Source organism: Cornus florida, unplaced genomic scaffold (assembly GCF_030987335.1).
Source record: "Cornus florida cultivar Cherokee Brave unplaced genomic scaffold, ASM3098733v1 CherokeeBrave_3.0.0_Hap2_Chr07, whole genome shotgun sequence".
Lineage (NCBI taxonomy): Eukaryota > Viridiplantae > Streptophyta > Magnoliopsida > Cornales > Cornaceae > Cornus > Cornus florida.
The window spans coordinates 40,608,249-40,680,337 of NW_026775577.1; the positions used below are offsets into that span (position 1 = coordinate 40,608,249).

At 37.2% G+C, this 72,089-nt stretch overlaps 1 non-coding gene and 2 pseudogenes across 1 annotated transcript; all 3 read left to right on the forward strand.

Annotated features, from left to right (window-relative positions):
- Positions 1 to 16,512: 16,512 nt before the first annotated feature.
- On the forward strand, positions 16,513 to 36,241 carry LOC132316615 (BAG family molecular chaperone regulator 6-like; annotated as a pseudogene).
- On the forward strand, positions 20,950 to 21,048 carry LOC132267822 (small nucleolar RNA R71; annotated as a pseudogene).
- Positions 36,242 to 61,538: 25,297 nt separating the features above from the next.
- LOC132267940 (small nucleolar RNA R71) lies at positions 61,539 to 61,645 on the forward strand. The gene has a single exon (XR_009469137.1). It is a non-coding gene; the product is annotated as a small nucleolar RNA R71 (small nucleolar RNA).
- The last annotated feature ends 10,444 nt before the right edge of the window (positions 61,646 to 72,089 follow it).

The window sequence follows — 72,089 nt, forward strand, 5'->3', positions numbered from 1 at the left end:
CTTGACCTCATAAACCGTGCTCCAAGTTCAATTTGCTGCTAAAGACACTGTTTCTGCATTTTTGGAGGTTCCAGCCCACGCCACTGCCGCATTTGGCGGGCCCCCGCAGCTTTTGGACAGGCGCCCGTGGGTTTCTGCCGCAATTGGCGGGCCCCCACAGCCTTTGGGTGGGCGCCTGCGAGTACTGTTCCTACTCCAAACACCTTTCCTCAATGGGTCATATCTCACTCGTTTTAACTCCGAATTGGTCCGTTCTTGACTCTAAACTGACCGTGTCAAAATAAGCTTTCCAATGGTACCAATTAGAGCTTCAAATTCCATTTGTAACTCAAGTTATTCATGTTTCAGTAAGGTAGTGTTAGAATTTGGTTCTAACCGGGATAGGGTTTTCCTTCCTTCGACTTCGGGACTTGATATATTTTCCGTCCAGGCTCCGAATCAAGTGATTTTTGAGTCTAACTTCATTCATTTTTTGTAGTCTTTCCAATGGTATAAATTTTAGTTTCAGATTCTTCTCATATCTTGAGATATCCTTGTTGTAGTGAGAGGGTGCCAGTTTTGGTTCGAATCGAGATAGGGTTCATTTAGGATTTCACTTCCTTTGGCCATAGTACTTCATGTGAAGTTACCAAAGGATGTTTTTGCATGTTTTTTTTTTTTATCTCATTTGACTTATTGGAAGTTAAATTCCTTCCTCTTAGGGTAACATGACCATTTTACCCTTGGTCCTTTTGGTAAGGTTTTGATACCCTTGTTTTCGTTTTGCATCCGCTGAGTCTCAAATTTCCTCGAAGGGCCATTCTTATGTCCTAGGGACAACGTACATCTCTATGGAGTTGTTTTTGTTTTGCTTCCGCATTCTGGATCCGCTTTGGGTCATCACAGGACACACTAGGTTGAAAAATCCAAGGTCATCACAGGTGGTATCAGAGCTCCTAGGTTCAAAAACCGTAGGACGACGGGTTTTGGGTGCATATCATGCTTGTGTTGCCATATTTTATATGTTTATATGCTTCCTAATAACATATTTATGTGCTTATGTGTTATATATTGTATGCCGTTGTTTAACATGATTTAATCCTAATGTAAAGAGCATGACGTATGATGTATACTATATTTGATTAGTCTATGCATGTTTAATTTGCATATTTGACAGAACTTGGGATTAGTCATGGGATGTTTGAGTCAAGGTTTAGTTGTTTGGTGAGTTGCACTTAGTGCAATGGTTGGTGTATCTGGTTTTGTTTCGACACTCTTCTTTGAGGTTGTTGGTGATTGTCCACATGGCTTTATGGTAGTGTAGGTTGTTGTTGACCTAGCATTGGTTTTGAGGTAAGTGGTGGGTCACCTTTTGTTTGGGCTCTTGTGAGTTGATTTGTTAAGCGTAGCCTTAGAGCTTTTGGATCGATTATAGATTTGTTGGTTTTGGGCCATGTTGGGGTTATGGACCTCTTAGGATCCTTGGTTGATCGGGATGATTCCTCTGGGATTGCAATTTTCGTGGGCGGGTACGTTTGTGGGCGGGTGCATGGCACTATCATGCTACCGTACTGGCGAGCTACAAGTGCAGTTCGGATGGAATCAATATTGGTTTTGTTTTGATAGGCATTGTCCTTTTGATTGATGATGATGATAGTTGTTTTGGGGATCAGTCGTAGTAATTGATTTGGTTGTTGTTGGTATGGCTATAGTTGCCATTTTCTTTGAGTTTTCCTTGCGTGATAACGCTTTTGGGATCAAGTCGATTGATTGATGTTTTGGGTAGAGAGAGCATCGCACTATTAGTGTCACTTGTAGTGTCTCCTCTAGATTCGAAGATGGATTGTTAAAGTCTTACCATTGTGGTGAGGGCTTACATTCGTTTTGAGACAAGTTGTTGTCACATTGGTTTTGGAGTCAGTTTATGGCTAGGACTGGTCATTCCTTTTACCTAGACACTCTAGGACATGATGTCCATAGGGTTCACTGTTGCATCATTTTTATCTTTTGTAGTTTCGTTTACTACCATGTTAATAGTATGATTTATGATGTTGTAATGCATGAATAGGTGGAAGTGTGTCCATATTTGCTTTCTTATTGTGTAGCATTAGCATGACTTCTTTATATGCTTTGAGATGCCATGTTGTTACTGCATTTTTGTGACATGATTTTGTGCTTACGTAGAGACGTGCTGCATGTACCCTTGATTTTTATCTATGTGAGTATTTATTTGGTAGTTGCATTCCTTGTCATATGCATGACTTCCATATTTGGTTCTCCCTTGTGTTCCCTTTTCGTGTTTGTCGTGTTGACATTTATGGGAGAATAGGGTTTCTTCTCTTTCTTGGTTCAAGAAAGGGACTTCACAAGGAGTGAGTCTCTTCTCTTCGTCGCCTTGTGCACGGTTTTGGGGTTGGTTAGTCCGTGAGAATCACCATTGTTGTCTTGAGTCCTTGGTGAGGATTTGGTTGATTTTGGTCGACTTACTTCCATGTAAGGGGTGAAGTCTTTGACCTTGTTGTCTTTCGTTTCAGAGACTGAGTCATGGTGTTGTCCTTCTCAGGACTGGTGGTTCCCTTTCTTTCGTGTCTTCCCGTGGGGAGTTTTGCCATGGTTGTTGATGAAGTTGTGGTGCTCAGAGTGAGTGGATTGGTGTGAGATCTTTTTTAGGGACTTGTGTCCATATCATTGAGGATTTGTTTAATTCATGAGGTGAGCTCGATGCTCTTTTAAGAATGTCTTTTGGAGACTTGTTTCAGTTTTGGAGACCTAGATGTGGTTAACTCTTAGGAAGAGTTTTGGGAGATCATTGTTGGATATGGCTCGTTTGTGGAGTTTTCTCATCCTAGTTATGACTAAGTATTGTTTTGAGGAATCGTAGTTCCAGTGATTGTTTATGGATGGAAATTGAGGAATTTTGACTTAACTTGGTGTTGCCAAGTACGGTTTTGAGAGACTCATTTTTGCAATTTTGATTGTTGTCAGAATTTTGATATGTGTGCCACTTGGTGGACTTGTGTTTCAAGGATCTAGTTATCCGTGATAGGGATGTGAATTCGATGTTTGACAACGGTGTGGTCTTATAGTTGATCTGTTTCAAAAAGATATGTTGGACTTTCGGTGAAATGTCTTGTAGTGAGGTTCATTTTGATTTTTGGAAGTTTTGATTCACTTGTCAGGCTTTGGATTCTTGATTGATGTTGTTAGTAGGAGTATTTTGAAATTTTGGAGTTGTTGGTTTTGTTGTATTGAGGATTTAAGGCCTTAAGCGTAGCGGTACCTATGCCTTTGTTGTCAGAGTTTGGGATTGGCCAGGATGGTCCAGCCAGACGTCTTTGGACTATATCTCAACTCTCACAAAATGTCTGGCCTCCGTGGTGCTTTTGGTAATGATCATTTTTTACGTTGATGTCACTTGTATCGAGAGGTTTCATGGGTAGACCTAGTGGGGGGCAGGTTATGAACTAGTGCCTTATACTGTAATGCAACCGTACAAAGTTGTGTGTTGTGGGCGAGTGCTAGTTGCCGTCGATGCTACCTTACTGACGAGTAAGTGTGGGCAGGCACTAGGTACTGTCATTGTTACCAAACATTTGAGTACGTCGTGAGCGGGTTTTGGTTGCTATCGTACTGCCATGTCATCATTGTTCAGTACCTTGATTTGTGGTGGTTCGATTTGTCGTCGTCCTACCACAAGCTTAGAGAGTGTGCATTAAGGCGAGGGCCAAGTTTTACATTTATAGAAGCCACTACTACCTTCACTAAAAATATAGTTAGGGTGAGTAGGGATCGTCCCAAGGGATTGGAGTCGAATTTGGTTATGGAATCACAATTAAGGTTAATAGGTCGAGTGATCAAACAAATAGTTGGTTGGTTGATTAAACTAGAGAGCAAATTAAACTAAATAATTGAATGCAATAAAGAGTAAGTAAGAGAGAGAGAGATCTTGGGGTTTAGAGGTCACCACCAAATAATGTTTTTCTACACCTTTAACAAGTGACTAATGAGGGAAATGTGTGTTGCAATATTGATGTGTGTGTGTGTTGGTTGATTCAATTAGCAAGGGTGACCAATTAAGTATATATTGTCTAATCAACATGTGAAAAGCACAATATATCTAACAATTAAGTATATATTGTTTAAATAGCATGTGAAAAGTACAATATATCTAGCAAGTCATTAATTCTTTCACTAAGCTCACAAGCCAAATATACCACAAGGTTAGAGACATATGCTACTTGCATTCAAAAGTATGGAACATCAAACAACAAGCATGGATTGTCCTCCCATCTAACAACTATGCTACCACTACACTACAATTAAGCTAATGACATGAAATTAAACTAATTAAGCTAAGGGAGAGGCACAATCCATTAAGAAATGAGCATTAATCATCTAGAAAATTACAAGAGCATTCCTTTAAGCACAATATTTTGACAATTTCTAGATCTATGGCATTAATACACATAGACATGCACCAATAACACAAGAAATAGAAACAAACACATGAACATCTATTCTAGCATACATAGACATATGGATGGAATGAAATGATCAATTGGAAGCATTAAACCTCATAAATCATTGAATAAACAAGATCTATATATAAAAAGTGCCAAAACATGTATTACAACACTAATCCCTCAATAATACACAAAATTAAGATGTAGAAAGCATGTTTGGGGCTTATTCTACCCCAAGAGGATGTCTAGCCACTCATGGTAGTGCTTCTCCAACCCTCAAGGGCTAACTCCATGGTAGAGATTTGCTCCTTGGTTGATGAAGAGTCTCCAATGGTGTCTCTAGCCTCCTCCTCCTCTAAGCTTCCTCTCCAAGAGTTCTACAAGGTATGAGATGATATGATGTGATATGATGTAAAAAGTAATCCTTATCCTTATATAGGTAGGTCAAATGACACCCAAAATAAACTGGGGTCGTACAACAAATATTCCCTAATGATTGGATAAAGGACAACTTTTTGTGAGCTGGAAATTTAACTTTTTCGCACTGGAGGAAGTTCGATCGATCGAACCTTGGACTTGGATCGATCGAATATGGCTGAGATCTATCGAACTGAAGTTGGATCGAACCTCAATGGCAGCGCTTTTTGGATAAAAACAAATCTGAGATATTTTGAAGATATTTTTGGGAAAAAGACAAAAGTGGTTGGTAGGGTGGTATAACTAGATAAGATCAATCATTTGGATAAGGACAAGGTAGTTCCATCGATCGAAGAATGATGTTGGATCGATCGAACTTTTGAGACCTCTGAAAATGTAATCATGGCTCTGATCCATCTTGAAGTGTTGAGATCGATCATGTTGGATCAATCGAACTTTGATCTAAGATCGATCGAAGATGTTGAATTCCATATTTTTCTTCCTTTTATATCCACTTGGCTCCTTTCTTTGATTCATCCCAAAATTGCTTCATTTCTGCTCTTATTTGGCTGAGTTAGCTTATTTTCAGGATAAGTGCCTAAAAATGGGAATAATACGAAATCAATCTAAAACGATAAAGTAAGATAGATAAAGGTACTAGAATGCCTAAGCTTAAGGGGTTTAAATACGTACTTTTCAGCGCTCATCATACCCCTAAACTTAAATATTGCTCATCCCTAGTAATGAACTAGAAAGTAAAGGAATGAAATGAACAACTATACAACTATGAACTAGAAAGCAATAAATGGATAACGCCACTTTTGTAGGGAACACGATTACACTTAGCATATGCAACAAGCCTTTTAAACCCCTAGGTTACCCCTAGTGGACGAGTGAAGTCTTGTGAGGGTTTCCAAAAATGATACCCACAAACATTAAGCTTATTCTTTCTAAAGAGACACCAATATTTCAAACAAGCATTGGGAGAAAATTACCTCAAGTATGCAGTTTTTCAAACATTTCTAAGCAATCTCCCAAAATTTCAACATCAAGCAAGCAAGTATGGTCCTCCACACATCAAGAAAATGATCATGCAAATCAAAACAACTCTATAATCTTTTTTGAGTGGACCGGCATCAAATGTGTTGCTATCTAAGCCAACTAAAGAATTAATCACATCCTTACCCTCAAACTAGCACGCAAATATAGTACCAATCATCAAGACAAAAGTGGACCTTTTATTAAAGCTTTATTGATCTAGGTGTGCTTATTCTTTTCACTCTATTTTTTTTTTTTTTCTTTAGGATCAAAGATGGAAGCATGGTGCAATGTGTTGATCACTTAAGCTTTCTAGCGATTTAAGAGGTCGAGCGTTAGGTCAATGACTTCCAAACCAGACGGCTTTAGGGCATTAGGCGTTCAAACACCCCTACGGACTTACAATTTTAAATCAACTAGGCTACAAATCAAAACAACCTCCATCTAATCATTTCCCACTTCTTACCTTTTGGGAGAAGTCCTCACTTTTTTTTTTTATTGTTTTTACAACTCTTTTTTTTTTTTTTTTTTTTTGAATTCAATTATTAACCTAGAGTTTGGGCCCTCCACCTTTCAGCGCGAGAAGTTCAGTGCTTGATGAGGCTAGAATCCCGGCTACTTAGTGAAAAGGGGTTGTTATCCACCTTTATCGAGAATGAAAGCTTTCAATGCACTACTAGCCCAATTAGGATATAACCAATTCAATAAGCAACAAAGCATGTACCCCACAAATGAATGCTAGTGTGCACCTGTGCTAGTGTAGAATCCTAGAGTGAATCTCAAAACAATCACAAAATCAAGATGATGTGGACCACAAGTGCAAGCAAGATACCAATCTTTCGAAAAATTTACTCCTAAATGGCATCCATAAGGCATACAAGGAGTATTGGACTCTCAAGTCAAGTAATTTTTAAATTTTAAGCAATATAGTCCTCAAAAGATCAAAATTATAACTAGATATGGACCAATCATAGAAAATCTCTCAAATACACAAATCATGCTCAAAATTTTGAATTTAAAAGCAAACACTATAATATACACCATTACCCACAAACTTAAACGGCACAATGTCCTCAATGTGTAAAGAGAACAAAAGGAAAGAGTATACCGGTGCAATTAAGGCAAAGAATGGTTGGGACTGAAGTATCCAAAGTGGGTGGCATGGCCCCCCCAAACTTGGGATTAACTGTGGTCCTGAAATTTGGCACTCGGATAAATTCATCAGATAACAAAAAGGGATAATCAATGCACAGTAGACATGTAAGTGTAAATGAAATAAAGCAGTGAAAGAGGTATAAGGGTGGTCCTGAAAATCGAGTAGCACTCTCTCACTGAAGTCACTGTGATATACCTGATGGAGTCAAACATACAGATATAAGAATATAACACATGACATCCATAACAAAAGCATATATAAAGAAAATATAGTACTGGATACATCAAAAGATCAAAGCCGACAGACCGACTGCAAATATAATAAAGTAGCAGACTAGTAACATAGATATAGAGCATAAAAAGATAGAGAGACTGGGAGTCTCAGGCAGAGGATGCAGGACTAGCAGGGCGATCTTCGCAGACTTCCCTGGATAAGTCAGCAAGTGTAGCCATGATCTCTGCATGGAAGGAAGCAATGTTAGCTCTAATGGCAAGCAGGGTATCCTCCAAAACCTGAATTTGTGCTTCAAGTCTAGCTATTTGATCAAGAGCCTCAAATGCAGGTGGAGTAAAAAAATGGGCAGTCTGAGCTTGGGAGGACTCTACAGGCTCCTGTGTCCGAACATACTTTTATTTAGTCATGTCCTACAAAAAGGAAAGTGAAACTTGCAATGGGAGTTAGTGCTAGAATAAAGAATTAAAGGCACAAAACAGAGACATGTGGTCGTCGTCTTACCATAAGCTTAAGAGTGTGAATTTTAAGAGAGGGCCAAGAGTTTTACATTTATAGAAGCCACTACTACCTTTCATTATAAATATAGCTAGGGCAAGTAGGGATCGTCCCAAGGGATTGTGAGGATCGAGCAATGTCATGGAATTGCTATTAGGGCTAATAGGTCGAGTGATCAAACAAATGGTTGGTTGGTTAATTAAACTAGAGAACAACTAAATTAAACTAAGTAATTGAATATAACAAAGAGTAAGTAAGAGAGAGAGAAATCTTGGGGTTTAGAGGTCACCACCAAGCAATGCTTTTTTACACTTCTAACTAGTGACTAATAAGGGTAATATGTGTTGCAATATTGGTGTGTGTGTGTGTGTTTGGTTTATTCAATTAGCAAGGGTGACCAATTAAACATACACTGTCTAATTAACATGTGAAAAGCACAATATATCTAGCAATTAAGTATATATTGTCTAAATAGTATGTGAAAAGTACAACATATCTAGCAAGTCATTAATCCTCTCATTAAGCTCACAAGCCAAATACATCACAAGGTTAGAGACATATGCTACTTGCATTCAAAAGTATGGAACATCAAACAACTAGCAAGGATTGTCCTCTCATCTAACAACTATGCTATCACTACACTACAATTAAGCTAATGACATGAAATTAAACTAATTAAGCTAAGAGAGAGGCATAATCCATCAAGAAATGAGCATGGACCATCTAGAAAATCACAAGAGCATTCTTTTAAGCATAATGTTTTGACAATCTCTAAATCTATAGCATTAATACACATAGATATGCATCAATAACATAAGAAATAGAGGCAAACACTTGAACATCTATTCTAGCATACATAGACATATGGATAGAATGAAATGATCAATTGGAAGCATTAAACCACATAAATCATTGAATAAACAAGATCTATATATATCAAAGTGTTAAAACATTAATTACAACATTAATCCCTCAATAATACACAAGATTAAGATATAGAAAGCATGCTTGGGGCTAACTCTAGCCCCAAGAGAATGTCTAGCCACTCATAGTGATGTTGCTCCAACCCTCAAGGGCTAACTCCATGGAAGAGATTTGTTCCTTGGTTGATGAAGAGTCTCCAATGGTGTCTCTAGCCTCCTCCTCCTCTAAGCTTGCTCTCTAAGATATTAAACCCTAGAATAATCTCTTAGCTCCTTTTTGTAAAAAGCAATCCTTATCCTTATATAGGTAGGTCAAATGACACCCAAAATGAGCTGGGGTCATATACACAATATTCCCTAATGATTGGATAAAGGACAATTTTCAATGAGATGGAAATTTAACTTTTTTGCACTGGAGGAAGTTCGAATGATCGAACCTTAGACTTGGATCGATCAAACTTGCTGAGATCCATTGAACTTAGGCTAAATCGATCCAACTAGTTGAGCTTTTTGGGAAAAGACAAATCCGAGATATTTTGGGGAGATATTTTTGGGAAAATGACAAAAGTGGTTAGTGGGTGGTACAGCTGTGGATAGGATTAATCATTTGAATAAGGACAAAAGTGTTCAATCGATCGAAGGGTGGTGTTGGATCAATCAAACTTTTGGACTTTACGCTTTTGGGCCAAGACTTGGATCTATCTTGAAGTGCTGAAATCGATCATTGTTCGATCGATCGAACCTTGAAGTTGGATAGATCGAACTTTTCTGCTTCCCACCTTTGGCTTCATTTGCTTCCTTCTTTCTCCACTTTGGTCATTTCTTTGTTTAATCCCAGAATTGCTTCAATTAAGCTCTTATTTGGCTGAGTTAGCTTATTTTCGGGATAAGTGCCTGAAAATGGAAATAATTCGAAATCAATCTAAAACGGTAAAATAAGATAGATAAAGGTGCTAGAATGCCTAAGCTTAAGGGATTTAAATACGCACTTTTTAGCGCTCATCACACCCCCAAACTTAAATATTGCTAGTCCCTAGCAATGAACTAGAAAGTAAAGGAATGAAATGAACAACTATACAAGTATGAATCTAGAAAATAATAAATGGATAATGCCACTTTCGTAGGAAACACGATTGCACTTAGCACATGCAACAAGCCTTTTAAACCCCTAGGTTACCCCCAGTGGACGAGTGAAGTCTTGTGAGGGTTTCCAGAAATGGTACCCACAAACATTAAGCTCATTCTTTCAAAAGAGGTACCAATATTGCAAACAAGCATTTGGTTAAAACTACGTCAAGTATGCAATGTTTCAAACATTTCTGAGCAATCTCCCAAAATTTCAACATCAAGCAAGCAAGTTTGGTCCTCCACACATCAAGAAAATGATCATGCAAATCAAAATAACTCTAAAATCCTTTTTGAGTAGACCGGCATCAAATGTGTTGCTATTTAAGCTAACTAAAGAATTAATCACATCCGTACCCCTAAACTAGCACACAAATCTAGTACCGATCATCAAGACAAAAAGTGAACCTTTTATTAAAGCATGGTGCAATGTAGTGATCTATTAAGCTTTCTAGCGATTCATGAGATCGAGCGTTAGGTCAATGACTTCCAAACCAGATGGCTTTAGGGTATTAGGCATTCAAATACCCTTACAAACTTACAAGCTCAAATCAACTAGGCTACAAATCAAGACAACAACCATCTAATCATTTCCTACTTCTCACCATTTGGGAGAAGTCCTCACTTTTTATTGCTTTTGCAACTTTTTTCTTTTTTTTTTTTTTTTTTTTTCAAATTCAATTATTAACCTAGGGTTTGGGCCCTCCACCTTTCGACACGAGAAGTTTAGTGCTTTATAAGGCTAGAATCCCGACTACTTAGTGAAAAGGGGTTGTTATCCACCTTTATCAAAAATGAAAGTTTTCAATGCACTACTAACTCAATTGGGATATAACCAATTCAATAATCAACAAAGCATGTACCCCACAAATGAATGCTAGTGTGCACCTGTGCTAGTGTAGAATCGTAGAGTGAATCTCAAAACAATCACAAAATCAAGATGATGTGGACCACAAGTGCAAGCAAGATATCAATCTTTCGAAAAATTTACTCCTAAATGGCATTATCCACAAGGCATACAAGGTGTATTGGACTCTCAAGTCAAGCAATTTTAAAATTTTAAGCAATATAGTCCTCAAAAGATCAAAATCATAGCTAGATATGGACCAATCATAGAAATATCCCTCAATTACACAAGTCATGCTCAAAATTTTGAATTTAAAACTAATTTAAAACTAACATTGCAAAACACCATTCCCTCCAAACTCAAATGGCACAATGTCCTCAATATGCAAAGAGAACAAAGGAAAGAGTATACTAGTGCAGCTAAGGCATAGAATGATCGGGACTGAAGTATCCGAAGTGGGTGGCATGCCCCCCCCCCCCCCCAAACTTAGGATGAACTGTGGTCCTAAAAATTGGCACTTGGATAAACTCATCAGATAACAAAATGGGATCATTAGTGCACAGTGGACATGCAAGTGTAAATGGGATAAACAGATAAAGAAATGAGAGAGGTATAAGGTTGGTCTTGAAAATTGGGTAGCACTCTCTCACTGAAGTCACTATGATGCACCTAATGGACTTAAACATACAGATATGAGAATATAATATATGACATCCATAGCAAAAATAGATATATCAAATAGATAAAGTGTAGGTACAACAAAAATATCAAAGCCGTCAGACCGGCTGTAAAAATAATAATGTACAGTGACAAAAGTAAAGTATCAATATGAGAGAGGGATCATGAGATAGAAAGAACTGGGAACTCAGGAAGATGAGGTAGGACGGGCAGGTCAGGCTCCGCGGATATCTCTGGATAGATCTCGGAATATGGTCGCGACATCCGTGCAGAAGGAGGCAAAATCAGCTCTGTGGGTTGTGAGATCAGCTCGTATGGCAACAACAGCATCCTCAAGCATCTGCAAATGTACTCCAAAGCCGGGGGTCAGATCTGGAGCCTCAGGCATAGATGAATCAGAAAAAAAACTCCTAAGTCTGCTCCTGCTCGTGAATAGGTGACCCAGCTAGAGAGTACTGCTCTGCGTCGTCTGCAGGGTGATCTAAGTCGATATCTATATGCTCGGCAGCTGGATCGACTAGTGCGTCGTCCGCTGCAGCATCTACTGCTGCTGCCTCTGCTGCTGCTGCCTGTGCTTCTACCTGGGCCTCCTCCTCCTCTAACTCTTCTACAGCCACTACTGCGTGGTCCTGTAGTCTAGAAATAATAGCGTTGTAGCTCTTGGTCCAGTCCTTCTTCAAAAAGTGACATGAACCTCTCTCGAGGTGCTCCCGAGAATGGATGGGGTAGCGCTAGTCTATCAAAATCTGGGTGATGAGGTGGCTGAATGGAAAAGACTTAGCCCGTCCGGGCGTCTCCTTGCTGATGTACTCGTCATACAGCTTCCTCATCACGCTCCAGATAAGCACGGGAATGGACACCCAGTGCCCAGTGTAGAAGGCGTAGAGGGTTGTCAGATAATCGCCCCTCCTCAGAATCTTGTGCCCGGCCATGTATATATTCCAGAAGAGCACAGAATCGGTGAACCAAATGTCATCTGGAAGGAATGTCCAAGTGGCGAAGGTCTCGTCACTGGCATGGTGACCTGTAAGAAAGACTACCATGTCAGCATATGAAGGCCTGTATAGCCTCAGATATGTCTCCTGAGCTCTGGAGGACAGCGGTGTGGGCAGTGGTAAGAGCGGGCTAGCGAGTCCACTGTGATGGTGATCTGATGGCCATCTACAGAAGTGACTAGCTCTGCTATGGTACGCGGGGATGGTCGGAGGTTATGGTAGAACAACCGCACCAGCCGCGGGTAGACCAGCTCTGTGACTAGGGCAAGAATAGCAGCCAGGCCCCTCTGAATGATGTCATGGTAAGCAGATCGGGTCAGCACCGATATAGAGAAGAAGGCCATGTCAAGCACTGACTCATGGTCGACCGTCATATGCGTATATCTAGGCATGGGCCTATCATGCTCCAGATGAGCTAGCTGAGCTGGTATAAGTGAATGCTCAGCTCCAACATACGGTGGAGATGGTGAAGGAGTAAATGCAGGATGAGCCACAGAGGTGGATGGCATATGGTCATCCTCGGCCTCACGAGATGGTGACTGAGGTGGGGTAGCCTGTGCTGGCTCCTCTTGTGCATAAGAGGGCTCTGCTGGCTCCTCTGTCCGTGGTCTAATGTGTCAGGGGCGCCCGTGTTGCCTGTTGGCAACGGTCTTCCTCTTAACTATGGCCTGCAAAAGGAAAAAGAAAAACTTGCAATAGGAGTTAGTACCAGAGTAAGAAAGTTTAAGTACAATATAGAAACATATATGTCAAGTAAACATAGATAAAACAAATATGACATGAATCTATGCAAGTGGTAGGATATGAAACATGCTAAACAATGTAAGTATGAAATGCATCCAATGTGGAATATCACAGGCATTGGGCATATATGAGATAACATGAACATAAGATATGATGAATAAAGTGTGTGTGTGAGATCTGTGAAGTTCGATCGATCAGAGAAAGAAGTGAGATCGATCACAAAAGTTGGATCGATTGAAAATAAGTGAGATCGATCTCACAACTTCGATCGATTGGAGACATGAGTTCGATCGATCTCTCAAGATCGATCTGAGGTACAAGTTTGATCAATCGAACTGTGCGATGAATGTAAACAGTCACAGATCTGTGACTTTGGAAGCACAGGGCCCACACAAACGTGTTCGTGGACCTATCAATACTGTTACCCAATAATTGACTCTAGAGGGGGGTGAATAGAGTCAATGGCCAATTTTCGCAAATTATAGAAGTACAATTTCTAATCAACAATATAACCAATTATGTAATAAACAAGATATGAAAGTAATCAATTTAGCATAACTGTAAAAGAGATAAGGGAAAAGAAATTGCAAATAATAACACGGTAATTTTTGTGAGGTTCGGAAACTCCTACTCTTCGGCTCAAGATCCCTCTTGAGACTTCCCAAATTCCTTAGAGCTTCTCCTTAATGGTGGAGAGCAAACATTTAATTGAAGCAAGACCTTACTTTTCTTTCTTGCTAGGAGAACACCCTTCTCCTAGGCTTCCTTTTGGGTCACACCAACCCTTTACAGTATCCTTGCTAAGAGACCACCTCTCTTAGTTTTACATAGGCCATACCAGCCCTTATAATTTCTTTACTAAGAGAAACTCTTCCTCCTAGGCTTACAGCAGATTTGTAGATAGAATTTGTAGTACAAGAAATCCTCTCAAGAACTGATACAAATCAAACCTCACAATAGAGTATATATGAAATCAAGTGAAGCTCAAACTCTAAATGTGAAATGTATGAGAGATGATGAGGAATATACAGAACAAAAGCTCTAATGAAATACTAGAACAAAAGTTCAGCAAATGCTCACTAAATGCTCTCTGAAGTTCACTCTGATTCAACTATGGAAGCTTGTATATGAGATAAAGATCAATGTCTGAACAGAGGCTCTATGAGTGAGTATAACCAGAACAAAAGCTCTGTATAATGGTAGAGCCAAAAGCTCTCTTTGATGCACTTGAATGAATGTTCTTGAATGCTCTCTCAAGTAGTATAATAGAGCAAAAACTCTATGAAGATTAAAACAAGAGCAACAGCCCTTTTAATCTTTACTGGAATCTCTCAAGATAGAATAAGAGTGAAATGAGAGAAATGAAGAGAAGATTGAGAACAAAAGCTCTCTTTGCAATGTAATATAATGTCTCTTAAAATCATGTATTCTTTTCAGACAAGCCCTCTGTATATATAAAGAAATTCATAGCTTAATATAGCTGTTAGAAGTGGTTAGAGGAAATAAATACAGAAAAATTGCCGTTGTAATTCAAAACCCTCAAAGGAGCCGGCTCTTTGCAAAAGTGGAGGCGGCTCAATTTCAAATGGAGACGGCTCCATTAAAAAAGTGGAGCAGGCTCTTTTTCTAAAATGGAGACGGCTCAATAGAAAAATGGAGCCTTCTCTAGTTTTGTAGAGCCTTCTCTACTTTCCTGAGCCTTCTCTAAAAAAGTGGAGCAGGCTCTTTTTCTAAAATGGAGACAGCTCAATAAAAAAATGGAGCGTTCTCTAGTTTTATATAGCCTTCTCTACTTTTCTGAGCCTTCTCTAATTTTGTAGAGCCTTTTCTAGTTTTTCATTGAGCCTTCTCTAATTTTTCATTGAGCCTGCTCCATTGGCCTTGAGAGAGCTGGCTCTATTTCTTATAGAGGCTACTCTTGCTTCATGAAGGCTGCTGCTAAATTGGATTGGACAGAAAAAAGTGCATGACTTCAAATGGACATAACTCAGTCCATGAAACTCAGTCCATAAAATTTGAGTCTAAATTTATTGTCTTAAAGTTAGCTATCTAAAGCCACTGGCCTTGCTCAAAAATTCCAACCATAGAAAAAGTTATGGCTATTTAAGTGCAACCTGGTCAGAATTTTCGCAGAGCAGAATCAGGTATTTTGTGAAGCTCATATCTCAGTCATTTTTAATCCAATTTAGGTGAAATTTGAGTCTAAACTCAAGGGCTCGAAGTCAGCTTTCCAATGCCACTGGCCTTGTGTAAAAATTCCAACTACAAAAATAGTTATAGCGGTTTTAGTGCAAGCTGGTTTGAAATTTTCTAGGCTAAAAATAGCTTCTTTTGAGATATCCATCTTTCTAGGACCTAGGACTTTGATGAATGATTCAATTAAGTTCAAGGCCTGTTTCTAAGAGTCTAGGGACATATGAAGATGATAAATTTCAAATGCATTGTGTCCTAGAGTCATTTACCAAATTTTGGCAACAAAGGCTTTAAAGATGAAAAATTAATTCAATGCCTTTTCCTTTTCTTTTTAGAGACCAAAATAAATATAATGATTAATGTGCATGGTCCTAGAATTTCTAGCTTAAAAAATGAGTTCTTTCAAAGCTTAACAAGCTTGAACTAACTCTTTCTTAGCAAAGATTTCATATGACAATATATATAAATGAAGTTCCTAGTCTATTGCTAATGGTCATAGGAGCATATGAATGATATATGATATGCATGGTCCTATAATTTTGAGCTTTAAAAAATATTCAAATATACTTTGACATTGAATCTTAAGCTCTCACCATCCTATCTACCCTTTTCTTCATTCTTTGACCATGATCGTTTAGGCTTGATGAAGACTTGCTTTCTTTCTTTGAAATGCTTTATGTGATCTTTGAAGTCCGAGTTTTTCTTTGATTTCTTGCAACTTTGATGCTTCCTTGAATCCATTGCTTGAATGTTTGGAATGCTTTGGAATGCTTGGAATGGATCTTCTAGCTCATCATTGAGGATTGAATGTTGATCAACTATATATCACTCAATGAAAACATTAGTACATAAACATCATTAGTGGTTTGTAATCATCAAAACATAAGATTGACCTTTAGATAAAATCCTTAGGCCAACAAATACAACAAATCAATCAATCCTAGCCACTATTCAAAGCCCATACTCCCAAATCGAATCAAATCATCAAAAATATACACACATATATACACATATATATACATATATAGACACAAATGCTTCAAGCTTCAACAATGGAGGATTTTGTCATGTATATATCATGTATTCAACATATAAAGCATGTATGCACAAGATTGAAGCTTAAATCATGAGGAACATTCTCGGATCTTACCTTAAACGATGAGAGAAGTGGAGATGTGGAAGAGTGAAGATGAATCCTAGAAGGGAGAGAGAGATTGATGCTTAGATGCTCGCCGGAAAGTTCACCGGAGGTGGGAGAGGTGATGGCACAATGGCGACGGAGAAGGGGTTTAGGGTTTACAAAGAGGGTGAGATCGATCTAAGGTATCGATCTAGAAAACCCTCGGTTCTATTTTTAAAAACATTCCCGGCAGAGTTCGATCAATCGAACTTCAACTGAGATCGATCGAACTTTGATGAACTCTCTTCAAAGTATTTTTGGATTTTTGAAATTTTTGAAAATTGCAAAATTAAAATTAAAAATTGGAATTAAAATTAAAAATTGTAAAATAAAAATAAAATAGAATAAAATATATATTTTTTATTTTAAATAAATAATAAGAATTAAAAACTAAATAAATTAAAATATTTTTGAATTTTGGAAAACTTTTTGAAAAATAAAATAAAAATGAAAATATTTTTGGATTTTTGAAATTTGAAAAGTCAAAGCAAAGTCAAAATAATGAAATGAAGAGCTGAGATCGATCGAAACAAGAGTTCGATCGATCAGACAGAGAGCAAAAATATGCAGGTTTTTGGCTCAGAAAATTGGCTAAGTGTTGGAACTTGAAGATCAATCGAACTTGAAAGTTGGATCGATCAAAGAACTTTCAGATCGATCTTGGAATGTTTCGATCGATTAGACAGAGAGCAAAAATATGCAGGTTGATGCAGGCTCAAAATTTTTCTAAGTGTTGAGTCATGAGATCGATCAAACTTGGAAGTTGGATCGATCGAAGTTCTCTTGGTCGATCTAAGAGTTAGTTCGAACGATGGGACAGAGAGGTGATTTAGATACAGGTTTCTGCAGGTCGAAAAATTTTCTAAGTGTTGGATGCAGAATGGAGTTCGATCGATCAAACTCAGGTTTGAGATCGATCGAACTATGCAGAATGCTCAATAATGACATGAAAGCTCATGCAATCCTCACCAAAGTTCCTGTCAATGCATATGAACCAAAAACAAGTATCTAGACTTCACAAGAAATGAAATGAAAGATAGAAATAAGGGAGGAATAGGGTTTTGACACCCTACGAAATGTCGTTACTAGTCTTTAACGTCTCTAGCAAGACATTGGGCTCTTTTAGCCCGGATCAAAGATCTTATAATGTATCCCCTCCTTGTTGGGGTGATAGATGCTTTGAACTCCACCCAACAAATAGTTCTTTGAAGAACTTGTTGGATTAAGCTCAAAAGAATCTTTTGGTCCCTTGTCTATGCAATTACAACTTTTGGGCTTCCATACCCTTTCAAAGCAAGAATTTGAAACAAGACTTTTAGAATGCAAGGTTGAAGATGATTCCTTTGAAGTTTGGTCTTACACAAAAGCTCATTTCCTTGACATTGAAGATCATGACATTTATCTACAACATTAACCTTTCATTCATATTTGTCAAATGAATTGGGTGTGGGATTAAAGATGTTCAACTTCACCTTCATGTGGCCAAATGAAATCTTCATTATCCCCGTCCTACAATTAATGTTGGCATTAGCAGTTACCAAGAAAAGACGGCCAAGGATAACGGGAATTTGGCTCTTAGGATTAGGGACCGGTTCCATGTCTATGACAACGAAATCAATGGGGAAAAAGAATTTGTCAATCTTAATCAAAACATCCTCAATTATACCCCTAGGCTTCTTAATGGATCAGTCGGCAAGTTGCAAAACTACCGACGTCGGTTTTAATTCACCTAGGCCCAATTTGACATAAACCGAGTATGGAAGAAGGTTAACACTTGCTCCTAAGTCAAGAAGCGCCCGATTAATGATATGATCACCAATAATGCATGATGTAGTGGGTGAACTGGGGTCCTTAAACTTTGGAAGAGTATTATATTGCAAAATTGAGCTTACTTGCTCGGTCAAAACCACTTTTCTTGGTACTTGGCTCTTGTTCTTCCGCTTTTGGGTGCACAAGTCTTTCAAGAATTTGGCATAAGTCGGAATTTGCTTGATTGCATACAATACTGGAAGATTAACTTTCACTTGCCTATATATTTCCATGATTTCATTAGTTTTTGCCTTTTGCTTGTCTTTTGAAATGGATCATTTTAAGACATCCGGAAATGGAACTTTTGGTTTAAACACTTTTTTAGAATTTTCTTTTGAACTCTCTTCAACACAAGAAGTTTTTAAATCATTTTGTACCAAATCATTTTTCAACAAAACCTTTTCAACATCATTTTTCAAAACTTCTTTTTCAAACACATTTTTCAAAACTTTCTCATTCACAAAATCATGTATATGCAATAAAGGAGGAATGGGATATGAAACGGGACGGGTGACAACTTGAGGTTGCACCGGTTCACTCTCTTCATTGGACATTCCAACTTGATTGTCCACAATCCTACCACTCCGCAAGGTAGTTACCGCATTAACATGTTCAATGGTGTGGCCTTCCGATGAGGAATGGGTTTCCACAACACATTGTTGCTTAGGTGGGGCATTAATAGGCATCTTTCCCTTCTCTCTTGTATTGAGAGTGCTTGCTATTTGCCCTACTTGGGTTTCTAGCTTCGTAATAGATTGAGAATGAGAATGAAGCAATTATGTGTTAGCCTCTAAAGTGCCCAAAGCATTCAAAACGTTTTCTTCAAATGCGGGACTTCTAGTATTACCTTAGGAATAAGATTGGTTGGGAAAATGAGAATTAGCAAATTGATTCCCTTGTGATTGATAAGGTCTATAACCTTGGGATCCTTGGTTTTGAAGTAGAGGTGGAATGTACTTCCCTTGAAAACCGCCTTGGGAAGGGTTTGAGCCCTCTCCTTGGTTTTTCCAAGAGAAATTCGGATGATTCCTCCAACTTGGATTATAGTGAGTACCATAAGGATTGTTCCCTTGGTTCACAAAAGCTACATTGACTTGTTCATGAGGTTCATTTTGCACTTGTCCGTGAGGACAATGAGAAGTAGAATAAAGAACACTAGAATAAGTCATACATGTTTCATTTGATGCACGATGAGAATGGTTAGGGAAGGAAGATACTTGGTTCGCTGAGTTTTGTTCAATCAAAAATTGATCAAACCTTTGAGATAAAGACTTCATTTTGGCAGCTATTTTATTTGAATGGTTGACTTGATGTAAGCCAACACTCTTCCTACCTTGTGAATTTCTACCATTCTTGGATGATAGTGTTCTATGCAAAGAATTTCACTCATGCTCTCATAAAGACGCCACACGTCATCCTCATGCCTATCAATGTATGAGCCACCCATGGAAGCATCAACCATACCCTTCACAAGAAATGAAATTAAAGATCAAATCACTTTGTTTCAAATCATTTTTCAACAAAACCTTTTCAAATTCACTTTTCGGCAAATCTTTCTTCAAATCATTTTCAAAATCATTCTTTAAATCACATTTTGAAGCTTTCTCATTCACAAGATCATGTATATGCAATAAAGGAGGAATAAGATGTGAAACGGGAGGGGTGACAACTTGAGGTTGCACCGGTTCACCCTCTTCATTGGACATTTTAACTTGATTGTCCACAATCCTACCACTCCGCAAGGTAGTCACCGCATTAACATGCTCAATGGTGTGGCCTTCCGATGAGGAATAAGTTTCCACAACACATTGTTGCTTAGGTGGGGCATTCATAGGCATCTTTCCCTTTTCTCTAGCATTAAGAGTGCTTTTTATTTGCCCTACTTGGGTTTCTAGCTTCGCAATAGATTGAGAGTGTGAATGAAACAATTATGTGTTTGCCTCAAGAGTGCCCAAAGCATTCAAAACTTTTTCTTCAAAGGCGGGACTTCTAATATTTCCTTGGGAATAAGATTAGTTGGGAAAATGAGTGTTAGCAAATTGATTCCCTTGTGATTGATAAGGTCTATAACCTTGGGATCCTTGGTTTTGAAGTAGAGGTGGAATGTATTTCCCTTGAAAACCGCCTCGGGAAGGATTTAAGCCCTCTCCTTGGTTTTTCCAAGAGAAATTCGGATGATTTCTCCAACTTGGATTATAATGAGTACCATAAGGATTGTTCCCTTGGTTCACAAAAGCTGCATTGACTTGTTCATTAGGTTCATTTTGCACTTATCCGAGAGGACAATGAGAAGTAGAATGAAGAACACTAGAACAAGTCATACATGTTTCATTTGATGCACGATGAGAATGGTTAGGGAAGGAAGATACTTAGTTCGCCGAGTTTTGGTTAATCAAAAATTGATCAAACCTTTGAGATAAAGACTTCATTTCGGCGGTTATTTCATTTGAGTGGTCGACTTGATGTAAGCCAACACTCTTCCTACCTTCTGAATTTCTACCATTCTTGGATGATAATGTTCTATGCAAAGAATTTTCACTCATGCTCTCATAAAGACGACACACGTCATCCTCATGCCTATTAATGTATGAGCCACCCATGGAAGCATCAACCATGCCTTTGTAATTGTCCGATAAGCTCTCAAAGAAATATTGAACTAATTGCCATTTGGGCATGTCATGATGTGGACATTTCCTAAGCAATTCATTAAAGCGTTCCCATGCCTCATGAAACGTTTCTCCATCCCCATGTGAAAATTCCCGAATTGAGGTTCTCATGGCATTGGTCTTAGAAACCGGAAAGTACTTCTTCAAGAACTCTTGTTGCATTTCTGCCCAAGAAGTGATTGAGAAAGGCCTAAGATTGTTAAACCAATATTTTGCCTTGTCTTTTAGGTGAATGGAAAAACTTTGAGTCTTAAGACCTCTTCCAGCATGTCCGTATATTTTACGATGGAACATACTTCTAGAAACTCATCCAAATGCTTGTAAGGTTCTTCACTTGGAAGTTCATGATAGTTAGGAAGCATTTAAATGGTTTGTGGCTTAATTTTATAGTCATGTGCTCTAAATGGTGGCAATTGAATGCATGTGGGTGCATTGTATTCATTATACACATAGTGATCTCTTAAAGCAAGTGGAGGATTAGCAATTTGAGGTGCAACATAGGCACCTTAATTTCCTTGAATGATGGGAGGTTGTGGAGCATACATTGGCCTTGGCATTCCAAATGGAACTTGGCCTTGTTGTTGTTGTGGTTGGTGAATGAATGGCCTAGGCATGTCTAATGGTGCTTGAATGTTCTCATGATGTACATTTGGATGAAGGATACCTTGTTGGTCTATGTGACCAAGGTCCTCTACATGCTCTTCATTATGGCCTTCCATTAATGTAATGAATTGGGTAGAACTAGAACTTCCTCTTCCCCTAGGATTTCTAACTACGGATTCAAGATGCAAATCAAGAGGGACAAGAATTGGTCTTAGTGATCTACGATCATGCATGCACAATGTAAAAACACATAAACACAATGAATGAATAAACACTTCGACTTCACAACAATTCAATGAAACTTCCTCTACAAACACTTAACCCATACTCCTATGCTTTAATAACAATGCAAAGAATAATTAAAAATGCCTCCACGCAAGCTCACAATTTATCTAAGAAATTAAAAACAAGCCTTCACGCGGGCCGATGATTTAACTAAGGGATTGAGTAAAGAAAGTCTCACAAAGGTCCTTTAGCACTTCAACTCCAAATTTATAGCTTAGCTTAGCAATTTTTTAATTTTTAGCATTTTTCCTTTCTTACTTAGCTCATTTGCTTGAATGCTCCTTTACTTGCTTCCTAGTTCAATGCTCCTTGTCAAAGATGAACAAATACAATAAGTAATCAAAAGAAAAATAAAAACAAAGTAAAAACATAATCAAAAGAGTACTAATTCCTAATTAATTCCACAAATACGACGTTGCCTAATCCACGGCAAGGGCGCCAAAAACTTGGTGGTGTGCGGTTGTCGTCGTCCTACACCACAAGCTTAGAGAGTGTGCATTAAGGCGAGGGCCAAGTTTTACATTTATAGAAGCCACTACTACCTTCACTAAAAATACAGTTATGGTGAGTAGGGATCGTCCCAAGGGATTAGAGTCGAATTTGGTTGTGGAATCATAATTAGGGTTAGTAGGTCGAGTGATCAAACAAATAGTTGGTTGGTTGATTAAACTAGAGAGCAAATTAAACTAAATAATTAAATACAATAAAGAGTAAGTAAGAGAGAGAGATCTCTTGGGATTTAGAGGTCACCACCAAATAATGCTTTTCTACACCTTTAACAAGTGACTAATGAGGGAAATGTGTGTTGCAATATTGATGTGTGTGTGTGTTGGTTGATTCAATTAGCAAGGATGACCAATTAAGCATATATTGTCTAATCAACATGTGAAAAACACAATATATCTAATAATTAAGTATATATTGTCTAAATAGCATGTGAAAAGCACAATATATCTAGCAAGTCATTAATCCTTTCATTAAACTCACAAGCCAAATACACCACAAGGTTAGAGACATATGCTACTTGCATTCAAAAGTATGGAACATCAAACAACAAGTATGGATTGTCCTCCCATCTAACAACTATGCTACCACTACACTACAATTAAGCCAATAACATGAAATTAAACTAATTAAGTTAAGAGAGATGCACAATCCATCAAGAAATGAGCATGAACCATCTAGAAAATTACAAGAGCATTCATTTAAGCATAATGTTTTGACAATCTCTAGATCTATGGCATTAATACATATAAATATGCACCAATAACACAAGAAATAGAGACAAACACATGAACATCTATTCTAGCATACATAGACATGTGGATGGAATGAAATGATCAATTGGAAGCATTAAACTACATAAATTATTGAATAAACAAGATCTATATATATAAAAGTGCCAAAACATGTATTACAACACTAATCCCTCAATAGTACACAAAATTAACTCTAGCCCCAAGAGGATGTCTAGCCACTCATGGTAGTGCTTCTCCAACCCTCAAGGGCTAACTCCATGGTAGATATTTGCTCATTGGTTGATGAAGAGTCTCCAATGGTGTCTCTAGCCTCCTCTTCCTCTAAGCTTCCTCTCCAAGAGTTCTACAAGGTATGAGATGATATGATGTGATATGATGTAAAAAGTAATCCTTATCCTTATATAGGTAGGTCAAATGACACCCAAAATAAGTTGGGGTCGTACAGCAAATATTCCCCAATGATTGGATAAAGGACAATTTTTTGTGAGCTAGAAATTTAACTTTTTCGCACTGGAGGAAGTTCGATCGATCGAACCTTGGACTTGGATCTATTGAATATGGCTGAGATCTATCAAACTGAAGTTGGATCGATCCTCAATGACGGCGCTTTTTGGATAAAAACAAATCTGAGATATTTTGAAGATATTTTTGGAAAAGGACAAAAGTGGTTGGTAGGGTGGTACAACTAGATAAGATCAATCATTTGGATAAGGACAAGGTAGTTCGATTGATCGAAGAATGATATTAGATCGATCGAACTTTTGAGATCTCTGAAAATGTCTTCATGGCTCTTATCCATCTTAAAGTGCTGAGATCGATCATGTTGGATCGATTAAACTTTGATCTGAGATCGATCGAAGATGTTGAATTCCACATTTTTTTTTCTTTTGCTTCCACTTGGCTCCTTTTTTTTATTTATCCCAGAATTGTTTCATTTCTGCTCTTATTTGGCTAAGTTAGCTTATTTTCGGGATAAGTGCCTGAAAATGGAAATAATACGAAATCAATCTAAAACGATAAAGTAAGATAGATAAAGGTACTAGAATGCCTAAGCTTAAGGGGTTTAAATACGCACTTTTCAGCGCTTATCAATTTGATACGTAGATATCTTGGAGATTTTTTGGTGGTTATTTTTGGTTCCTTATGATGGTTCGTCAGGAAGGATGCTTTCGATTGTTGTTTTCCGTTTCTTTGTCTGACTTTGGGTTCTGTATATGAGTTTTGACTTGTTGTGTGGCCGGGTGGTCACTTTTCTTTTGAGAGGGTGTCCTGCCGTGAGCACGTGGGTGTGAATAACAGTGGCTTTTACTTTGTCATTTAGTTCTGGGATTGCTTTTGTAGCATGTTATGTGGGATACTCTGAAATGTACACCGTAGTTATCCTGGTTCCACCTTTGTTTTGTTAGGGCTGGATTTCGGAGATGAAATCCTTTTAAGGTAGGAAGGTTGTAATGACCCGGTCATTTTCATTCCTTTCATTTTCTCAGATTTTCACGAATATTTTTTTTCCGTTGATCTTTTCCTTTCTGAGTTCGATTTCTTGTCACTTAGTGTCATCTTGAGTGCTCAGAAATGGTTTTCGAGACTCTTTTCCTTAAATTAACGACTTCCTTTGAGGATTGAGTCATTTTCACATTTTCACTTTTGTGACACTATTCACTTTTCGTCTTTTTCTCAGTTGTCACTTTGTTAGCATAACCTCACTTTTCGTGTTCGGATTTGATTCCGGTTTTGCATACATTCATGATATTTAAATTTCATGCTATGTATATTTTTACTTTTGTAGAAAAGCATGCTAGTTGTGTACTTTCTTCCTTAGGGGTGTGAATGCACACTTCTTTGGAATTTTTCTTTCTTTTGGGGTCATTTGTGTAATTACTATTAAGTAATTATTTTTCGTCTTAGGGACCATTTTGTAATTTAATTTGGAAGATATTTTCAAAAATGACCTTTTTGCAATTTTCGAAAAGTGTGACAAGTGTCACACTCTCATTGGTCCACTTATTGACATTTGTGTGGAAACACTTTGAGGCCTTGGATGAGGACATGTGGACGGTGGAGATTTCACCACTTGTTAACCTAGGATAGGTACACTTGTTGGCTTAGATGGTTGACAAGTATAGGCTTGGTATTAAGCCTACAATGGATGCTTGGATGAGTGACAAGTGTATGCTCCAAATTAAGTCTTGTAATTAATTTTTGGGCCACTTTGGGATTATGGTTTTAAAGAAGGGTTTTTGTGCAATTGACCATAAATGTGTGTGTTGACCATGGTGTAGGATCACTTAGTGAGTGAAGGATTTCTGATTCCTCCACTCACACTTTTCACATTATGTCATTAGCTTCCTCACCACAAACCCTAACCTCCATGGATGGAGCTTAAAGCCTTAAGCTTTGACCTTGATTTTTGAGAGCCTTCCATTGATTTCCAAGCTTAACCTTGGGAATACTTTTTGTTCCCCTCATCCTTCTCTTTACAACCCTTGAAGGGTTTGCCATTTTGTGTTGATTTTCCTTGGATTCAAGAGGAACAATCTTCTTGTGAGGTAGGGGGTGTTATAATTTATTACCTAAGGGTATTTCTTGCTTTTGTAGTGATATATAAGTTGTATGCATTTTTTTTTTTTTTTTTTTTTTTTGTTAATTTGAGAAATTAATGATTTGTTGTAGCTTGCATATAACTCATTTTAGTCTTGGTATATGGCATGGCCATGACATGATCTTTGTTATATATTAAATTGGGATGATTTAAATGAGTTTTCAAATCTAGAGATTAAATAAATTTAATTTGATTTAAATTCTAGTTAATTGTGTTTTGCTTGTATTTCATTTTTGACTTGATATATGGTATGACCATGACTTAGTGCTTGATATATATTAGTTTGAGATCATTTGAACAACTTTTGAAATCTAGAGATTTAATTGATTTAAATTAATTAAATTCTTGCTCATTTTATACTTTTGATTTGATATATGTAATGAACATGCTATGTTGTTTAACATATATTAATTAGATGTTATTTGAATTTGATTTGAAATTTTGAGAATTTAATTATTTTGTTTAATTAAATTCTATCTAATGGCTCCATGGATCTATTTGTGTTTTAAAAGTTGTTTCTATATTCAAATCATGGACTTGGACTTGTTGTGTATTCACTTGGTTTTGTGTTGAGCATTTGATAACATTATTGTTATATTTATATTCATAAGAACATGTTTTATTTATGGAATATATTGTTGTCTTGTGTAATGAATTACACACTTTGAAATTGACATTATGTATGCCATTTTAGAATTGAAACTCTAAGGCATGAATTGTGTGGTTTCAACCTACTTGCGCATGGAAGGTGTTTTCATGCATTATATAAATTATGTATAAGTTGTGAACTTATTTGGTTTATGTTGGAGTCTTGGGACATTGTTGTTGCAAGTGACATGGCTAGAGTTTGGCTCTAGTGCGGGAGGTATGAGTTCTCCCCAATTGAGATAGTGTGCACTTAGGGTGGTCTTCCCTGCGGGTTAATGCCCGAAATAACTGTTGAGGTCTCGGCAGAATTCCGAGCTTAGATGTCCAAGTCTTGCACTATTTGATTTCGTATTCAATTCCAAGTTGACAATCATATTTAATTGTGACTTGTGGTTTTGGTTATTGGCGATTTTGATGTTGTTAAGTACATCCGAGCTTTATGATTCTAATGAATCGTGGTAAATTTTGATGTTGTTAAGTACATCTATGATAAATTGTCATATTTAGTTGTTTTTGCATTTTAGATTTTAAGTTGATAACTTTGAGAATCTATATCTTGATACATTGTATTAGAAGTTCTAATTATGCTAGATGGTTATATTTAGTTGTTCTCATACCTTAGATTTCCAGTTGATAACTTTGGGAACCTTTATCTTATTGCTTGTATAGCATGCTCTTTATGTCGTTTGAAATTGCATGAAGGATGTGATGTATGTTAGAAATGTTTTAAGGTAGCTTAGGATGCTCCCTGGGTCTAACCTTTGACGTAGATGTTAGGAGGCATAACCATTTTGAGTTGTTTCAAGTCAATGTAAAAATCTCTAAAGAAATCAAGTCATGCATGCTCATTCTCTACGAGTAAACTTGTTTACTCACCCCGAAGTTACTGGGGGGCTGTTTTAGGTATGAAGACTTAGTGCGTGATTTTCATCATTGCTTGGATGATAGTTGACTTGAAGGCTTTAATTCTTGTAAAGGTTGGCTTGAAATGCCATTTGTAGCCTTAATTGTCAAAATGTGTATTTTTTATTCGATATATGTAATGTGTACGTAAGTACACCCTTTACAATGTATTTGACATGTATGAGATGAGGCCGGAGGCATTACATGTATTTTGTATCCTATGAAATTTTAGACTTCATGAGATTTTGTGAAAATATTGAAAATGTCAAGTTATTGTTTCACTATGTTTGCATCGGGTGTGGGAATTCCATTTTGATTCTTCTGTAGGATCTCATTAGTCATGTATGAAGTGTGGCCATGGGCCAAACGGTCATTTGAAACCATTTTATAATTTTGAATTTCAAAATTTCTATTTCAAGTTCATTTTTGCCTTTTTAACCGTTGGGGGGTCGGATTTTGACTCGGCCATTTCTGGGAGCCACGGATCATTCCCGCGCGTTCAAAATTACTATTTACATTTGCATGCATGATCGTTTTCATGAAAACCCCTTTCGTTTGTATTTTGAGCCTCTTATGGACTCATTTCACCCATTTGTTAAAAAATCTTACCTTAAGGGCATTTTGGGCATTTCCTTTGGGAAATAAATTCCGTTCTCAACTCTGTCACATAGAAAATGTGATTTTAAGGCGAGTTTCTTCTTCATGTTTTTCCGAAAAATGTCATCTTGACCTCATAAATTGCGCTCCAAGTTCAATTTGCTGCTAAAGACACTGTTTCTGCATTTTTAGAGGTTCCAGCCCACACCACTGCCGCATTTGGCGGGCCCTTGCACCTTTTGGGCTGGCGGCCGCGGGTTTCTGCCATAATTGGTGGGCCTGTAGCTTTTGGGCGGGTGCCTGCGAGTACTGTTCCTACTCTAGACACATTTCTTCAACAGGCCATATCTTACTCGTTTTAACTCCGAATTGGTTCGTTCTTGAGTCTAAACTGACCACGTCGAAATAAGCTTTCTAATGGTACAAATTAAAGCTTCAAATTCTATTTGTAACTCAAGTTATTTATGTTTTAGTAATGTAGTGTCAGAATTTGGTTCTAACCGGGATAGGGTTTTCCTTCCTTCGATTTCGGAACTTGATATCTTTTCCGTCCGGGTTCCGAATCAGGTGATTCTTGAGTCTAACTTCATTCATTTTTTGTTTTCTTTCCAATTGTATAAATTTCAGTTTCAGATTCTTCTCATAGCTTAAGATATCCTTGTTGTAGTGAGGGGTGCCAGTTTTGGTTCGAATCGAGATATGGTTCATTTGGGATTTCACTTCCTTTGGCCTTGGTACTTCATGTGAAGTTACTAAAGGATGTTTTTTAATGTTTTTGATCTAATTTGACTTGTTGAAAGTTAAATTCCTTCCTCTTAAGGTAAAATAACCATTTTACCCTTGGTCCTTCTTTTGGTAGGGTTTTAATATCATTGTCTTCGTTTTGCATCCGCTAAGTCTCAAATTTCCTCGAAGGGCCATTCTTATGTCCTAGGGACAACGTACATCTCTATGGACTTGTTTTCGTTTTGCTTCCGCATTCTGGATTCGCTTTGGGTCAACACAGGACACACTGGGTTGAAAAATCCAGGGTCGTCACAGAATTCACCTACAACACTTATTTAAATATATATATATATATACACACACACATTAATAGTTAATATCATAAATTAAAGAAATAAAAGAGTGAGGAACAAAAATATTTTTATTTATTTTTTTAGTTCAGAAAAATATTTTAAAAAACTCATACAACCCAGTAATTTTATGAGTTTTTATTTTCTGGAAAGTGTTTTGTAAATTCTCTTAACCAAACAACTTTGAAATCTGAAAAAAATGAAAACTGTTCACTGTTCTGATTTTCTGAAAACAGTTCTTGAGAACTATTTTCATAAATGCAATCCAAGCAAAATGCAATCCAAGCAACGCATTGTTTTCTGAAAACAAATATTTTAACGTGAGATTTTATAAAACTGAAGCAAACAAAATTTTTTCTATAATTTTTAATTTTTTAAAAACAAAAAACTGTATCCATAATTATAAACCAAGCTAGTCTTATTTTTTAAGTTCTTAAAAATTGTTTTTTAATAATAAATCACGTACCGTTCTTACAGTTGAAGGTGAAATTTAAATTTGAAAACTATTAATCACTCTAGAATAAGCCGTGACGTCTACCAGAGAACCATTCTTCGTGACGTGGACAATAACAACTGCACACGTGGCAAAAAAATCCAGGCAGTTCGTCTCTTTGAGACCCGGGAATTCTCTGGAAAGCCATAGAAGAATTACCTCCGTCTCTAATAAGTATCCATCTATCGATATAGCATATATATATATATATATATATATATGTATGAAGTTGTTATACTGGTTACATTTGAAAGACGAACACCGATCAATATCACGAAAGAAGAGTCAAAGCTTTGAACATTTCAGTTTCTGGGTTTGTGGATCGATTTGCGCCGATAACTTTTTCAGTTGGATTTGGGGAACCGTTTGGCTGGATGTTATGTTTTTTCTGCGAAAAAAAAATGTAAGTGATTGGCTGGACCTTTTCGATTCATTGTTTTATATTGCATTTTTTGGTTTTCGTTTGGTGTCTAGGTAATTTTTATTGTTTTTATTTTATTTTATTTTATTTTTTATAGCTTTATTAGACTATTGTTCATGAAATGTGCTGCCTTTTATGTCTTTAAGTTTTAATTTTTTTTTTCTGGAGGTGTTATCATTGCATGCATTTTTCTTGTTGACACATTTTAATTGTTTGCATTGTTATGTTTAATCAATGGGGAATTTGTGTTATTTTTTATTTGATTGATTTTATCAAATTTCCAAATTGAGTGTGAGGGAAGCTAGACTTTCTAGCAAATTGGCTTGTAAATAGAGGATTATTCAATTAACGGCCTGTAAAGTTAGAATTATTATTATTTTTTCCCCCTGTTTTTTCTAATTCTAAATGACATGTAAGAGAACTAAAACTTTGGCATTTCTATTTTGCTTGTAAACCCTGGAAAAAACTGAACCCCATTTAAAACCTATTATTTAATACAATTAGGAATGAGTTTATGTTGGGTTTGGGAGTACTGAATCGGCAATTGGAGGAAATTGTGTTTAAACTTTGAACCAAATTTCTCTAATCCCAAATCTATGGTGTTGATTCAGTGCGCCCCAAACATAGCATTAGTGATTTGTAACTTTTACCATGCTATTTGTATTTACATAATTTCCGCCTCTTGCTTTGCAAAAGACATATCGAGTCATCTCCCTGTGATATTACATTAGACATGATGTTGTACTTCAAATTTGGGATGAACAATTAAGAAATACACTTAAGGAAAAACAGGAACTAAATTATCTAATACCTATAACATGAAAATGCACACTACGGTGGTCATTTTGTGTAATGGTATTGTCTTTAGTTGATAAGTGCAAGAATCATAGTAATATCAAGGTTAGGTTCGTGTTCAGTCTTTTCCGGTACCATTCATAGTTGGAGGGACACCGTGAGTAATGCACAAAAATACACATATTTTAGTATCCATTAATGAGGAAATAAGATATTGATTCTACCTTGTCTGCATCTGCTATTATAATGAGCATACTAATGAATTCATGCTATTACCATCAAGGCATTGTTGCTTCTAGAAATTTCTGAATACATGCTAAGAAGTTTTCCTATATCATAAATTACTCAAATCTTGTTCCATCCCGGCAACAAATATGTATTTAGTGGGATCTGTAATTGCCTTCTGAACGTCAATGTGGGGGTTGGATTTTAAAAAATATGGAAGAGAATTGCTGCAGGAACTTGTATTAGTGAGTGGGACAAGATAGAATCCATGTAGGAAGTGGATTGAGGTGTTGTGGTTTATTTCCCTGATTAAGTAGTCTAAGTTGTGTTTCGTTCAGTTTTCTTCTTAAGCTCAAAACCCCCAATAAAAAAAAATAGTTCTCAAGGAACTATGAAATTGCTATCTGGAAATATGTTTTTCTTAATATAGTTTTCAGAAAACAATTTTTAAAAAACTATCATCGATTATTTATTTATTGTTTTGATTAACTGAGAAAAAAATTGAACTAAAGAGGCTACTTTTTAGTTTGCTTATATCTCAGTATCTCATTTTACTCTCTTTCTAGTGTGTTTTTGCACGTAACTATTAAAGGGAAAAGGAGGACATAAATTCTGGAGTGTTTTGGATTGGTTAATTCAAATCCTTTTTAGTGGTTGTATGAATTTGTTCTTTCATTGTCCCTTGAATAATTAGTTTCTTTCTCTTGTGATTTAACATTTCCAATTATTAGTTGTTTCTCTGATATAATTTATTCTTTCTGCCGCAAACATTTACTATAGATTTCATTAATTCAACACCTGATTGCCTAGTGTGCGTTAGAAGTCTTGGAGAAGTAAATTATCTGGTGGTTCTGCTTCAATAGCGTGGCAGAATGTATCCTGTTTCCAGAAGCAAGGACTCATATTATCCTCACCAGAGAAATCAGATGCCTTGCGCGCACACCCTTATTATCCAAGCTTCGAAGCTGTTCCACCTCAAATGAAAGTGGATGTAGCCCGACCTCCAGTAACATATGAGTCCTGGCCTGAAGGTGGCTTCTATGGCTATTCCGTTCCAGTGGGATGTCACGGATGCTGTAATCATAACTATCTCCCTGGTTACTATGGTTTTAGGCCTCACTATCCTCCTCCACCGCCGTCCCCATTTCACTATCATGGAAGTTACCCTATGTTCCCCGAAACCTATCCTCTTCACTATGCTCCTCCTCCTCATTACTCAATGGAGCAGCCGAGATACGAGTATGATAAGAATGGGCCTAGAGATCACTGCTGTGGGTGTCCTAACCACTCATGCAACAGGAAAAATTCAAACGTAAAGATCGAAGAACAGTACCCTGATGTGGAAAAGCAGTAATTCTGTACTCGCTATAGAGTCTAACAAATATCCGTATCCAGTTGTGTATATTCCTCCTGGTTACATGAACAGGGAGCACAGAAAACCTGTTGAAGTGGAGATGGAGGACAGGGAGGAGGATCCTCATGATGCAAATTCTCCCAGAAGTATGAAATCTTCTGGACAGGATCCAAGTGTCTGGAGGAGATGGTTTCCACTTGATATTAACAACCTTGGATCTCTGTAGCATGTTGGAGATGAGAAGAGAACTCAATATCAGCAAAATGAATACAGTAGTCAATTGCCATTTCCAGTATTTTGGATGCCTCATAAGCCTGGTGAAGTGGAGAGAAAAGCCCACACAGAGGACGAAGAATCCATTGAAGAAAAACCTTCCAATTTCAAGATTACTCCCATGGCACCTCCTGACAATGACGATGGAACAGGCCAACCTGGAGCAAGTAACAATAATTTTGGCAGCGAGGTTGGTCAAAAGATGATGGAGAGAAATGCTAATCAGAAATTGATTCCTGTGAAGCAACTGGAACAGCATGAGGAAAAGGACATCTCAGAAGATGCCAAGGGAAAAGCCCAAGGCATTCCTGTGAAGCATATTGCAGATGGTGGTCTAAGGGAACCTTCTGAGAACAGTACAAAAAGGCAGTCCTCTTCACCAAAGAAGGCGTCTAAACTACCTCCGGTCTGTCTGAGAGTTGATCCTTTGCCGAGGAGGAAAAATGGTAATGTTAGTTCAAGGTCTCCTAGTCCTTCTGGTCACAAAGGAACACGGGAGCTATCTAGAGACGGTTACAAGTCTTCCACCTATGCTCAAAAGGCTCCTAGTCCTTCTGGTGACAAAGGAACACAGCAGTTATCTAGTGACAGTTACAAGTCTTCCACCTTCTCAAGTTTGAAAGAAAATGCTCAAAAGGACATGCAGTGTACAAACGCTTCATTAAAGAATGCCATGGAGGCAGAGCCAAACACAAAAGAAGAAGAAGTTGGGACAGCTGAGGTGACTGGACAAGATGGAAAGGAAAATTCTAAGGCTCACACTCTGATCCAGGTTGCTGATAATTTGCCCACTCTTTCTCATGAAGAGGTCTCGACAAAGCAGAGCACTACTAAGGCCAGTGTTGATTATGGTATATGTAACCTCAAAGAGGATAAAGGGTTGGACAAGGAGGATTAAATGTCTGCTAAAGAAATTGAATTGAAAGATGCTTCATCCAAACTTCAATCAGGTGATGGTGATTTCACAGTTGGAGAGGATTAAGGAGCCATCGAGGTGAAAGAAGAGAAATATGAGGAAGCCAACAATGCAAAAAGGAAGAACTTGTCAGAAGCTGAAGCAGCTGTGATTATTCAGTCTGCATATCGTGGTTTTGAGGTGAGAAGATGGGAACCATTGAAGAAATTGAAACAGATAGCTCATGTTCGGGAGCAGGTGACTGAAGTCAGAAGTCGTATTCAAGCTCTCGAGTCTTCTTCTGATAGCTACATTGATGACAGGCAGAAAGTGATCATTGGAGAAATTATAATGAACCCTCTGCTGAAACTGGACACAGTTCAGGTATGTTACTAATCTGAATCTATACGTACTAAACTTTTATATCGTCACATGTTGTCTTTTGCACTCTTATTAGATGGCAAGATTTTAGTGACTGCAATATGAGTAGTATGCTCAATTGCTCATCAATTCCATGACATGGATCTTCATGAAAGGGTCTCAACCAATAAGTTTCTAAGCTTGAATATGTTTGTAGAATCAAACAGTAAGGCACTCTGGCTTCATAGTGAGGTCATTGAAATGGTAGTTCGGGTTATATGGTATTTTTTTTTTTCATAGTTGGTACTCACACACACATGCCTCTACTAAGGCTTGAACCCTTGACCTCCCTTTGAGAAGTAAGGGTCTAATACCGCTAGGCCACTGCCCGTTGGTGGTTATATGGTGTCTAATTTGACCTATGGTGTATCCATATAGGGGGCATTTACAGATCATAACTGTTGTCTTCATAGATTTTCTTTTTCCTTTTTTCTTGAATTGTTATTGTGTTCAAAATATCTGATCCTTAATTTACATTTATATTTCTCAGGGCTTGCATGCAAGTTTAAGGGACATGAGGAAATCTGTAGCGAAGGAGCTTGTAAGCCTTCAGGATAAAGCTTGATTCTCTAGCTTCTCTAGCTATCAGTAAATGTGAAGTATACGCCACTAAACCCATAGAAGATTCTCACACCAGTACTGTAAATAAAGATTGCATTTGAGAGCAACAAGTGGAAGCAAAAGATGAAAGACTTAAAGACTCTGCGGGTAACAATGATAAAATGGAATCGGTAGAGCCTTGTCAAGGTCATCCTCGTGGTATTATAGACACAATATCCAGCGATAAAGCTGCAGAAACGTCAGAGGTTGTGATGCTCGACAAAGAAGTATGCCAGGAGTCCGAGGATAAGGGTCATGAAATCCCACTGATGAAAGAATTAGTAGCTCCAGCAATGAAACTGAATGATGAAGAGAACACTGAAGGTGTTGGTGTTTGTCAAGAGGTGATGTCAGAGATGCAAAACTGCAATGATTCAATGCTTAAGCAATCTGCTGAACTTCCAGCTGATTCACAATCGTGTGGAGGAGAAGGGAGCTTCTTCTCTAGTTGATGACACAGTATCTGCAGACAAGGACTTGGAAATGAATCGGTTGCCAGAACTGCCACAAGGAGTACTAGACAAAGAAATTGTTGTTGAGCCCCACAGATTGAAAGTGGCACTTGTGAGGGCTCACAAGGTGGAGACGTTGACTCTAATATGGCAATTGATGCTACTCAACCAGATGAGGGAGCTGCAATATGGATATGGTTGAACAGAAGGCACATGATGCATTGATGGAAGGTCTAGTCAGTGCTGAAGTGGTGGAGAAGGTTGGATTAGCTGAAGACGAAGAATTCCTCCACAATCACAAGATTGAGCCAAATGAACTGCTGGAGGAAGCAGAAAGTGAAAAAGTAAGTTCGAGTGAGCCCATGGAAGTTGCCAAGGGAGAGGAGGATAAGGTTAGATCAAAGAAAGCTGACGAACTACTTGGGGATACCAAGCTTGACGTTGAGAAATTCCTAGTGTCATCACTAGGAGATGTCAGTAATCTTGAAGGGCTTGGGGAAGTTTCAAATCCAGAGGAATGTTGGCCAGAGCTCTCATTATTGACTAACAATATTCATGATGGAGAACAGAGACAAGACAATGAGAAATCTTTGGGGTTGGAAGCGTCTAGACTAGATGAATCTCAACCTCAGTTAGCAATGCCGGACAACAAAATCAATGATGGCGAATGTGAAGACATCCATGGATTAACTTCTCTAGGGGATGAAAAGCTCATTGCGGAAACTGGAGAATCTGAGGATCCAAAAATAGCAATGGGAAAGGAGAATCAAAAGCTACTCGAATCAATTGGTTGAAAAAACGAAATGACTGACCAGCCTCATGGGACAGAAACAGCTGAAGAAGTCTTGGTGTCCACTTCATCTGGAGCAGAACAACTATCTGTTGGAACAGATGAGATGATTGACGAATCTTGTGGAACTGAATTTGACAAAGAAGAGATCTTAGTGGCAACATCTGGTGAAGAACAAGCTACAGGAGGAGAATTTTCTCCCATGTCACTAACACTGAAACAGGTTCCCGTTAGAAATGGCATGGGGTTGGAAAATGACAGAAAGTTGATCGAAGAGAATGAGAGGTTGAGTGAGATGATGGAGAAGTTGATCAAGGCAGGGAAACAACAGTTAACTACCATATCCGACCTTACCGGAAGAGTTAAGGACTTGGAGAAAAAATTGTCAAGGGAGAAGAAATCGAAGACTAGACGATCAAGAGTTGCAACATCTAGATCTTCCTGTCTTAAACCGTCTAACAATTCTCTAGGAGGTACTGCTGTTGGTTTTGCCATATAAGTGTGTTGTTCTTGTTGTGTCTTTCCTTGGAAATAATTTGGATGTGTTACTGTAATATAGGGTCGAGTATTGTTGTATCTGAATAATGTACTGCTTCATATATTTGGTGAAATGCGTATCTGATACTGTTTTAATGTGCAGTATAAATTCCATTTCTTTCTTGATCAGTTGAATATTGAGCTGCATTTGTTGTATTTGTTGCCTGATCCAGGTATATGCATATTAGATTGTCCTGAGATTTAAGCTTCTTTTTCTCAGCCTTAAGTGGTTTCGTGCCTTACACTTACCATTCTTTTTCTTTGGATCTGCTTAAACTCTTCTTTCTATTTTTCTGACAAGGGTTTTTTTATATCTGGATTTAGTGAAATAAAGAGAAATTGTGTTCTGTTGAAAGATGAGATATTGAAATATCTCAAATATGGTGAAGTAGGTCAATCTAATTTGAGATGATTGTGTGGAAAGGTTATTCACTTACTCATCTTATGTCAATAGTTAGGGTTGAGACTGAAACATCTCTCTAGGGTGTGTGTTTTTGCCAGTAAAACCACCAAGTATCCACTATTTTTTGGTCTGAGAACCTTAAAACAGCATTTTTCTGATTACTGCAATTGTCACAATGATTTTTCTTGAATGCCCTGTTTTGTGCATGAACATGTTAAATAGACTTGGCGCAAGATTTTGCTGTGGTTCACAGTGGGAGAGAGAACATGTATGTCCAATATAGATTAGTATTTTATACTACGAAATTTAACTCTCAAGTAACATTAGGATCAATCATGTCTGTTCTAACACTCTGATGTCTTTACATGTATTGTAAGTTTGTAACTTCACCACTATTACATATCAATATATATATAACCACTACCAAAAAATGAACTTGTATAAATCGGGAATCATAAATTTTTGCTTTTGTAGTTTTGACTTTGGGAAACTATATCAGCATTCCAAAAAGTCTTTTAACATTGCACTTCATTTGATATTTAGATTAATAAATGGAGTGCAAGTCTTGTTTTCATAAATGTGATATTGCATTCCTTGGATAAGAACTTGGATCCTCTCCTGTTTAGTGGATCGTGTGCACTACCAGTGTAACACAGTATCTATGCAACAATTTAAAAAAAATTAAATAACGTATTTATATTGGATATATAACAGTTATACAACATATTATATTGTATTATAATAGGAAAATGATATTTGGATTTTGGCAGATTTATTAGGCAGAAAGACGTGGCTGTCCAATTGTACGTCCCTCAATTTCTCTCTCCTCTCTCTTCTCTCTCTCTTTCTTTCTTTCTCTTTCTAACAAACCCATTTTTTCCTTATCGGTTGGGTCGGCGAGGATGAAACCGGCGAGGATGAAGACGGAATGAATCGGTGAGCAAAGATGGTGCAGAGAGCACGGAACGGCAGTGACGGACCATCGAGCAAGGCGGTGCATGGATGGACAGCGAAGGGCGGGATGACGGTGAGATAGACGGCAAGGATGAAGACGGGCTCGGATGTGGAGAACTCGGCCGGCGGAGTGCTTGGCTGTGGATGGCTCGGCCGTGAGCTTGGGGCTTAGGATGATGGCGGCCGGCGAGCAAGGATAAGCTCGACGGTGATATCATCCCTAATATCATAGCTGTGAACTGCGGCTTCGGATGATGGCGACCAAAGAAGATCCCGGCGGTTGTTAACTGTAGTTTGATGGTTTTGTTTTTTTTTTTTGTTTTTCTGTTGTTTTTTAGTTTTTTTTCAAAACTCCTGCATTAATACTATTCTTTTATATATATATATATATATATATATATATATGAAAATGAAAATTGAAAGCTAGAGAAAACGAAATTTTTTTTTTTTTTTCAAACAGTGATGGTAAAAATAAAAAATAAAAACTGAAAACAAAAATTGGTGGTGATGGATTTGCAGTTCTTCGGATAAGGTTTTGGGTTGATTGTGGTGATGGTTTTGGGTTTTGTTTGGTTGGTTGTGGTTTGAATGAGGAAAATTCGCTTGGTCCAGAAGGTGATTGTGGTGTGGTGATGGAAGGTTGTGGGTTGCCCTTGGTGATGATGAAGGTTTGGGTTTGCTGTATAAAGGGGTAAATGGTTTGCAATCTTGCAGAGACAGTGAAAGCGACGTGAGGTCCTCAACTGAGGAGGGAAGATGCAAGACGTGTTTTTTTTTTTTTACCTGGTAGAGTGCCATATAGATTCTGCCAAAATAATTCGCAGACGACCTATTATAATATTATAGCGTCATTTAATAAATTGAGAATTTAATATATTTACATAATTGTTGCATTGTGGAGAGTGTAGTGTGGAACATTGTTGGTGGGCCGGTCTAAGGACTGTTTGTCTAACGGGAATAACAAAAAGTTTTATTCGGCGAATCAATTAATCTTGATGAAATCTAAAGTGAGCTCGACCCAACATCAATGTTGTCTCAAATATGTGTTTGGAATAGGTTTGAAATTTTGGTCTTTTGAAGCCCAAGCTTACAATAGCTTCTCTCTCAACTACATAATGCAATCTGTATCCAGAGAGAGAGAGAGAGGGGGTGAGTGAAACAGTTGACACGGGAGACAGAGCAGAGAGATTGAGGAAGCGCAGAGGACGGAATACTGGCGGGTGTACCAATGCCTGCACAAATGACGACGTGATTGATTGATGTCAGCCAATCAGACGGTTGCAAAAGCAACGGTGATCTGCATGCAAATCACGAGGTAAATAATAATGTTTATGATCCTATCGATTATATTCGATACGATCTCTAATTTGGGCCGTGGCTGTCCCTGTTTATATCTCCGCGGGTTTTGCGCCGATTCTGCACACCCCGTGTACGTTAGCCTTAGGCCCTATTAGGTAAGTGTGCTATAGTGTTCTGTGTGTAGCCCATTTCAGAACACATATTATTTGGCCCGTCTTATTGTGTTCTCAACAGCAGTGGAACACTTTCAGTACAAACCCAATATTTGGCTCAAAAGCTGGAACAACAATTTGTTGTTCTATATTGTTCCAGGCTCATATATTTGGCCCAAAAGCTGGAACAACAATTTGTTGTTCTATATTGTTCCAGGCTCATCTTTTTTACTATAGCAGAGATAAGAGGAAAAATTTTATTAGGGCAAATCATTTCAGCCTCCCAATCGCCTCCGTCTCTATTCTCGTTCTCAACTCTGGAACTTGCTCCCTCTCTTTCTCTACAACTGCAAACACAAAATCTACAAGGATCAGAAGTTCAAAACCCGCCTCAATCTGTATTCTCTATTCTCATTCTCTCTCTCTGCAACTGCAAATGTATGAGTTTTGTTTTAATTTTTTTTAGGGCAAATCATTTCAGCCTCCCAAACGCCTCCATCTCTATTCTCGATCTCTCTCTCTCTGCAACTGCAAACTTGTATGGGTTTTGTTTTAATTTTTTTTAGGGCAAATCATTTCAGCCTCCCAAACGCCTCCATCTCTATTCTCAATCTCTCTCTCTGCAACTGCAAACTATTATGGGTTTTGTTTTAATTTTTTTTAGGGCAAATCATTTCAGCCTCCCAAACGCCTCCATCTCTATTCTCGCTCTCTCTCTCTCTACAACTGCAAACTTGTATGGGTTTTGTTTTAATTTGTTTTCATGTTCCCTATCTTCACAATATATTGTGGTAAGTGATTTCTAAATTTGCCATGTTTTTTTTTTTTTTTTCCCCTTCTATCTGTCTTCACTTGGCAGTGCATATCATTGTTTGATACCATGATATGAAATCAAATACTGGATTGGTTGAATTTGATTTAACTCAGGCCTAGTTTGGTGTGATGGAATAGGGGTGGAATGGAATGACCATTCCACTTTCTCATTCCTTTCTCTTGTTTGGTGTGCCACTTTAAAAGTGGAATGGCCATTCCTTTGGAATGCTCATTCCAGCTTTTAGGTGGAATGACCATTCCTCTTTTGGACTCGTGGAATGGTTATTCCATTCCCACTAAATTAAAGTAATAAAATGCAAAGACCAAAAAAACCCATATGCATTCTTCGCACTTTCTCTCTCTACTCTCTGTACACCCTCTCTCTCTCTTTCCTCTTTCTCTCTTCATACTTCACTGTATACCATGGAATATATATATATCGCTCTTTATTTGCCTTTTTTGCTCTGCAATTTGTTCTCACCGAAACCCTAATTTTCTCTTTATTAGGAAGTGGCGCAGGGCCGTCAAGGATGATTCTTTGGCAGACTTGATCATCAGGAATGATGAACGGGAAGATGTTAGGTTCACCAACATGATTGACCACCAGTGATTCTTGAATGCCTCGTAATTGCCCGAACTCCTTCTTAACCCTAAAAGCTCTAAACCTGCATTTGTTTGACCAAATTTTCCTAAATACACTCCGTAATAATGATGGGTCCGCATTTTTCTGCTTCTGTAAGACTGATATTTTGAATCAAAGGAATCAACCGTCTTGCCATGGGATGAAAAAAAAAAAAAAAAAAAAGAGGGTAGGTTTGAAGAATGGAATAGATGAAAAACCAAAAATAGAAAAGAATAAAAGAGGTTCGCCGGCATTTGGTAACTGGATTATGCCGTCTACACTGTTGTTAGTTGCTCTCTTTTTTTATGGATTTTTTTTGTTGCTGATTCACTTGCAGATATATATATATACACACAATATATAAACATATACTTCGTATATCAATTTAAATATACACACACACACATAGATATATATAAACACTCCTACAACATCACCCACCAACTGTCCCATACCATTTTTAGTCAATGGCCCAAGCATCTATTGGTATAATTTAGTTTTATTATATGATAAGAATATGTTTTAATATAGTAACTGATATATTATAAGAATAATTTTTAATTTAATTGGTATATTACAAGCAAGGAAATTTTGAATAAATTAATTTACAAATCATTCCATTCTAGCTTTTTATTTGATCTAACCAAACACAGCAATGAGAATGGTTATTCCATTCTCTATTTGCATCCAAATAGTGGAATGAGAATGATCATTCCATTCTTACATCATTCTCATTCCATTCCCACTTGCATTCCATTCCTGCCTCTTTCCATTCCTGCGCACCAAACTAGGCCTAAGTGGATTTTGAGTAAAGTAGTGATTGCTGAAGCTTGATTGAATTTTTATAGAGACTAATGTTTTGAGGTCTGTAAATGTTGTTCTGAATTTTAACTTTTTTTAACAACTTTATTCGAATACTGTATTGAAGTTTTTTCTCTCTGGAACTGCAAATGTATGGGTATTGTTTTAATTTTTTTAAGGGTAAATCATTTCAGCCTCCCAAACGCCTCTATCTCTATTCTTGTTCTCTCAACTCTCAAGCTTGCCCCTTCTCTTTCTCTACAACTGCTAACCTGTGTGTATAGGTTTTGTTTTAATTTTTTTTCTAAATCAACTAATCAAGCTCTGTAATTAATTTATTTTAATCATAAAAAAATAATAATAATAATTTTTATTCCAAAATTCTCACTCCAAATTTGTGTCCCAAACATGTTTTGTTCTCACTTCAGAACACTACGTCACAAAACACTTGTTCTGTTCTAAGCTAGAGCATTACACTACACTACACAACACTTCCCAAACATGGCCTTAGCTAGCCCTCACTGCTTGCTTTCAATTTGACTTGACGTTCGGTCCTTTGACACGTCCCATGTATCTCAATTTCAAAACCATGTGCTCCAGGCAAAATTATTGCATATTAACTGATAATTAATGTCCTACTCCTTTCAATCGGATACGGAAATAACTTTTCATCCTCACGGTGGATTTGTATGTCTTGTAATTAAATTTAGGGATATCGCTAAAAAATAAATAAATAAATAAGACAAAAGAGCAAAATATTTTCTTATATTATACTTATGTTACATAATGTCTTTCTAAATTATTTTTTAAAGTAAGTTGTCCCCTTCAACTATCAAAAGCAATCAAAATACCTCTTTAAAGGTCACCGAAAGCTAATTCCCGACCAACAGAAGAGCACAATTACTAATTTATCCTTACTTATTAATTTATTATAATAAATCAAAATATCTGTTGTACACACAAATTTTGTAAGTCTGCAATAGAAACAAAATATGGAGCAAATAATATAATATTTTATTAATTTGGATAGATGGGGTACAATCCTCTATAATATTCTTTACAAAGAAAAGAGTAAGGTCCTCTGATTCGGTCTCCTGTTTGGTTGGTTGGATCCAAGAGCTGCACGAGCTTGATCTTGAATTATCATGGAATTTGGATGAAGAACGGCACGTCTTTGGATGTGTTTGTTGTTGATCACCGTGAAATTTGATGAAGAACGGCATAATTTGATGTGCTTGGTGTTCTTCGCTTTTGGATTTGGATGTTGGGGATGAGAGTTTCTGTATTTCTTTCTGGAATTCTAGATTTCTGAATTCTAAATTTTGCACCCCTTCCTTCTTCCTCCAGACCTCTATTTATAGGCTTCTTGGATTAATAGGATGATGACACGTGTCATCTCCTGATAAGGATAAAATTATAACTAGGCCGGGCCGGTTATATTATGATAATTATCCTTAAAATAATTATTCCAAATATATTTTATTAGGAATAATTATTATTTTTTCATTTAACCATCTGGCTAATTAAATAATTTAAGTGGACCAAACTTGGGCCAATTAAATAACTTAATTAAATATTGACCCATATTTAATAGGCCAATTTGTGAAAGCAAAAGTCCAAGAAATTTTAATGTCTACAAATTGCCCCCACTTCGATTCCCAGTTTGATCGGACTTGTCTCCAATTTCAAATGGGACTTGAAGTATCCAACTTGGTATTTGAATTTGTAAAGTTTCCCCTTTTTTTTTTTTTTTTTTTTTTTTTTTTCTATCTAACTTTGGATTAAAATTTTACTTTCCCAATTTGAACAACAAGTCAAAAGATCATATTTTAGAAAGGATTATTTTTTTCTCTATAAATATGGTTCCATGCCAGAGGTTAAAAAATATCACTTCAAAGCTTCGAAAGTCGGCATTAGACCCAAATATATCTTGCGGTACTAAGTCACGTGGATCAACTTCGCGCACACAACCAGACATTCTGATAGTCAACCTTGCTATCAATCTTCTCTGTTTCGTGAAGGTACACTTTATCATAAGAATTTAAAAAAAAAAAAAAAAAAAAAAAAAAAAAAACCATCTTTCTTTCTTTCTTTATACTGAAGGTATGCCTGTAATATATATGCATATATATATATACACACACAAAAAATATTTTCCACTATTTTGTCTTTCTTCCATCACTTTATTCACACAACTTTTCGTTACTAAGTGCACAACCTGATGGATCTCTATCTCTTCTATTTTTAATCACATGACAACTTTCGTCTTTTTCCTCACATGATTTATAACATCACATATTCACAAAACCTATTTCCACTTTACAATCATCACTTATACTCATATGCACACACCACATATATCACTGTAAAACAACTCCAAATCCATGGAATTAATTGCGTAGATACAGTAAATTTATTTATTTTTATTTTTTTTATTTAGTTTTTTTTTTCAAGTGTTTTTTCATGCTCATTTATTTTCAGTTTTTTTTTTTTTTTTTTTTTTTTTTTGAAGGGTTTGATTGAGTATAGCAACTTGGCTTTGTCAGCCGTAGCATAAATTAAAATCCTCCTTTTAGACAACACCGATTGAGCTTCAAAATCTGTTTGTTGTTCCATCATGGTGGTATTCAAATGTTTCGCAAAGCAAAAGATGACTATCTTAGAAAGCGAAAATAGTCAACGAGTCCAAGGAATGACATTAAGTGTATATGACTCACTTTTCGGTCGCAATGCCTTTCAAATACCTGATCCTGACAATAAACATTGTTCATCTCATTGGACATGCACGGCCACATGGAAACTCACCAACTTTGGTCTTGATCAGATTAATGAAGAATCTATTGTCTCTGAAGCTTTGATACTAAATTCTTCACTTCATGAGAGAGTTGTTGAGGAAAACCAGTTTTCACTCTTGGGTCTCAATGTTCAGGCGAAGGAAATATCATGGAGTATTCCCTGTAAACTTTCTGCTGAATTGCCATACACCGAACTATATTAGGATTGGTTAGAAGATGTCTTGGCGCGTTTCCATGACTTCTTTTATCAAAACAACAATTATATGGTACTCTATTCGCCTCCCTATTTTCTTATGATCACCATGAAGATGTATTCAAAGCATTCCTTGAATGTTGGTGCCCAGCCACTAATACTCTTCATTGTTCTATTGGCTAGCTATCCTTCGAGATTTATATATGCTAGGCGGTCTCCCTCATCAAGGAACAATTTATGATGAAGTTATTCCTTGTGCAGACGAACTCTCGAGAGCTGGCAACAACAAATATTCTCTCCCCTTGAGTTGTCAACACCTATTTTTGGCCTTCTACAGACTTTCCAAGAAGTATAAGGAGATCAGAATGTGAAGATATCTGACTTCTGGTTTAAAGGTGCATCAAGACATGTCAAACCTTCAAAGAGATCAACAAAAAATAAAGCTCAACGTCATATGAGGACTCAAAACCCGTCTAGTGTGATCCTTCCTGTCCGACTGATGTCCACCAAAAAGAATGAGTATTTATCAACCTTAGTGTAGATGAAGCATCAAGAGACACCACTTATCTAGTTGCTTTTTTAGCATGTTGGCTTTGCAAATTTGCCTTGCCTACACACCCTGGCAATATGATTCATCCTGGGACTTTCAAGGTTGCAAGCATGTTAGCAGATGGCTGCAACATTTGTCTTTCCATCCCAGTTTTGGCCAGTATTTATAGAGGCTTGAACGAGATTGTTTCCTATACACTATGTATTCGGATGGTTGAGTGAATATTTCAGAACTAATTTCACCATTCCTAATATCAACTATTGGCCTACAATGACATTATATGCAGGCGAAGGAGGAGCAAGATACTTTGAAGATTTTAAAGCACGAAATTTATTCAAATCATGTAAAGGAATAAATTTAATTCGTATGGCTAAACGATCTGCAAAACAGCAACTCATTGTGGATAATGGCAATATGATAAAGGCCGACTCTGACACCCTAATCAATCTTCGATCATGTTATTTGACATTGCGTCAAAATGACTGTCTCATCATTGAGCCGTATAGTCCATATAGATTTAGTCAACAATTTGGGTACCACCAAGATATTCCCGAAAAATTAAAGAATGACTTTCGTAGTTGCACTTTAGAAGAGTTTTTAAAGCATTGGAACTCATCCGTTCAATACTCTTCTGGTTGTGATGCGTTGCTTCCCTCAACCTTCAACCACCAGAAGTCCTCAATTACCAAAGCATATGCCAAATGGTGGTCCAGCGTATATATTGATCCATTCAAAAATAAAAGACCGACCTCACTGTCGACCAAGCATACAATTTCTCCAAAGGAACCGCCAAACAAAGTCAGAAAAGTCATCATTAATGGACCCAAGTCGAATCCTCTTTGTAGACAAGAAGCTATTGCAAATCACAACACCAACAGCATCATTGCAGGCACGCTAACGGAACAATTTCTATCACCGGCAAAATCTCGGCACCGTTCTTAATTGTTAGTCCATTCAGATAAAGAAACTGACAATGAGGACCGTAACTAGAAATATGTAGGTGTAAATAACTTCCCATATGATCGGGTTATTATTCCTCATGATATAGACCGCTTGTTTGAGGGAGTTAATAGCAGTTCGGAACCCATCCAAGTAAAGGTTTATATATATATATATATATATATATATATATATATATATATATATATATTTTCCATCTCATAAAAATAACTCCTTTTTTTATTTATTTATTTTTTTTTTTTTTTTCAGACAAAAGGCAATGAAGGCTTTCTTGGAGAAGATGTTGTTATGGTTACTAATCCTGTATACAGTAGGGAATCTACTTATGGACCATATGCATTTGATTTAGCAGCTAAAAGAAACTGTACAATTACTCAAGATGAGAACAACCCTCTCTTACAAGAGGTGGAGTCCCTTGAAAGGTAGTCACAACCCCACACCTCCTTAGTTGAGAAGGACGTCCAAAGCCAACAAATGATTATGAATGTTAAAGAGATTCTTGCAACTGTTAGTGCCTTATCAACTAAGAGACATCACCTTGGGGATGCCCAGACATCTTACCAAATCACACCTTCTGCAATTACCTTTGACCCCATGAGTGCCATCTTTGAGATTAAGCACATGGCGGCCAAAGCATTTAGGAATATCATTAAGAGTAAAGTGAAGTGTACCCCGCTTTTGAAGATTCCATCTCTTAACCAAAGTTTGACGAGATCTTTCTTAAAATTTCTAAACAATGTGTGGATTTTCTAGAGTTCTGCCATAGAATTGATGCATACATTCAGAATGATGAAGAATATAACAAAGTTCGATTCAAGCATGATCATGCCTTATCTGAAGAAGTACGCTCTCGACGTTTAACCGAAGTTGGCTCTCACCTTAAAGAAGTTCTTGCTTTAGATTGTACAGACATGAAACATGTTCAATCAGCTCAAGAAGCTCTATATAATTATGAGAGAGAAGTTGAACTTTTGCATGCTTGTATGAAAAGACATAAAGCCACCATTGAAGAAACTAATAACCGAATTCTCCAAAGAAAAGCTAACGTTGCAAAATTCCAGGAGGAACAAAATTCAATCGAAGAAACCACCATTGTCACTGATGATGATATAAAAACCTTGAAGTTCCTGGAGAAACTGTTACAAAATGCTCAAAATGAAATTGAGGATCTCCCTTTGTTGCCTTAATGAGAAGTTTTTTTTTTTTTTTTTTTTTTTTCACATACCTCGTAATAAAATATCATTTTATTATGACAAAGCAATGAATTTGATTTGTTTATTTTGCCATTTACAGTTTATACTCTTGCGGGCCAGGAGTGAGTTTTTTTTCCATGAACTTAGAATGAAATTCTAAGCTGCCTACGTACCCTCAAACAAGGGATTAAGTCATCACGTGGTTCAAAAGAGATATGAATTTTTTTTTTTTTTTTTTTTTTTGGGCCGTACACAATTTTAGCTCATGCAGGCTAGGAGCATAGTGTAGTTTAAGCTCGTATGATCAGGAGCATAGCCTCATGGGTAGTAGCGCTTCAGGAATTTGCCATTAATGGGCCCCACTCTTACTCCGTCTTCATCAATAATGAGATATGCACCGTTAGTATAAACTTCACGAACAACATATGGTCCATCCCATTTGGATACTAATTTATTTCCCTTACGATTCATGACAATTGGTCTCCAAACAACTAATACTAAGTCTCGAACTTGAAATTTCCGAGGTCGAACTTTCTTATTGAACGCTTTAGAAAGTCAAGCTTGATAACACTCTAGCTGTTGCTGAGCTTCTAATCTCTTCCCATCCAATGCTTCTAGTTCTTGAAGGCGTAAGATGGCATTTTCTTCACTTGTAAGGCCTTCTTGTATAGCAATCATTAACGAAGGGATTTGTTGTTCCAATGGAAGAACCGCGTCTAAGCCATAAACAAGAGAATACGGAGTTACTTGAGTAGGTGTACGATGCGTAGTGCGGTATGCCCACAATGCTTCTTCCATTCGCTCATGCCAATCTTTCTTTGTCTGGTTGACTACTTTCTTCAATAACTCACAAAGAGTTTTATTGAATGCTTCCGCAAGACCATTTGCAGGGACACTGTACAAGGAGGATTTACGTTGTTTGAAGCCAAACTTCTCACAAAGGTCAGTTACCCAACTGTTTTTGAAATTCGTCCCATTATTAGTGACGATATATCAAAGGACACCATATCGATAAATAAGGTTGGACTTGATGAAATCAACAACTGTTTCCTTTTTCACATGTTTATAGGGTGCAGCTTCCGCCCATTTTGAAAAATAATCAGTCGCAGCCAAGATATACAAGTGGCCTTTTGAAGACTTTTCTAGAGGACCAACTACATCTAATCCCCATGCATCGAATGGCCATGACGTCACAGTAGGGTGTAACGGCTCCTGTGGTTGGTGTATGAAGTTAGCATAGAATTAACAGGCTTGACACCTCTTTGCATACTCCAAGCAGTCCTTGACCATGGTGGGCCAATAATAACCCATTCTTTTGACGCGAAAGTGAAGCTTTAGACCAGATTGATGGGCTCCACAAATCCTAGAATGTGTCTCTTTCGTTGCATGGGTTACTTTGTCATTTCCAAGGCAACGAAGGAAAAGGCCCTCATATGAACGCCTATACAACGTATCATTATAATAGATGAAACGAGGTGCTCGTCTTCGTATTTTAGTCTTGTGGTGTAGGTCTTCGGGAAGCTTTCCATGTTCCAGATAATCAATGATAAGGAGTCTCCAGTCTTCTTCCTCTTATGTCCAACAAGAAACCAAATTACTTTCTTCAAATTTATCTTCCAAGACTTGTGGCAAGATCTATCGTTGACATACAGGAACATCAACTAGGTCCTCATTCTTTAACGCCAATGTTGTAGCTAAATTTGCCAAAGCATTAGCTATTCATTTTCTTTCCTCGAAATATGTTCCAACATGACGCTATCAAATCGTTCCAACAAATGAGAGGCATAACGATGGTACGGCACTAGGTCATCTTTCTTAATCTCATATTCTTTAAGAAGTTGATTGATCACCAACTTAGAATCCCCATATATTTAGAGATCCGTGATCTTCATCTCATTCGCCATTTGAAGGCCAATAACCAAGGCTTGATATTCAGCTACATTATTTGAGCAGTTTTCAGCGAGTGCAAAAGAGTATGGAATAACATGTCTTTTTGGAGAGACAAAAACTACACTTGCTCTAGCCCCGTTTGATCGTGCTGCCTCATCGAAAAACATCATCCATGGAGGGAGGATGTCTACAAAGAAGACTTCTTCATCAGGAAAATCTTCAGAAATTTCCCAATCGGCTGGAATAGGATGGTCAGCTAAGAAATCTGCCAAGACTTGTCCTTTCACTACTTTTCATGGAACATAAACAATTTCAAACACAATGAATCAAATTGACCACCTCACCAAGCATCCAGAAAGGACTGGTTTAGACATGACATATTCGAGAGGATCAGCTCTTACAATAAGATGTATCATATGAGCCAAGAAATAATGCCTCAATTTCTTAAAGGCGAAGACAAGTGCGAGGCATATTTTTTCAATTGGAGGATAATTTCGCTTCGTCGGGGTGAGTCTGCGACTTAAGTAATACAATGCCTTCTCTTTATGTACTTTATTATTCTGAGCAAGTAAGGCACCCAGCGATTATTCTTGCATAGCAATGTAAAGTATGAGTGGTTTTCCAAGTACAGGTGCTCCTAATACCAGAGAATTGAGAAGGTACTTTTTAATGCTATCGAAAACATTTTGGCAAGATTGGTCCTAATTAAATGGAACATCTTTCTTCAGGAGTCGGTTAAAAGGCTGACAACGACCAGCTAAATTTGAGATGAATCGATGAATGAATGCAAGTTGACCTTGTAAACTTCGAAGCTCATGTAAATTTTTTGGTGGCGGTGGTGCGACCGAACGTGTGCACAAAATAATGCACAACATTTTAGGTTTAGAAATAATGTCAAGTGGGCACCATATTTTAAAATTTATAAAACCACTAAACACTTATACTATGGAGTATGAAGTGAGCAGGGATCGTCCCAAGAGATCTAAACAATTATAGGTTTTCCAGAATTGAATTCTACTTTAGTGCTTATGTGATTGCCAAAAGGGTTTTGTTTCTGATTAAAACTAATTTTAAACTAAATGATTGCAATAAAGAAATAGAGTTTAAGAGATTGGAAAGAGACTTAGGGTGTAGGATTCACCACTAAGCGCATTCCCTAGCTCACTCACTTTCAACTAATTGGGGAAATAATACTATGTAATCTATATGTGGCTAACAAGTGCAATGAAAAGTGTAAACCATCAATTTCAAGCATGAATCAACTACCTAATGACAATTAAACTAAGTGTAGTGCAATTCACCCATTCAAAGCATGATTTATCAATCCAAGTTTCAAATTTAACACACATTAATCTAGAAGATAATGCAATTGTGACAAAAAGTATGGAATTCAAACATAAGTATGGATGGTCTACTTACCTAATAATTGAATTGCAATTAAATTAATTAAACTTAAATTAAACTAATTAAACATGAATTTAAAACTAATTAGACAACAAATTAACCTAAACATGTAGTACCATCCATCAAATGGAAGCATTTTTCATCAATTTGAAACACAATTACAACTAAGTAATACCATGCATAGCCATCACAAGAATCAATTAACAAAGAATTCATATGTAAAATTTGTTTATCAATCAACCACACATCAGACAATATGAGATTAATACAGATAATCAATTGGAAGAATTTAATTCATAATATTCAAGACTATACACTAATTACATAAATTAATCCCCAAAAAGTATGAAAAGAGAGAGAGATTAGGTTACATGCTTAGGGTTTATCCAACCCTAAGTAGAAGAATCAGCCACTCATGGTTGATGGAGTCGAAGACAGGACAATCCCCATCATCTGCTTCATCTTCTCTGAACTTTTCTTCCAAACCCTAGCCTGTTCTTGCTTTTTCTCTTTTTTCGCGTGTTTTTCCAAAGAGAAAATACGATACTACGATACAGAAAAAAAAATAAAATAAAACTTTTTTTTTTCTCTAATAATCTTTACCTAAATAAAAACTAAAACTAACCCTAATCTAATGGCTCACTGGGCCTTAAGTAACAATCTCATTAAAGCCCAACAGTTCCCAAAATGAGCCCAAAAATTAAATAAAAACTGTAATGTTGCTAAGTCCTGGGGGATCGATCCCCCACCCTGGGGATCGATCCCCCCAGAGTTGAAAATTTCCTTTAAGCCCTATTTAGCTCCATTTTAGCCCCGAACTCATTAGTTTGCTTCTTCATCTTTTGGAACATCATCAAAAGCCTGAGATTGACCGCTTTTGAAGAATAAATACACTATACGAGCAATGGGCTATGACCTCCTTTTTGCCACTTTCTGAGCTTTTTCTGAATATCTTTGCTTGACTCTAAAAAGGCTTTAATGGACCATTCTTAGCTCAGTTTAACTTTATTGCCCTGAAATACACATAAACATAAATTAGGACTAAAATATGAAATTAAGATAGCTACAACGACTGAAATACCCTAACTTAGGTGCTAAAATGTGCAACATTTAAGCACTTATCACGCCCCCAAACTTAGATATTGCTAGTCCCTAGCAATGAACTACAGCATGGAAATGAAATAAACATATATACAACTATAAACTAATAAAACAAATAAAGATAACACCACTTTCGTAGGGATCACGGTTGCATTTAGCATATGCAACAAGCCTTTTAAACCCCTAGGTTACCCCTAGTGGACGAGTGAAGTCTCGTGAGGGTTTACAGAAATGGTACCCACAAACATCAACAACTCTTTCTTACTTGAGAAGTAACGACACATATTAAACAAGTGTTGAAAGTAGACTACATCAAGTATGCAATTTTTTGCCATTTCTAAGCTATTATCAACGTTTCAACATCATGTAAGCAAAAACGGTCCTCCACACATTAATCAATTAATCATGCAAATTGAATCAATTCTATCATCCTTTTAAGTGAACCGGCATCAAAATGTGTTGCTATCCTAGCAAATCAAAGTAATGGTATAGCCTTACCCTCAAACTAGCATGCAGATATAGTACCAGACATCAAGACATTGAATGAACCTTGTTATTTAATCAAACATTCTTTTTTTTTTTATTGATTTCATTTTTTATTTATTTATTTTTTTTTATGTATGACCATGTGCAATGTCCAAGTTCCTTAAGCTCTCTAATCACCCCATGTAACAAGCGTTGAGCCAACGACTCCCAAACCAGATGGTCTTAGGGCGTTAAGTGTAAAGACACTCCTAAGGGCGTAATGACTCGGAATGGCTAGGCTACAAACTCAAACTAATCATACATCTTACATTTTTCCCTTGTCTTCCTTTTTAATCAGTTGACATGTTAAAAGAATGCAGTTTTTTTTTTTTTTTTTTTTTTTTTTCAAGGTCATTTTATCAAGAATGAAAGCTTTCAAAGCATACTAGCTCAATTGGGATAAACCAAGACAATAATCAACTAAGCATGTACCCCACAAATTGAATGCTAGTGTGCGCAAGTGCAAGTGTAGAATTCTAAAATCAACTCTCAATGCATTTTCAACCAACAAGATGATGTGTACCATAAGAGCAAACATGATATCAAAAATTAAAAATTTACCCCTAAATGGCATCCTAGAGCATACAAGAAGTATTAGACCCTAACAACTTGCTTTTCAAAGGAACTATACTTCAAAAGTTCAAAATCATTGCCAAATATATCTCAAATCTCAATCATGCATTTAAAGCTCAACTTAAAGTAGAATGTAACAAGGCTACTTTACCCCCAAACTTAAACTGCACATTGTCCTCAATGTGCAATGAGAACAATGAAAGAAATGAAAAGAGTATACCGTGATGGCAAAAGTTAATGACGCCCGGCAATGATCCATGACGAAAGAGGTCTCCCCCAAACTTGGATGCAAAAACCTACTAGAAAAGCCACACTAACAACTCACACCAAATATCAAATGGGATAAGAAAAGCATACATTTCAAAACAATATAGAATAAGATGTAAAGAGATACGATATCAAGCCCTTTGTAAAAGATGAAAACATGCATAACTAAGCAGAAGGGCATAACGGGGACACATATTTTTGAAATTTTGGTGATATGTTTTTTTTTTTTTTTTTTAATTTCAAGAATGGGATTGATCTCCCAGTTTTTTTTTTTTTTTTTTTTTTTTTTTTTTTAATACAAAGAAAAATATTCTAAACTAAAAAGAAAAAATATATACTAAACTAAAAATAAATAAATATATACTAAAATAAATCAATTCAAATTTTTTTTTGTTTTTTTTTTTTTACAAAGGAAAAGAACATGTATATACAACCAACAAAATAAAATAAGAAAAATGGGCTAAGTTTAACGTCTCTAGCAAGACGGAATGTTACTGAAATTTTATTTTATTTTAATATTTTTTTTATTTTTATCAAAAATAAATAAAGAAATAAATAACTAAAAACACTACTACAAATTCTACTTAGCCTTTTTTTTTTTTTTAAACATCAATGCTACTCTTTTTTTTTATCTATTTTTTTTTTTAATATCACAAGCTCGCCGAAGAAGACAACCGGCAGAACTGGGTAAACCCAGTCCAAGAATCGCCGGCGAGACCCAGCAGCGACGACGGACAACTGCGAAGCTGTAATCGACAACGAACCCATCCGCGACGCCGTTTGATGAACCAGCCGCCGGAATCGCTGGGGAAAACGACGAGTCACAAGCTCGCCGGAGAGGACCAATCCGGAATCGGACTGATTCAAGCACGGCCGGAAGAAAACGGACAGCCGCGACGCCGAAGAATTAAACAAGAACCAGGAAATGGCGCTGGAAAATGAACAGATGCGACGCCGGAAAGAAAGTAAATGCAATGCCGCTGCTGTTTTTTTTTTATTTTTTCTGTATCGTAGTATCGTATTTTCTCTCTGGAAAAACACGCGAAAAAAGAGAAAAAGCAAGAACAGGCTAGGGTTTGGAAGAAAAGTTTAGAGAAGATGAAGCAGATGATGGGGATTGTCCTGTCTTCGACTCCATCAACCATGAGTGGCTGATTTTTCTACTTAGGGTTGGATAAACCCTAAGCATGTAACCTAATCTCTCTCTCTTTTCATACTTTTTGGGGATTAATTTATGTAATTAGTGTATAGTCTTGAATATTATGAATTAAATTCTTCCAATTGATTATCTGTATTAATCTCATATTGTCTGATGTGTGGTTGATTGATAAACAAATTTTACATATGAATTCTTTGTTAATTGATTCTTGTAATGGCTATGCATGGTATTGCTTAGTTGTAATTGAGTTTCAAATTGATGAAAAATGCTTCCATTTGATGGATGGTACTACATGTTTAGGTTAATTTGTTGTCTAATTAGTTTTAAATTCATGTTTAATTAGTTTAATTTAAGTTTAATTAATTTAATTGCAATTCAATTATTAGGTAAGTAGACCATCCATACTTATGTTTGAATTCCATACTTTTTGTCACAATTGCATTATCTTCTAGATTAATATGTGTTAAATTTGAAACTTGGATTGATAAATCATGCTTTGAATGGGTGAATTGCACTACACTTAGTTTAATTGTCATTAGGTAGTTGATTCATGCTTGAAATTGATGGTTTACACTTTTCATTGCACTTGTTAGCCACATATAGATTACATAGTATTATTTCCCCAATTAGTTGAAAGTGAGTGAGTTAGGGAATGTGCTTAGTGGTGAATCCTACACCCTAAGTCTCTTTCCAATCTCTTAAACTCTATTTCTTTATTGCAATCATTTAGTTTAAAATTAGTTTTAATCACAAACAAAACCCTTTTGGCAATCACATAAGCACTAAAGTAGAATTCAATTCTGGAAAACCTATAATTGTTTAGATCTCTTGGGACAATCCCTGCTCACTTCATACTCCATAGTATAAGTGTTTAGTGGTTTTATAAATTTTAAAATATGGTGCCCACTTGACATTATTTCTAAACCTAAAGTGTTGTGCATTATTTTGTGCACACGCTCGGTCGCACCATAGTTGTGGCGCCGTTGCCGGGGATCTAACGGTTTTGAAGAATTGAATTAAACATTAGTTCTTTGTTGATTGTCTACTTTTAAGTCATTTTAATTTTTAATTTTTTTTTATTATTTGATTTGTCAATTAGGTACTTGAAGCAAAGTGGAGCAAATGCTGGACTTAGAAGCAATTAAAAAAATTTGAAGTTGCTGAAGGACCATCTGTAAGTTCTCTTTAATTTTAGTACTTTAATTGTATACCAATTTGCATGCTGTGGACAGCCCAAGTGGAGGCTTAAATTGAATTTTTTTATTTTTAAGTCCAAGCATACCTTCTTGTAGAAGGCATCGGCCCGTGTGGAGGCATTTATTTTAGTCCAAGGACTTTTTTATTTTTTATTTTTTTAATTTTTTTTTCTTCAGAAAGACGACCCAGACGCTCGCCGGAAAGACCAGCCGCGATTACTGGAGAATAAAGGACGAGTCTCAAACCGGCGGCCGAAGGAAAACCCAGTCGAAATCGCCGGAGAAAAACAGCGACCTTGATGCGATCGCTGGAGAACGGCGACCCAAACTCAACGCCGGAATATGACCCAGGCGCAGCGCTTGAAGAACAACGAAAGAGGCAACGCAGAACAGCGTCCTATCCGAGATCGCTGGAGAACGACCCAACCGCGACGCCGGAGGACGAACCGGCCGTGATCGCTGTTAGAAGATGCAGCCGCGATCTGAATCGCCGGAAGGAACAGCCGATTCGGGAACAGCCGTGAATCGCTAGGAAGCTCGCCGGAAGAACCCAGCTGCAACGGCGAATAAAAGGCGAAGCCAATGGCGAACTCAAACCGTCGGCGGAGAAGAACTTAGAACCATGGCGCCGTTTTTAACAGCCGCGACACCGTGGAAGAGGAGAAGAGATCAGCGGAAGATTGTGGGTTCCTGTACACCGTGAACGCCAGGAGGAAATTTAGAGTGACGACTCGAAACTGGGAGAACAGAGAGGAATGTATTTTGGAGATTAAAGGTAGGGCACAACAAACCTAAGGGGCGATCAATCTGCTTTGATGGGGGATCGATAATTTTAGGCAAAAAATGTCCCCTTCACTGTTTAATGAGAAGGGAGAAACATAAGTAAAATGGGATCGATCCCTTTGGACGGGGGATCCATCCACTTGGCCTATTTTTTTGTTGCTCTCTGCCAAGAAAATGGGATCGATCTCCTACCCATTTTGGGATCGATCTTTCTTTTTTCTTTTTTTTTTTTCAATTTTTCAAATTTTTTTTTTTAAAAAAATAAAAATAAATAAATAAATAAAATAAACAAAAAAAAAATAAAACAAAATAAAGCTAAAAAGAATATATACACTAAAATGAAAAATAGATAAAAAATAAAATAAAAATAATAATAAATAAAATTGAAATAAAATCACTTATCAACCTATACTAATTAATACTTTTTTAAAAAAAAAAAAAAAATTATATTTTTGAATAAGTCAAAACTAACATGAAATATATACAAAAATAATAAAAATAATAATAAAATAGAAATAAAATCAAACACCAACCTACATTACTCATTTACAATTTTTTTTTTTTTAATTTTTTTAAATTAAAAAAAATGCATAAATGTGCAAAAGGAAAAATAAAAATAAAATAATAATAAAATGGAAATTAAAATGCAACGAAGGAGAAACTCGATACAACTAGTGTTTAACGTCGCTAGAAAGACGTGAGATGTTCTCAATCTTCAAAGTAAATGGGATCTACCAAGAGGGCAGATTCCACATTTCTTTGAAAATTTTGTCCATCAATGTATGGTTTAAGCCTTTGACCATTAACTTTGAAGGTCCCTTCATCTTTTAGATTTTTAAGTTCAACAGCTCCATGAGGTGAGACGGAAATAATTTGATAAGGGCCTTCCCATTTGGTTCGAAGCTTTCCAGGGAAAAATTTGAGCCTAGAGTTGAATAACCAAGCCTTTTGACCGGCTTCAAAGGACTTTTTCACAATATGTTTATCATGAAATGCTTTTGTCCTTGCCTTGTAAATTTTTGAACTATCATAGGCATCATTTCTCAATTCCTCTAGCTCATTGAGTTGGAGTAAACGGTCCTTTCCAGCCTTATCAAGATCAAAGTTGAGCCTTTTTATTGCCCAAAGTGCTTTGTGTTCTAGCTCAACCGGAAGATGACAAGGCTTCCCATAAGCAAGTCTATATGGAGACATGCCTATTGGAGTCTTGTAAGCTGTCCGGTAAGCCCACAAAGCATCGTTCAATTTTCTTGACCAATCTTTTCGGGTCGGATTGACAGTTTTCTCAAGAATATGCTTGATTTCCCTATTTGACACCTCGACTTGCCCACTTGTTTGGGGATGGTAGGGAGTAGCCACTTTATGTGTGACGGAGTATTTCAAGAAAAGTTGCTTCAAGAATTGATTACAGAAATGTTTTCCTCCATCACTTATCATAGCCCTTGGCATACCAAAACGAGCAAAGATATTTGATTTAACGAATGCAATTACCACGGAGTGGTCATTCGTTTTGGTAGCACAAGCCTCAACCCACTTTGAAACATAATCAACGGCAACGAGGATATATATGAAAGCCATAAGACATTGGGAATGGTCCCATAAAGTCTATGCCCCATACATCGAAGATTTCAACTACAAAGATTGAAGTTAAGGGCATCATGTCTTTCTTTGACATTAATCCCAACTTTTGACACCGAACACACACCTTACAAAAGTTATAGGCATCTCGGTGGATAGTGGGCCAGAAGAGCCCACTTTGAAGAACCTTCAAAGCGGTCTTTTTTCCACTAAAATGCCCACCATAAGCAAGTGTGTGACAAAACGCAAGGACGCTCGGAACTTCACTTTCCGGCACACATCTCCTGATGATTTGATCCGGGCAATAACGAAACAGAATGGGATCTTCCCAATAGTATTTCCGGATGTTAGCAAAGAATCGGTCCTTTTCTAGTTTTGACCAATTAATGGGAAGTTTGCTGGTTGCAAGATAGTTAACAATGTCGGCGAACCAAGGCAACGTCCCATTTGAGATTTGAAAGAGTTGTTCATCTGGAAATGATTCAGGAATTTCAAGATTTGGAGAAGATTCAACCATTAATCTAGACAGATGATTGGCAACGACATTGTCGGAGCCCTTTTTATCCTTGATTTCAAAGTCAAATTCTTGAAGAAGTAGAATCCATCTTATCAAGCGAGGTTTGGTTTCCTTTTTCATTAAAAGATGCCTAAGAGCGGCATGATCGGAAAACACAATTACCTTGGATCCTAAGAGATATGACCGAAATTTATCAAGGGCATATACTACGGCAAGTAACTCTTTCTCGGTGGTAGAATAGTTCAATTGGGCACCTGAGAAAGTCTTACTCGCATAGTATATAGCATATGGTAGTTTACCTACCCTTTGCCCCAAAACAGCACCCATTGCGAAGTCGGAAGCATCACACATAATCTCAAATGGTAAGGACCAATTTGGAGGTTGCATGATAGGAGCGGATGATAGAAGAGTGCGAAGTTGATGAAAAGCATTTAGGCATGCTTCATCAAAGACAAATGGAGTCTCCTTGGCAAGAAGGTTACACAAGGGTCTAGCAATTTTGCTAAAGTCTTTGATGAATCGGCGATAAAAACCGGCATGTCCTAGAAAGGAGCGGATTTCTCTCACCGTAGTAGGTGGAGACAATTCAGAAATTAGCTCAACTTTCGCTCTATCTACTTCTATTCCTCTTTTAGAGATGACATGTCCAAGCACGATTCCTTCTTGAACCATGAAATGGCTCTTTTCCCAACTTAACACAAGATTAGTCTCACGACATCTTTGAAGCACTTTTTTTAGATTTTGGAGACACGAATCAAATGAGGACCCAAAAACCGAGAAGTCATCCATGAAGACTTCTAAATACTTCTCCACCATGTCCAAAAAAATTGACATCATACACCTTTGGAAAGTGGCAGGAGCATTGCACAATCCGAAAGGCATCCGTCGATAAGCAAATGTACCGAAAGGACATGTGAATGTGGTCTTTTCTTGATCCAATGGATCTAAGGCCACTTGATTGTACCCCGAGTAACCATCTAGGAAGCAATAGTATTGTTGCCCAGCCAATCTTTCTAAGATTTGGTCAATGAAAGGCAATGGAAAATGGTCCTTCCTAGTGGCAGAATTCAGCTTTCGGTAATCTATACAAACACGCCATGAAGTGGCGGTGCGTTTCGAAATAAGATCACCCTTAGCATTTTCAACAACTGTGATTCCCGACTTTTTAGGAACCACTTGAGTTGGACTAACCCACTTGGAATCAGAGATAGGATAAATGATTCCCGCATCTAGAAGTTTCACAACCTCCTTCATGACCACTTCCTTCATATTTGGGTTCAATCTCCTTTGAGCATCCCTAAATGGCTTTTCATCCTCTTCCATGTGTATGCGCATACAAATAGAAGGGTCAATGCCTTTTAAGTCAGCCACACTCCATCCAATGGCTTCTATGTTAGCTTTAAGCACTTCCAAAAGATCATTCTCTTGGTCATTTTCAAGATTGGAAGCAATGATGACCGGAAGAGTCTCTTTTGGGCCTAAGAAGGCGTATTTCAGATTTGATGGAAGGGGCTTAAGCTCAAGAATAGGAGGAGAGATGAGAGATAGAACTGGTGGAGTACTAGAGAGTGAAGGAAGAGGTTATTTCTTGCTTTTCCAAGGTGGGTAATCCAAAGTGGCCACAGAGTCCATTAAAGCATTCACCTCACTTATGGATCCTTCTGTGTCAAAACCACAACTTTCAAACATTTCGCAAAGGCACACCTCAAGAGGGTCCTTAGATAAAATAGAGGGAAGAGTCTCCTCTATGGTTTCATCCAAGACATCTACTAGGAAACACTCGTCTTCATCTGTGGGATGTTGACTTGCATTGAATACATTAAGCTTAACCATCATGTTGCCAAAAGAGATGTCCATAATGCCGGATCTACAATTAATGGTGGCATTGGCAGTGGCAAGGAATGGCCTTCCTAGGATGACTGGAATGTGATTGGTGAGATTAGGGACTGGCTCAGTATCTAGTACCACAAAATCAACCGGGAAATAAAATTTATCAACCTTAATTAGAATATCCTCAACAATCCCCCTTGGTTTCTTAATTGATCTATCGGCTAGTTGGATTATTACCGATGTTGGTTTCAAGTCCCCTAACCCTAACTGCAAGTAAACAGAGTATGGAATGAGATTGATACTTGCACCTAAATCAAGGAGAGCTCTACGAACTTCTTGGTTTCCAATAACACAAGAAATAGTCGGAGCACCCGGATCCTTGAACTTAGGAGGAGTGTTAGAAAGAATGATGGAACTCACTTGTTCTGTTAAAAGTACTTTCTTAAGGTCCCCTCCCTTGCTCTTCCTCTTTTGTGTGCACAAGTCCTTCAATAACTTTGCATATGGTGGAATTTGCCTAATTGCATCTAGAAGAGGAAGATTGATTTTCACTTGTTTAAACACTTCCATCATATCATAAATTTTTCCTTCTTGTCTCCCAAATGATGAAGTCTCTCTCAAAGCTTGAGGAAATGGTGCTTTTGGCTCATAAGGCTTCTCTAATTGGGGAGATGATGATGAAGATAATGGAATGTCCTTTTTGGAACCACTAGCATCCAAGGAAATTGGAATAGAATTTGGAATGGGATGGATGCAACCACTTGGTTGTGCCAATTCATTATCCTCCTTAGGTACCTCTACCTTATTATCCACTTTCCTACCACTCCTTAAGGTAGTAATTGCTTGAACTTGCTCATTTCCAGAAAATTCTGATGAAGGACTTGCTTGCGCCATAAATTGCCCTTTAGGATTGGTCTCAGTTTGACTAGGCAACTTACCTTTCTCTCTCACATTTAAAGAATTAGCTAATTGCCCAATTTGAGCTTCAAGCTTTGCAATTGATTGAGAGTGAGAATGAAACAGTTGATTATCTTTTTGAAGATTACCTAAAGCCTGCAAGACTTTGTCCTCAAAAGCTGAACTTTTAGGAGGCGCTTGATTTGGATTAGAATAAGATTGAGAATTTGATGCTTGAGGATGAGAGTAGGACTGAGGATTTGATGCTTGAGGTTGAGAGTATTGATTCACATTCTGAGGATAGAATGAAGGATGGTAACCTTGAGAATTCTGATTTTGATTTTGGAGATGTGGGGGAACATACTTTGCTTGGTAACCTTGATTTTGAGGAGGGTTTGCACCGTCTCCTTGATTTCTCCATGCAAAGTTTGGATGATTTTTCCACCCCGGATTGTAAGTATTGGAATAAGGGTTGTTCCCTTGATGAATGAAAGCAGCATTTGCTTGTTCTTGAGACTCACTTGGTATAATTTGTCCAAGAGAGCAATTTGAAGTATGGTGAGTGTAACTAGAACAAGTCATGCACATTTCATTGGAATGGTGAGGATATGATTGAGTTGCCGGACCTTGATTCAAAAGGAATGTATCAAACCTTTGAGTAAGATTTTTGACCTCAGCGGCAATTTCCATGGAAGAGTCTATTTGATTTATAGCTTTCTTTCCTCCCATAAGTGCTAGGTGCCTACCCCTAGAAGATGAAGATCTATGCATTGAGTTTTCACTCATTTTTTCGAAAAGTTGCCAAATTTCATCTTCATTTCTTTCAATGTAGCTTCCGCCACAAGAAGCATCAACAATGCCCTTATTGGCATCGGATAAACTTGAAAAGAAACATTGAACTAATTGCCACTTAGGAATGTCATGATGTGGACACTTCCGTAGCAAGTCATTCAAACGTTCCCATACTTCATGAAGGGGTTCTCCTTCTTGTTGTTTAAATTCACGAATGGAAGTTCTCATGGCATCAGTTCGACTTGCGGGGTAATACTTTTTTAAGAACTTTTGTTGCAATTGTGCCCAAGAGGTGATTGTATTCGGCCGCAAGTTATTGAACCAATATTTAGCTTTATCCCGAAGAGTGAAAGGGAAAAGCTTCATTTTTAGGACTTCTTCCGGAACATCCGTGATTTTCACGGTGGAGCAGACTTCCAAAAACTCATCTAAATGTTTATAAGGTTCTTCATTGCTCAACCCATAGAAAAGGGGGCACATGTTAATGGTGGAAGCCTTAATCTCATAATGATGAGCACGGAAATTTGGCAATTGAATGCAAGTGGGTGCATTATATTGATTTGGAGTGTAATGATCCCTAAGGACCATTGGAGGATTGAGAGGATTGAGAGGAGGATATGGCATTTGACCTTGTTGATGATATGCCATTTGACCTTGTTGAGGGTATGCCATTTGAACATATTGTTGTTGTTGCTCACCAATTGGGGGAACAACATTTGGCCTTGGCATCCCTAGATTAGGTTGTTGCACCGCATGATTAACTGGTTGTGGCATTCCCAAGGGTGGATGCACACCTTGAGGATCCACAATATGAACTTGTGGTGGGTGGTGCACACCATTATGATCCACATGACCAAGATCTACAATGGAATCTTCAATTGGATCTTCCATTAAAGGTGATGGAAGATCAAAATTTGAAAGATTAAAATGACTATCCCTAGTACAACTTCTTAAACGCCGAAGAAAAATTTCGAGATTTTGATTTACAGGAGCAAGAGGACGATTAAGTGATCTACGACCATGCATGCACTAGAACAAGTCAACACACCAACATTTCAAAATTTCAACCTCCACATACGATGTTCCCAAACTCCTCAATAATATTAATGCACTTAAAACAAATAAATGCCTCCACACGGGCCGATGCCTTCTACAAGAAGGTATGCTTGGACTTAAAAATAAAACAATTCAATTTAAGCCTCCACTTGGGCTGTCCACAGCATGCAAATTGGTATACAATTAAAGTACTAAAATTAAAGAGAACTTACAGATGGTCCTTAAGCAACTTCAAATTTTTTTAATTGCTTCTAAGTCCAGCATTTGCTCCACTTTGCTTCAAGTACCTAATTGACAAATCAAATAATAAAAAAAAAATTAAAAATTAAAATGACTTAAAAGTAGACAATCAACAAAGAACTAATGTTTAATTCAATTCTTCAAAACCGTTAGATCCCCGGCAATGGCGCCAAAACTATGGTGCGACCGAGCGTGTGCACAAAATAATGCACAACACTTTAGGTTTAGAAATAATGTCAAGTGGGCACCATATTTTAAAATTTATAAAACCACTAAACACTTATACTATGGAGTATGAAGTGAGCAGGGATCGTCCCAAGAGATCTAAACAATTATAGGTTTTCCAGAATTGAATTCTACTTTAGTGCTTATGTGATTGCCAAAAGGGTTTTGTTTGTGATTAAAACTAATTTTAAACTAAATGATTGCAATAAAGAAATAGAGTTTAAGAGATTGGAAAGAGACTTAGGGTGTAGGATTCACCACTAAGCACATTCCCTAACTCACTCACTTTCAACTAATTGGGGAAATAATACTATGTAATCTATATGTGGCTAACAAGTGCAATGAAAAGTGTAAACCATCAATTTCAAGCATGAATCAACTATCTAATGACAATTAAACTAAGTGTAGTGCAATTCACCCATTCAAGGCATGATTTATCAATCCAAGTTTCAAATTTAACACACATTAATCTAGAAGATAATGCAATTGTGACAAAAAGTATGGAATTCAAACATAAGTATGGATGGTCTACTTACCTAATAATTGAATTGCAATTAAATTAATTAAACTTAAATTAAACTAATTAAACATGAATTTAAAACTAATTAGACAATAAATTAACCTAAACATGTAGTACCATCCATCAAATGGAAGCATTTTTCATCAATTTGAAACACAATTACAACTAAGCAATACCATGCATAGCCATCACAAGAATCAATTAACAAAGAATTCATATGTAAAATTTGTTTATCAATCAACCACACATCAGACAATATGAGATTAATACAGATAATAAATTGGAAGAATTTAATTCATAATATTCAAGACTATACACTAATTACATAAATTAATCCCCAAAAAGTATGAAAAGAGAGAGAGATTAGGTTACATGCTTAGGGTTTATCCAACCCTAAGTAGAAGAATCAGCCACTCATGGTTGATGGAGTCGAAGACAGGACAATCCCCATCATCTGCTTCATCTTCTCTGAACTTTTCTTCCAAACCCTAGCCTGTTCTTGCTTTTTCTCTTTTTTCGCGTGTTTTTCCAGAGAGAAAATACGATACTACGATACAGAAAAAATAATAAAATAAAACTTTTTTTTTTTTCTCTAATAATCTTTACCTAAATAAAAACTAAAACTAACCCTAATCTAATGGCTCACTAGGCCTTAAGTAACAATCTCATTAAAGCCCAACAGTTCCCAAAATGAGCCCAAAAATTAAATAAAAACTGTAATGTTGCTAAGTCCTGGGGGATCGATCCCCCACCCTGGGGATCGATCCCCCCAGAATTGAAAATTTCCTTTAAGCCCTATTTAGCTCCATTTTAGCCCCGAACTCATTAGTTTGCTTCTTCATCTTTGGGACCATCATCAAAAGCCTGAGATTGACCGCTTTTGAAGAATAAACACACTATACGAGCAATGGGCTGCGACTTCCTTTTTGCCACTTTCTGAGATTTTTCTGAATATCTTTGCTTGACTCTAAAAAGGCTTTAATGGACCGTTCTTAGCTCAGTTTAACTTTATTGCCCTGAAATACACATAAACATAAATTAGGACCAAAACATGAAATTAAGATAGCTACAACGACTGAAATACCCTAACTTAAGTGCTAAAATGTGCAACATTTAAGCACTTATCAGGCGGCATCTTTTGAATGGCCTCAACTTTATTAGAATTAATCTTAATACCATGATGACGTACGATGTATCCTAGGAATTTCCCTGAAGTCACACCAAATGCACATTTAAGGGGATTCATCTTGAGCTGATATTTTCGGAGGCGATTAAAAACTATACGTAGATCCTGTAAATGATTTCTTCGCTCTTTCGTCTTTACCACCAAGTCATCAACATAACATTCAACAATCTTATGGAGTATGTCGTCGAAGATCCTTTGCATGGCGCGCTGGTATGTTCCTCCCGCATTTTTTAGTCTGAAGGGCGTAACTTTGTAACAATATATACCTTTAGGAATGCAAAAAGCAGTTAGCTCCTCATTTTTCGGAGTCATTCTTATCTGATTGTACCCAGAGTAACAATTCATAAATGAGGAGCTTTATGCCCCATGGTTGCATCTACAGTGAGCTCGGGGATGGGAAGAGGAAAATCATCTTTTGGGTATGCCTCATTCAAATCACAAAAGTCCACACAAATTCGAATCTGTCCATTTTTCTTCTTTACTGAAATAATGCTCCAAATCTATATTAGATATTTGACCTCACAAATGAACCCCACTTCAATCAATTTGTTGAATTCTTCCTCTATCCTCGGAACTAGCTCTGGATGGAAGAAACGTTGAGACTGCTTAATTGGACGTGTCCCATGTTTGACAGCGAGATTGTGCACTACAATTTTAGGATCAAGACCGGGCATCTCTTTGTATGTCCAAGTAAAGACATCCTTGTACTCAAACAACAATTAAAAGTAATTATTTTCTTCTGAGGGGCTTAGGAATGCACTAACGAAAACTGGTCTGGGTTGATCATCAGTTCCTAAGTTAATTTCTTTAAGTTGATCAACGGTAGCCTGCCCCGTCTTCTAGTGTTGGTGGAGCTTTCTCGATGTCATCTGGTTGTTCAAAGTCAGGTTTTTCTTCAACAGTGATGTGGTACGAAGTAACACAAGATGATTCACCAGTGTCTTCTGCTCTATCCACTTCTTCTGATTGATTAGTGAATACAATGGTTCGCCTTCGAGCTTTTAGTGTTACATCATTGATGACATCTATCTCTATCTTACGTTTCATTCGCGAGGGCACTAGGCTCTGAACTTCACTATTATTCACCATGTCAATGTTAGCTTTATTTGACTTTCCACTCTTGCTGCTTCTTAGCAACACATCATTGATGGTACCAATTCAAGAAAATATTGACTTTCGAGATTAAGGTTGTGGAAATTTTATTCCTTGGCCACGAAAGCTCATTCTATTAAAAACAGAGGCACGAGGCAAACTGCTGACATGAGAACTTGAGACATTTGTTTCTTGGCTCAACAACCTGTTGAATAAGGATATTCGATCACATGGAGCTCCTATACGGTCGAAGACCGATCTTTAATGCATAGTCTGATGATTTTGTTCATCCTCAACTTCTTCAAACCCAATGTATAAGGTGTTGACTTCTTATCTTTTTTTGTGATTTGAATTCAAAGTGGCTCAGAAGCTACGAAACCGAGACCAGACTTAGGTGGAATGATTTTATGCCCTTAATATTTCAACTTCTTCTGTGTCTCATTGAGGCCATGCACTTTCTCACCGGTAACCTCAAAATTAAGTTTTCCAAGGCTTACAAGATTAGCAAAATCATACCCTGACTTAGCCAAGAGTTAGTATGCCTTAAAATCGAATCCTTCATCAGTCCTTTGTTTTGGAAGTGATCCATGTCCGACCAGAGATTGAGAAGGCCGCACGAACCCTTTTAACGGAGACTTGGATGGCGAATACTTTTGAATCTCAGTGAGAGGAAGAGTTAACTCTCATTTAAGCTTTTGCATATCTTCTTTTTCTTTAGTTTGTGACATCTTTAATTTAAATTCCTTCGGTTAAATTATCTCGATGACAGGTGACTTCCCTTTTTGCCGTTGAGATTTTGGAACATACTTTAAAATAGGTTTCGTCTGATGTGCTTTTATCGAAACCCCTCGCGTTTTAGTTACCTTTACAATGTCTGTCACTGAAACATCTAATGGATCACTTAATGCTTCTTTTGTCTTTGTAGATTAAATCTCTTGTGTAGACGAATGGCTTGGGATGGGCATTTTCAAAGGTGTATCAAGATCGATATAGAACTTGGCATTGGCAAAATGAGATTCTGCTTCTGTAAATGGTTTATGGTCCGCCACAACTGTTTGTACGCCATTCTTGTAGAATTTGAAGCATTGATGAAGAGTCGATGGAATGACACCATTACTGTGTATCTAAGGCCTTCCCAACAATAAATTATAGGACATCTTTGCATCAATAACATAGAATAAGGTTTCAGCTTGGAGCTCGCTAATAGTTAGTTTTGCCCGAATCAATAGCTCTCTGTCCTCCTTGGTTAAAACCTTGAATAATAAGACGGCTACGAGATAACTCGTCGATTGTGATGCCGAGATTTTTCATCGTAAATTTTGACATGAGATTCACCGCTAATCCACCATCAACAAGCATTTGAGTAACTTTTTGTTCTTTTATGCAACCGAAAACGAAGAGAGGACAATTATGCGGCTTTGAACCCAACTGAAGATCCTCGTCAGTGAAAACAATTGGTGCATAACATGAGTCAAGCGTACCTCTGACTACTTCATCATCATCGGACTTTTCAATGATGGTTGCATCATTTGCGTGGTTCTCCACAGTCTGGCCTTCATCTTGATCCTTGCTATTCTCATTATCAAGGCTCGTTTTCTCAGTTGAAACCATGTAAGCTGTCATAACTTCGTCATCCAAATATCCTTCTGGAAAGAACTCTTGTAAAGTAATGGGCTTCTGGATCCCTTTACTCATAGAGTCGTGTTTGGTTGACTGTGTCTTCTTGACCCATTTTCTATTATACTGCTTATGGTAATATTGAGGTTTCTTCTTCTTTTGCCCCCTATCAGAATAACTAGTTTGAAAAATATCAGCTCGTTGCTTCCATGGTTTCTTTCTTGTCACCAGAGTCCATTATTCTTCAACATCTTGAGGAAAGATTCTTCCAAATGTTGAAACGTCTGGTACACTCTTTTAGCTAAGATAGATGGAGATTGGTTCCAATGAGCCAAACTGGATGATTGTGCAATATACCTTAGAAGTTGAAGGTTGAAAACAAGCACTCCCCACAACAGAGGTTGTCAAAGTAGCAGTAGTATGATTTGAAGTTACAACTTCGTCTGTGTCCAACAAGATTTTTCCTTGTTTTGCCAGATTCATCACCACCTCCTTGAAGATAAAACACTTTTCAATTGGATGACTGATAATACGATGATATTTGCAGTATTTTGGGTTGTTGACACGTCATATCTCTTGAGGGCGTTTGCTTTCAAGGATTTTTATAATTTTACTTTCGAGTAAGCATTCCAATATGCCAGGAACATCGGAATCGGGAAATGGGTATTCCTTCTTCTCTAATTCCTTTAGTGTAGGACGTTGTCTTTCCCCCTCTTGAAACTGACGAGACTTTTTATCATCTTTCTTGTTATCTTTAACAAATATCTGGACTGGGATAGTTGAGATAGTCATTGATTCTTTAGCAGTGTTCTTTGACGACTTGTCACTCTTCTTCCAGGTTTTCTTATCCTTGCGTGGTTCTATGGCCAGGGGACCTTTGCCGTCATGGGATTTCATACTGATTTCCATGTCATGGGCACGTGTAACCAATTTTTCAAATGTGCGAGGTTTTATGCCTTGAAGAATGTAAAGAAGGCCCCAATGCATTCCCTGCATACACATCTCTACAGCTGAGATTTCTGACAATTGATCCTTGCAGTCAAGACTGAGTGCTCGCCACCGATTAATGTAGTCGATTACAGGCTTATCCTTCCATTGTTTTGTGTTAGTCAATTCTATCATACCAACAGTACGACGAGTGCTATAGAACCTGTTCAATAATTCTTGTTCCATTTGGTCCCAACTATCAATTGATTCTGACTTTAGGTCGGTGTATGTAATACCCCTAATTTCAAAAGGGATAAAAATGGAATTTAAATTTTATTTTTGTATCTATATGCTTATGTGTCCATTTGTTTGTTTATTTTAATTCATTATGTTATTTTTTTTAATTGTTTGTTTATTTTAATTAAGGGTGTCATTCTTTATTTGTTTGTTTATTTTAACTAATTGTTTTATTTATTTTATGTGTTTTAAGTGATTCGTGGCTTGCTTATTTGATTTAATTAATGAGTGTTATTAAATTAATTATTTATTAAGTATTTAATTTTTTTTAAACAGGGTAATTATGCAATTCTCATTAACTGGGGTTTTATATACGTTTTAGTTAGGGTTTTTGGAGCCGTCTCGTAAGCATCTGATATGTATCTAAACTGGGTTACTTTGTGGGCCGACGAAGTTAGGGCTCTGTGGATTAGGGTTTTAATCTTGCAATTATAAATACCTCAGTATATGTTAAACCTAGGGTTACATATTGTCGTAGCTTTTACACGGAAAAGTCTGCCAAATAGAGAGAGTTACAGAAGGAGTTTTGGTGAGAACAGAGCTGTTTGTGAGAATTTCGACTGGGGTTCCAAGGTTTAACCAAGGAGAAGGAAGGAGCAGAGGTTCTAGGAGGTTAGACAAGTTTCAGTGGATGTCGGAAAAACTGAGACCAACGGCAACAAGGGTTTGTTCACAAACCTATTCAGGCAAGTTCTATCTTCCTCTTTCCCTTTGAGCCGTGTTCTGTGCACCTAGATATGCTCTAGGGTTTTAAGGAAATTGAGAACTAAATCATTCATGTATGTTATACATCAAATTAATCATATGTATGCTTTGAATTATTTCTGTGATGATTTCTGCAATATCTGTTACAGTGCATGCAAGTTGGTTCAGTTTTATGTCCTTTAAGCATGAGGGTTCTTATCGTAGTTTTGTCTCTGTTTTTATATTGCAACTACTGTAAACTAAGTATGGAAAGACTACGGGAGTAATGTAAATCTCATAGGAAGGTTGCTATTTCTATTTTAGATCTCTGTTGCATTTAGCTTCGTTGTAATCTATGCATGAGGTTTCAGTTTTTGCACAAGTTTACTTCTGTTAATTGATTTAAATTGCTATAATCAAACCTTGGGGATGCTATCAGGAGGGTATTAGATCCTTTAGATCAGTTTAAGAAACAAGCAGAGGGGTAGGAATTGATCGGAGAAGGAGCAGATTGACGGAAACGGAGCAGGGATGAACTGGAGGCTCTCAAGAGGGAGAGAACCGGCTCTAGAAAGTCAAGAGCCGGCTCCCCTTCAGCAAGAGCCGGCTCCAAGGGAATTGGAGCCGGCTCCAATAGGAGAAGAGCCGGCTCTTCCATTCCAAGAGCCGGCTCCAATTTGTTTTTACGTCCAGGAAGGGTTTTTAGGGCTCTGTTTGGTGTTTTGAGCACTGTTTGAGCTTCTGAGTGATTCTAATGAACTGTAGGGACGTAACAGAGGATCTAAGTAGTTAATTCTAAGTGATATTAAACTTATTGTTGCATAGTTTAAGTCTCTAAGACAAAGGATATAGCAGTGTAAAAATATACAACGGTGTATGCTACTAACAGAGAAAGGAACTAAATGGCTTGATTAAATTTTAGAAATTTAATGAGACTTCACGGAGGGATTAAATAGTTAATTTTTGGGTGTTATTAAGACCCTAAATTGATTTAAGGTTAATTCTAAATTAACGGATCAAACTGTATAACACTTATGTACATTGTATATGGTTAGTGGATAGATGAAGTTTTAAATACTTAAGCTTATTTTTAGGCATTCCAGTGGGATTTAATATATTTATAAAATGGTTTTAAATATATTATAGGGTCATTGATGTGTTAGATGTGATCTATGCAGGCTCTGGATGTTAGTTGTTGATTTATTAAATCATCTCCTGCAACTGTATGGTTAATTGTTTGGATTTAAATTGCTGAAACATTTAAAAATCTTCGGTAATTAATTGGATATTGGTTTTAGATTTTAAATTGCTGTACTATCATTCATAGTCTGTAATTTACATGGTTTTGGTTTTAAGTTGTTGAAATACTAAATACTATTCTGCAACGATGTGGATGGTTGGTTTTGGACTATAAATTACGTGCTTATTATTTATGCCTTGTAATTTACCTGGAATTATGTATTGGAACATAATTGCTGAATTCTTATACTTAATTCGGTCAATTATTTGGAATCATATATTGGATTATAATTGCTGAATTCTTATATTAAATTTGACCAATTATTTGGAATTATGTATTGGATTTTAATTGTTGAATTCTCACGTTAAAATTCTGTCAATTATCTGGGTTTGGTTTTGCATTGTAAATTACTTGCTTATCATTTGAATGTTGTAATTTACATGGATATGGAGGATGGTATGCACCGGTATGGGACGGTGGCATACTAGGTATGGTTTAGTTCAAAATGCTAATTCCTACCTTATGGATTTTAATTGGTGAACAGTATGACTGGTTCTATCAATTATATGGACTTTGTGGATTGTATGCACCGGTATGGGACGGTGGCATACTAGGGACAGACTGATTTAAAATACTCAGTCCTACCTATTTTGGAATAAGGGAACGGGTTGTTAAATAAATCCTCCTTATATATATATATAAGTCGGTACGGTTAAATACGCCGAATGACTTATTGGATTTCTTGTGAATGGTTAGGAACGGAGTTTAGATATATATGTTTATGGTACCACGAGTTGAGCTTGAGTCTCAAACTTGTTGGTTAGGGTGCGTATATGCAGTGGATGTGTAGCTAGTTATAGTAAGTTGGGTGTACCCTGTTAGGTCTAGGTACTCATGCCCACCTTTGGGTGCGTATTCGCATGTTGCCTTCTATTCAGGTTGAGATCCCTACTGTAGTTCAGTGAAGGTCCCATAGTGTGGATATACATATGTATAGACTAAATAGATATTGTGAGGTATCTATGGTGTATCTGCGTATCGGGTTACTGTATGGATTGCAGTTAGATTAGAACTTGCTTGTGGGCCTGACCCACCCTTTTATTATTTTTTTTCAGGTGTTCGTCAGTTCTGGGCTGTAGAGCTTGATCGTGCTGAGCAGATACAGTTATTCACTCTACTGATGGCGTAGGATTTTATTTCATGTTAAGACTTGGGTTTTGTTCCAGTCTTTTAAGTACCATTGGATATTTTAGGGGTCCACTAGATGGATTCCCGAGTTGTATAAATTGGAGAACGATTTCCATTCGTGGTGGATCAGTTGTATCAAAATAGTTTTAATTATCGATGAAATTATTTATTCTGAGGTTTTCAATTATTGGATTATCATTCTAGGTTCTTTTCAGCAAAATTTTATTCATTCTTGTTTTCTATATTGTATTCTGTGTTCATTAAATTGCTAATTGTTTTGATATCCTCGGGTAATCGGGCGTGGGCCTGGCCAACCCGCATCCGGAAATCCGGGGGTATCACAGTTGGTATCAGAGCACTCCAGGTTCTAGTGTCCTTAGGAGTGTTTTCGTTATAAGACTTC